General features: G+C 36.3%; 3 protein-coding genes across 7 annotated transcripts; 2 read left to right on the top strand and 1 right to left on the bottom strand.

Moving 5' to 3' along the window:
* The first annotated feature begins 10,071 nt into the window (after window positions 1-10,071).
* LOC132267121 (probable protein phosphatase 2C 55) lies at window positions 10,072-41,732 on the top strand. 5 transcript variants are annotated; one of them, XM_059768188.1, is made up of 9 exons: window positions 10,072-10,371; window positions 10,821-11,139; window positions 11,256-11,399; window positions 11,573-11,810; window positions 14,802-15,567; window positions 17,043-17,155; window positions 26,027-26,175; window positions 40,500-40,570; window positions 41,365-41,732. In XM_059768188.1, exons 2-5 carry the CDS (start codon window positions 10,825-10,827, stop codon window positions 14,897-14,899), a joined length of 795 nt encoding a protein of 264 aa, XP_059624171.1. In that variant the 5' UTR covers window positions 10,072-10,371; window positions 10,821-10,824; the 3' UTR covers window positions 14,900-15,567; window positions 17,043-17,155; window positions 26,027-26,175; window positions 40,500-40,570; window positions 41,365-41,732. The 5 variants fall into 5 exon arrangements, with proteins under 5 accessions (XP_059624171.1, XP_059624172.1, XP_059624169.1 ...); XM_059768189.1 differs by having other exon boundaries at window positions 26,027-26,140; XM_059768186.1 differs by lacking the exon at window positions 40,500-40,570.
* LOC132316658 (uncharacterized) lies at window positions 17,837-18,304 on the bottom strand. Its single transcript, XM_059815131.1, has one exon. It carries the CDS (start codon window positions 18,302-18,304, stop codon window positions 17,837-17,839), a length of 468 nt encoding a protein of 155 aa, XP_059671114.1.
* A 10,941-nt stretch (window positions 41,733-52,673) lies between the features above and the next one.
* Window positions 52,674-58,572, top strand: LOC132316659 (uncharacterized). The gene is made up of 3 exons (XM_059815132.1): window positions 52,674-52,819; window positions 53,602-53,866; window positions 58,075-58,572. Exons 1-3 carry the CDS (start codon window positions 52,674-52,676, stop codon window positions 58,570-58,572), a joined length of 909 nt encoding a protein of 302 aa, XP_059671115.1.
* Window positions 58,573-72,089: the final 13,517 nt, after the last annotated feature.

Consider the following 72,089-nt stretch of genomic DNA (forward strand, 5'->3'; position numbering starts at 1 on the left):
TGTATTTCATCTCCCTTAAACTCGTGCAAACTTTTACTTTATGCACCTTAATTTCATAGCTTAAGTGACAACCAACAAATCCTCTATGAACACCCCATATCATTCTAAAAAGACTCTAGACACTTAGGTTGCCATAGATTAGCGCAGTCCTAGTGGTTCGACTTATCCGACCAATAGCCCTATTTTACAATGATTCGTGCTATTGCGAAGGTTGATGTATAATTGTAATCGACTCAACCGATCAGTATGCATGTTTTATATCAATTTGAGAAATAAATGATTTATTGTAACTTGCATATAACTTACTTTAGACTTAATATATGGCATGGCCATGACTTGATCCTTATTGTATATTAATTTGGGGTGATTTAAATGAGTTTTTAAATCTAGAGATTTAATGAATTTAATTTGATTTAAATTCTACTAAAGTGTACCTTACTTGTATTCCATTTTTGACTTGATATATGGCATGACCATTACTTAGTCCTTATTATATATTTATTTGGGATCATTTGAACAACTTTTGAAAAATTAGAGATTTAATTAATGTAAATTAATTAAAATCTACATGATGGAGTCTTGCTCATTTTGCTCTTTTGATTTGATATATGTAATGAGCATGCTATGTTGTTTAATATATATTAATTTGAGGTTATTTGGAATTGATTTGAAATCTAGAGACTTTCCATGATTGGGTTGAAAATCTCTTGAAATGTAGTGAAATTAATTACCTTGTGAGCATATTACTAATTAGATGTAAAATTAGTATTTGTGGTCCCTTGAAATGGTAATTGGACTTAGCATGATATAGAATATCATTGACTTGTATAGCTTATTTGAATATATATCTTGTGCAGGTATATAACTTGTTAGAATATTACAATTGCTTACCTTGAAAGCTATTTACTAAATTGTAACTTATTTAGTACTTGTGGCTTAGGATGGTAATGTGGCTCAATTGTTGTAAAATATTCTTACTTTGTGTATAAATTGCATATTGAGGACATGACTTGTCATATGGTATTTAGACTTGAATTAGGATATGAATTGTGTGGATTCAACCTTACTTGTGCATGGAATGTGGTAACTTGCATTTGATTTTGTATAAGTTTTAAACTTATTGATTTTGGAAAGTTTGTGAGGACATAAATTATGTGATGGCTAGGGTTTGGCTCTAGTGCGGAGACAAGAGTCTTCTAAGTCATAAGTGCGCACTAGGTGGTACCTTGTGGGTCGTAATTACCCAAAAATACTGGCTTGGTCTAGCAACCAAATGTCCTAGTCTTTCCACTATTTGTTTTCGCATTTAATTTCAAGTTGTTAATCATGGATTACTTATAACTTGAGAATTGATGCTTACTTTAGGTATTTGAATCCTATTTAGTATACTTGAACTTGTATACTTGTTTTGTGAGTTTAGATTGCATTTAGTATACTTGTGCCATGTATACTTGTCTTATGTATATCTCGTTTGGCTTAATATACTTATGTTTGTGTACTTGATTTATAAGTTTTCCATATTAAATGTATATTTGAGTAAATATGCTTGGACGTTGCATAATTTGTTTTAATATGGTTTAGTATACTTGAAATGTATGCTTGAATGTCGTATGACATATTTTGACATTGTTTTGTATACTGGAGCATGTATACTTGTATGAGGTAGTTCACTTCAATTGCATGAGTAGCTTAGGATGATCTCTGAGTCACACTTTGACATAGACGTTAGGTGGCATGATCCTTTTGAATTGTTACAAATTAATATAAAAATCTCTAAAGAAATCGAGTCGATGCATGCTCATTCTCTACGAGTAAACTTGTTTACTCACCCTGAAGTTATTGGGGGGCTATTTCAGGTATGAAGACTTGGTTTGTGATGTTCATCATTGCTTGGATGACTGAAGATTTGAAGGTCTTAGTTCTTATAAAAGGTTGGCTTAAAATGCCACTTATAGCCTTTTATGTCAAAATGTATATATTTGATTCTAAATATGTAATGTGCATATGAGTACACTCTTTACAATGTATTTGACATGTATGAGATGAGACCGGAGGCCAATGACATGTAATTTGTATCCTATGTAATTTTTGACTTCATGGAATATTATGAAAATATTAAAAAATATTGAGTTATTGCTTCACCATGTTTGCGAGTGTGGGAATTCTATTTTGATTCTTTCATAGGGTCTCATTAATCATGTATGAAGTGCGGCCAAGAGCCAAACGGTCATTTGACTCCATTTTATATTTTTGGATTTCATGTTTTCCATTTCAAGTCCATTTTCGCCTTTTTGGCCGTTGGGGGGTCGGATTTTGCATCGGTGGCATTTTTAAGTCGGGAACCATTGTAACACATCCTAATAGGTAAGTTACGTTTGCGTGTATGGTTGTTTCCGGGCAAAACTTCTTCCTTGGTGAAATGAGCTTCTTATGGACTCATTTTGCATCTTTATTGCATAATCTGATCTAGGGGTAGTCTTGACTTTTCACTATAGTTTTATTTTCTTATTTCAACATGGTTGAAAAGAAAACATGATTTTAGGGGGGGTTTCTTCTTCGTGTTTTTCCAGAAAACGTCATCTTGGTACCGGAAATCATTCACGAAGTTCAGCTTTCAGTTTTGCATTTAGCAGCTTTTTGGACCCTCATGACCTGATTTCAGGGAGGGGCATTTTGGGCATCTTACAATGAGTTTTTTTTTTATTCCTTCTGCACTATCACGTAGAAAACTCAATTTTAAGGGGGTTTTTTCTTGGTATTTTTCCAAAAAATGTCATCTTGGCCCTCAAAAATCTAATTTTTGACGAAAAACCCCTCCTGCCAGGTTTCCTTGTTGACCCTTCTGTTTTTTGCTTCATAACCGGTTAGAAGGGGTCTCCTAACCGGTTAGATGTGCTTGGGTAGTGTTGTGGTCATGATTTTTGGCCCCCTAACCGGTTAGATGTTCTTGGGTTGGCTCCTTTTGACCTTTTTGCCCCTTTTTCTTTCGTTAGCCATATTTTCTTCATCCGGACTCCGAATCAAGTGATTCTTGAGTCTAAGTTCACTAATTTTTCGTTGTCTTTCCAATGGTACTTGGTAGCACCCACTTTCATTTGAAAATGACCATTTTGCCCCTAGGTTCATTCTTGTCCGTTTTTTAAACGCCGCTTTCGCATTTATTTTTTTTGGGTTCCGTGACCTCGTTGAGGGTCACATTGGTGTCTTAGAAACATGTTGTATCTCTAGAGACCGTTGTTTCATATTTTGCTTTCACATTCTAGATCCAATTCGGGTCATCACAGGACACACTGGGTTAAAAAATTCAGGGTCGTTACAGAATTTTCCCTAAAATTCAGTACCTTTGAAGTTTCCATGTAATTAAATCTTCTTAAAAAACAATTACCTAATCAGACTCCACAAAACCACAACAATATATACAATAAAAAGAGAAATTGATACAGTGTGTGTTTATGTTCTTTGTTCTATCACCCACAAGATTAAGAACTCAACAACAATCTCGAACATGAAAACGAATCTATCACTTGCAGGAAAAAATGGGATTCAACTACCTTGTTCGTTAGGAACAGATGGAGCTGTTGTGTTGAAGACACAATGGAACACCTCCATTAAATTATCTGCTATATTAGAAGGGGAAAACCAAAATACTAATCTTTATAATTCGACCTTTATCATAGTAGGTGTGCTTGAATGGCCTGTCATACTTAATAAAATTTAAGTTTTGTGTGGCGGAGGGAGATCGCATGGGAGTTGTCCCGGGTTCTCTCATCCGATGTGCTATGTGTGTTTGTGTGCGCGCGCTAACTTTCTCATCATGTCACTTCCTACATTGCAATGTTGCAACTAACATATTGAAAAATAATTACACCTGAATGTAATTATTTTTACATGCACTATCTCCAATTTTTTTCAAACAAGGTATTATTCTAAGATGTATTATTTTTTGATGGAAAAAAAAAAAAGGGAGGAAAAAAGAGTATTGATAAAAAATAAAAATAAAAATGAGATGAGATGAGATTAATAAGAATGAAGTGGAGGGGTGAAGAAAAAGAAAAAAAAAAAAAAAATGAGAGAGGAAAAATATGAAGAAAAAAAAAAAAGAGAGAGAGAAAGATAAACCCAAGAGTTAGGTTGTGAAGAAAAAATAAATAAATAAGACCAAGTGTCTTATTAGGACACAGTCCTATATATGTTAAGGGGGATGAGCCTAAGCCCCAAGGGAGTCACCTACAGAGGTAACCCAACCTTCTGATTGGAGATTTAATCACATAATGAAAGGTTCAATGGGTAGAAATAATATGCACTGCGTGACTCATTGACAATACTGCTTTATTAGGAGGTTTCTCGAGGAGATTATTTCCTGGTCATCCCTATGGCATCCGTGTTGTGATGTGATATTAAAGAAAGGCTTTACCTTGAATGAATTCAAGGAAAGCATACTCTCACAGGGTATAGGTCACATATACCATTGGAGGATTCACCTAAGTGAAAGTCGTCGTGAAGCCACGCCCATGGGAGTTGGGCTGTTCCCTAGAGCTTTCATGAGAATGAGATAACAACGCATGGCCATTAATCGCGCTAACCCCACCAAACAAAGTCTATCGTCAATACTATGTGTGTGATATGTTAAAGTTTGGCTCAAGGAACCGAATTCAAGACTTGATTCATTCAGGTTCCTCAAATGGAGGCTATCACACTAAGTGTAGGTTCAAGCCAGGAAAACACCTACACCTATTGCATAGTATAAAGTTGCTCAATTATTTATATTACTTATTTTATTAGAATAGGTGGGGATTGTTGACAAATATTTTAATAAGAGTAAATAAATAAATAATAAATTTTATAATTAGTTATAATATATTAAATACTATTAAATTATATTTAATATAATCATTTTAATTTTACTTAATATCATATTAAGTGTGGATTACTGTTATAGTTATTATTCTATATAAAGAGGAAGACTTCTCATTTTTCTATATAAAAGTGTTTTATGTATGAGTGATGATATAAAGGGATATGTGGCAAAGTGATATGATGTAGTGTGATATGTTGTAGAGTGATACTTTTGTGTTTAAAGTTTTGAGCCTATTAATAAAATATTATATGTCTATCTTTCTTTCTTAGATAATATGAGTACTTTTACATATTAAGTTTATGAGCAACTAGGCTTATATAGACTTGGACCTAGTCTTTCTGTAGTCATGCACATGGAAGAGACACTGCTGCAAGCTGATTGGGTTGTATCTTGGAGTTGACTAGTTTCACCAATACCTGCACGAAGGAGAGGACTATCAGTTTTAGGTCAATGTGTTTACACACGCCTCAACAATCAGGCCAGCACTTTTTTACCTATTTTATTATTATTGTTTTACTTCTTACTTATATTGTTGAGCTAATATTAATATTATATTGCTCAATTATTTATCTTGTTAAATCATATACATTGTTATATCCATATTGGGCAAATGATGAATTATCAGTTTAATGAAGAATTATTCTTTGATTATTCATTGGTGTTATTGTTTATTAGTTTAAATCATTGTGTATGAATGTTGTATTTATATTTTTTCTACAAATATGTGGAATTTTCACAACATATGATCACTCAGAATTGTGTATGATGCAATTTCAGGCATTGCATCTTCCACATATATATTTAGCATGGGACCACTCACTAGAAGCACCACTCTAAATCCAGATTCTCCCGTCATCCACAAAAGTTCATTCTTGTTAAATTCGGTGGTATAATATATGACTTTACCACTTATGTTTGAAGGTGAACGTTCTCGTAACTCATTTATAAATGATTTATACGTTATTGTTGTTGTTATCATAAAAGGTCAATGACACCGCCGATGTATGTAATTTCTCCATTATCATTTTTGTCAATTTTTCCATCAAATCGACAAAAGCATGCAATTTGTCTCTCATCCATTTCTCCAACTAGTTTTAAAATTGACTCATTAGTGAAAAAAATAAAAATAAAGTTCAAAAAAATAATGAAATAGAAAACAAATAAATATCATAATTAAATAATTTAATTTAGAGACATTAGCATGCAAACATTTAGAAGCAGAAAAGAAAATAAAATTACTTCGAGTAGGTGTCTTGCTATCATATTGCCACCTACCTTCCACTACTAAAGTCTTCAAAGTCACACAACAGGCTTATAAATTAACTGATAGTATGACTCCAATTTAAGGTGCAGAATTGATGAAACGTCACATAACAGACCCTAGGTAATCAGATCGTAGACTAAGAGTTCGTTCACAACAAGAATGTCTATTAGTGGTTGCTACCCAGTAAAAATTCCAAAAGTGTGAAATATGCATGTTAAAGGCATATATATACATCCAATAATCATATCATTTATTTCAAATTTCAAATTTATTATACAATTACATATAAGAACAGTTCAATTCTTACATGATTGCTCCAAATGAATGACCTTCCCAGGCTAGAGTGCTATTTTAAAATCACCATATTATACTAAGATATAGAAGCATAACATCAAACAATTCAACTAACCCAGCCATGTTCCTGTTTCTTTAATTTGGCGACATGCATCTGAGTTTCTATTAAATAGCTGCTAACTTAAATACAGAGTTGTATAATGATAAAAATCAGCATATTACATGAGTGGTGGTGAATTATTATTTTTTTTAAATGTCTTACTTCGCTTATATATATATATATATATATATATATATATATATATATATATAATTCAACTAACCCAGCCATGAACCTGTTTCTTTAATTTGGTGACATGCATCTGAGTTTCTATTAAATAGCTGCTAACTTAAATACAGAGTTGTATAATGATAAAGATCAGCATATTACATGAGTGGTGGTGAATTATTATTTTTTTTAAATGTCTTACTTCGCTAATATATATATATATATATATATATATATTAAAAATGATTGCAGTTTATTTCTTATTACTCGCAAAATAAAACAATCCTCATCACTAAGGTCATTACAACAATTTTTCTTCCAATTTCCTACATTAAACATTCAAAACCCTTAATGAGATACAAATAGCTTGCTAGCAAGGAAAATGATTCGATAGCGATCTCATTTATAAGTATAAAACTAAACTATTACTCAACAACTTGTGAGGTGGACCTTACACACTACTCGTACCACTAATTCCATAGTATACTTTTAAGGAAAAAAGGATCCAAGAAAAAAACTTGAAAGAGAATAAATGAGCACTCAAAACTGTAAACACCCTAGAGCATATGGCTTCCAAGTAATATAAGAATATAAATTGTTTATTCAATGGAATTTATTTTGGTTAATTTTAGTATAAAGCTTGAGTTTGTAATTTTATTTAACCTTTAGCTAAAAAAATTAAAAGTTATTTAGAATTGGTTACATCTAAATCTTTTTTTTTTTTCCTAAATGAAGAAAACAAATTATAAATGGAACAGTATAGTACAAGGCAAAAAATGAGGGCATAACCTAACAATAGACACAAGAACCCTAACAACAACAAGGACCTAGTTAGATCAAAAACTTTGGGTCAACCCAAACATATATTTACCTTCTTTGAAAATTATTTCAAATATCAACAATTTGCATCTATATAATGTCACAGACCTAGAATACAAGTTGTGAATTGAAAATTATATGTGTAAATATGCTCATAAATTGGATTGAATATGCAATCTTGGATTGAATGTGCAAAATAGATGAAAACCCCAAAAGAAAACATATAAACCCATATCAGAATCACAGTTTATGCATAAAAATTAGATGGAAAATTACCTCAAACCCTAGATTCATTCTTGAGAGAGAGTGTAAAGGAGAGAGAGACAAACCCTAGGTTTAGCTTGATTCAAAACCGAATAGATTGGATCATCGAGAAACAAAGTAGAGAAGACAGAGGAACAGGGTTGCTGCTTCGCTGGTTAGAGAGATAGAGAACTGGTTGCGCTTCGTTGTTACAGAGAGAGGGAGAGAGAGAGGGCGCACGATAAGGGTTTATTGGCCATATATTGCTTAAATTGGATGAGTAAATAAAAAGGGCAATATAGTAAATGTGTTAAAATAGGGAGAATGGTATTTTAGGCAACATAATATTTTAAATAGGAAAAGTTCATGCGCCATGTCATCCTTTTAATCAATCTCATTTTCTTGAAAGTACGAGACTTTGACTCAACCATTAGTAAATATGGAGTCCTGACCCCATTTATATGTAAAAATCCCAAATTGCATAGCGTATATTTATTTATTTATTTATAATGTAGTTTTAATAATACAAATTTACTTTTTAACTTATTCCGTAATTTTATTGTATTTCTGACTCATTTTTAGATAGTAATTTACTTTTTCTTATAATTCTAGTTTATTTCTAATTTTTCCTAAATAATAATTTTATTATTTAATATAGAGTCTTAAATAAGATGAATTATTTTTTTACTTTATTTCTCTCTCGGACATTAATTTGGGGTCATCCAGGTTTTTTATTGCTTAGGTTGTATTATTTAAGGGTTATTTCGTAACGTTTTTGTTTATATGTTCCTCGTTTCTTATTTATATTTCTTAGCGTTTCTATTTTTTTGAAGTTTCTTTCTAAATAAAATCAGTATTTAGTAACGTTCATTTGTTTATTGAATTATGTAAAAAATAAACAAGAAACATTCTTGATTTGCACAAAGTAATCAAGATCCAATCCACTGTTGTGAATTTTTCAAACCTTTAACTAGAAAAAAGAAAAAAAGAAAAAAATAGCGCACTCTAAAAAAGTAACATTATATTTATTGCCCAATTACTAAGCTATCAATCACTCATATATCTATGCTTCGATTTGGTCAATTTCTAAAGTTTCAATCATAATAAGAAAGAGAGAATCAGACATGATTAAGAGACAGAAGGTGGGAGTGAGTGACTGGCCAAATTTATAGGGTTTTGATTCCGAGAAAAGTAAGCATCAAACACAATGATAATGATAGAGGTTAACTTTTGAAAAAAAAAAGCAAAAAAAAGGATTGAGAAAGGAGAACTAGTAGTTGCCTTGTCCTTCGTTGAGTGAAAACTACCATCACAACTTATGATGCAATTTATTCGTTTTGTAAAGTATCTCTCCATTAATTTAAGGTCATCAATCAACTGCACATTTCCATCAACATCATGGATAGGGGGTAATTATATTACGAATATTTTTTTTTCATGACAAGAAACACACTTATATTCTTACTTTTTGCTCCTATAAAGAATTAAACCCTCAATCTTCCATTTTAATAAGTGAGGAGGAGGTACCACTAAGTCGCACGAGACTTGGTCAATTATAAAAATGAATAATACGGGAGTCCAATACATTCAATTATTATTATTTTATTAATATATGAATGGAAGATGTTGTCATCCTAACTCACATAAAAATAGTGAAATGTAATTTTTGAAATTTATATCATATTTCAATCTTTATCTAAACAACCATTGAATGCACCAACACATATATATATATACACACACCTAAAAAGTATAAATACAAACATGAGACACGAATACGACACATTACAGATACAACAATATGACAAATCTTAAGAAATAAGAATATGTTATCCAATCCAAATAATGGTTAAATGCAAATATATATACACACACCTATAAATCACGGATATAGAGAATACGTCACAATCTAAAAATGTCCAAAATAAAAAATATATATTATTTATAATAATATTTTTTTTCTCATTTTATTGAAAAAATCCTGAATTAAATCATTAATTTAAAGCGTATATTATTTTTAATTAATTAATAATATATTTTAAATTACATTGAATCTCATTTTTTCTAATTTTTTTAAAATAAAACTATCCCACCATATCTTGAAAATATCCACGTGATTTAATTCTAAAAAAATAATTCCAAAACGTGATTTAATTCTAAAAAGTGTCCAAGATATGAAACATAAATCATAATTATAAAAAATATGAAGTTGAAGTTATCATATTTAAAAAAAAACAATTTAATTTAATTTTTATTTCTATTATCACGTTAATTACTATATTAATTACTGAAATATACCCTAGGTTTAGAAGGGGCTCTGCATCTAGCTGTCGGTTGGGAAAATATTACACACTGGCTCTACATCTGGCCGCCTCTAGGGTTAGGGAAATATTACACACTGTCTATACATCTGGCCGCGTCGAGGGCTTGGAAAATATCACACGCACAGATTTACTTTCTTCGTCTTGGCCGCCACTCACCATTGTCTAACCGGAGTCTTCTCACCATTTTACCTTTCGATTGTGTCTTGCGCCGGAGTCTTCTCGTAATCGTCGGAACGCAAGCGCCGGCGTCTTCTTTCGTCGTCGTCCGAACGCAACCTCTTCGTCGGACTCAACAGTAAAGGTACACTCCCTTCCCCAGAAAATTGTTACGATCGATCTAAAGATTCCTCCTTCTCTCCTGATTGAATTGAATTTATTTAATCCTTCAACCGGAAAGGGTTTAAATTAAATTTATTTAACCCTTCAACCGGAAAGTGTTGCATAATTTAAGTATGCAGATCAGAAAATCCCTAGTTAATTCACTTCTTGAAATCATTTTTTTTTCTCTCTCTCCCCCTTCTATCAATCTTCCATCATACATCAATTTGTAAAAGCAATCCCTGCAAGTCTTTGATATGTGAATATAAATTCATGTAATTTGCAAATCGGTAACAAATTGCTCTAATAGTCAATTTTGACTGTCATTCGATATTTGACTATAAATTCTTGTTTCCTAACTGGATGTCTCTTCTATTTTAAACACTAAACTGAATGTCTCAAGTTTCCTAATTCAATATTTTTCTTATTTAGTGTTATGGCTTACAAAGGAAAAATGAAGATGGATGCTGGATCATTTTGCATACCCAAGAACCTGACTCCTCCAGGGGAGGATGCTCATTTTATTTGTTCTGAGAAGAACACAATTGGAGTTGCAGATGGCGTTGGAGGTTGGAGGAAGAAGGGTGTGGACGCGGGCCATTATGCGCGACGATTAATGGCTAATACTGTGAGAGAAATTGATGATCAAACTGAAGGACCTATTGATCCAATGAGTGTCTTGTATGAAGCTTTCTTCCAAACTAAGCTCAAAGGATCATCCACTGCATGCATTATAACCCTCACAGGCAATGTATGTCATCCATCCTTTTGCTCCTTCCTTGTTATATATATGCTTTCTTTTTGTTCTCTCAAGGCAAAAGGATATATTTTTAACTAATTTGCAATCTTTGTTTTTAATTATTGCAGAACTTGCATGCTGCTAACATTGGAGATAGTGGATTTTTGCTGCTAAGAGGTGGTGAAGTTGTATACAAATCACCAGTGCAGCAGCGTAGATTTAACTGCCCATATCAGCTTGGAAGGAGAAATGATTCCCCCAGCTCAGCGCAGGTTAGTGCTATTATTAATCTGTTGTATTTTAGGCTCAACATTAATACTGGGTCAAATTGGGATTGTCCGCTGAAGAAGACAGTCATTAGAATACTAGTTGCATATATAACATATATAGTTCTTTTAATTTTAACATTTTGATTTGGTACTAATTATAAATATTTGGTCTACAGGAGCTCACTGTTTCAGTTAAACTCGACGATGTCGTTGTTGCTGGAAGTGATGGGCTGTTTGACAATATGCATACAAATGAAATTGAAGAATTGGTGAAACAATGTATGGAAGAAGAGAGCACCCCACAACAATTAGCTTGGTCTCTAGCATGGTTTGCTCATAGTTGTTCTCTCGACAAATTAAATTCTAGTCCATTCGAAATAGCTGCTGAAGAGGCAGGAATGGAATACATAGGAGGTAAAGTTGACGACATCACTGTCATTGTTGCTTATATCAGACCAATGGACTGCTTCTAACTTTCTTCAGCAACAAAAAGAAAAAGAGAAAAAAAAAAAAAAAAGAAGAAGAAGAAGAAGAATGCTAATACTATATATAACACGACAGTATAGGAGTTTTTGCAGAGAAGTTCCAAGTGAATTTGTGCATATGATTAAGTTGATTCGTGTAATTGTTGTTTGGTCTTTGTGGATATTTACAATTGCAGAAATGTATCAAATTACCATTTTTTCTTTAATTAGATGTGAATTTTTTTTTTTTTTTTTTGTGATGGTATGATATATCCTTGCCCATTTTTCAGAATGTGAGATGTGTTGATGCTCTTGTTTTGCTTCATTGTATATCTACTCTTTATGGGTTATTTGTTTATTTATTTTACTGTGTGGAGATTTAGTAGGAATTGCCATTCCAAGTTGAGTGGCTCTATATGTGTTAAGCAAGGAATACAAATAATAGGGGCTGTAACTATTTGATTCTAACTTTACAAGAATTCTTTAACAAATTAGTGCAATTAGTTCTGACAGTATCTTCAGGAGATTGCTAATCCAATCATTAGCAATATTCAAGCCAAAAATGACTAGTAAAGTAATATATTGCACAAATGATAATCGTAGTGACTGGTTAAGTAAGTTGCAAAGAGTAATAATATATGTTAAAAAGAGAAGTTGAATAAGGATAGTCTAAACCTGTTTAATACATTAAATAGCACCCTCTTCTGATGTCAAACTCCAAAACTGAATTGGTCCAAAGACTACAAAGTACAAACCATCCTTCCCATGCTGTTTCATCCCGTCCCTTCCTTTTTAATTGGCTTTGGTGATTTCAATCACATAAGATGGAAAAATAAAGTCATAGTTTAACATCTCCCAGCAAGTAATAAATCACAATAAATAAAGTAAACATGGATTGGTACACCAAAATTATGATATACTTATGCACTCATTCTAATTATGATGAGGAACAATTTTGTTTATATGTGCATAAAATTGCAATTAACCTTGCCTGAGTATTACACACACACGCACAACTAACTGGCCTGTAACAAGAACTGTGATTTTTTTTTTTTTTTTTCCTTTCTTTTATTTTTTTTCCTTTTTTCTTTTTTGTTTAGTTTTCATGAACTAAAAGTTGTTTAGGATGGGATTTTAACCAGGTTCTGAGAGGATGTGTTAGTTTTCCAGGCCATCAAGTTGATGCCACTGGATTGGTCACATATATGTGCTCATTTAACCCATATTTTGCCATTCCCATTTATTTTGGATTTCACTTACTGATTAGCACCATTTTGTTTCTTATTACATGTTTATACAGATAAAATTTACTTGTGGACTTCTTTAGTCACCACATGGTAGAGATTGTAGGAGGCCCCTTGCATTCTTTTTATTTAAACTATGATATGCAAGACCTCTGTAGCCTATATATTTGTATAAAATTTGAGTGCTCTATATGTGTTCCTGAAAACCCCCAATCGGTGTTTATTTTGATTCCTTTTTGTGTATACCTGTTTGAAGGTTGGAGTAGTAAATACACCTTTCTATTTCATTTATTCATTCGATTTCTATTTCTTGTAAACTTGTCAAACTTGGGAGCAGAAAAGACTAACATTTATCTCCAATTTCTCCTTTCTCTTCGTGTTTTTTTTATTTTTTATTTTTTGATTCAGTATTCTTTATCAAAAGTGTGAACTTCTCCTAGGGCTTTCCAGCACTTGTGCCTTATTAACTATATGTACGTGTCCTAGGAACTTAGTAAAACCTAAAATTATATCTCTGAATGAGTTTTTGCTAGTGTTATTTATTTGTGGTGCAAGGCGGTCTCAAGTTGGTGGATGAAACCTATCCAATCTCATAAGCTCTTTCTAGCAAATGTATAAAAGGGGAATAAACATATTCTAATAGTATCTCCTCTTTAGTGCTCATAGATGATTGGAAAATAGACAAATACATCCAAGAATCTCTGAAAATATATACCATCATCAACATCATCAAGAATCTATACTGAGCATATCTTACTACGAAGGCATCGAAAACAAAAACTTCTATTTATTCTTCCCCAAAAGCTGACTTCCAATAACTATGAAAATTGCAAGAAACCTTATTACTGTGTTTACCTTTCAAACTCCTTTCAACCATGAAGAATCGATCTGCCACTGAGCGGTAACTTCTGTAATGGAGATTTCTCCTATATGAAGTTGCAGTTTTAGCCTCTGTTTGAGTTCAAATATCAGGCAGTGGAATGACTGCTTCGAAAGCTTCCACAAGAAGAGACACTTTCCTTTTCCGTGCTGGAGTTAGTTTGGTGACGATATGTTGAAGTGCATGCTCGAGCATCCATTGCTCAGCTTTCTTCATCTCTTCCATCATTTGACACCTTAGATCGACATTCTCTGCCTCTCGGTCAGGCTTCATGGTCAGATGTCGTGGTACCTGATGATTGCATCTCATTATTTTTTGCAATGCCTTGATGGATCTCTTGAGAAGGATTACCTTCTTCAGCTTGCTCCAGTTCTTGGGCTTTTGCTGTTCAGATTTGTTTCCCACCTTTAATGCTGCCCTCTCTTCTACTGTGGTGGTGATATTGTCAGCTGTAGACTCTGTCTTTTTGATCCAATAATATACCGATTCCCACTTCACTTCTGTCATATTCTCTGAAGCCCTTTTTGGCAGAATTGGTGGAAGTTAAGATGCTTAGCTCCCCATCTTCACAACGATTTTTTTGTTAGAGCTCCTGGTTTGAAATCATGTCACTAGTAATTGATTGATTATCAGATGAGTCATCTTGAATTTCTGGAAGAACTGTTTCATCAATTGATTCTGGTACAAGTTTGACAGCATCACTCTGGCTAAATTCAGTCCTTTTGACGTCTTGCATCATGATTTGCATAATGATTTTCCTTTCCCGAATCACAATTTGTTTTAGAGTAATCATCACAAGAACCAATTCTTATTTCAGGCAATGTGTTGCCATCATCTGCTTGTTCTTCCTCATCGTCTCCATCAAGAAACAGCTGGGTTCCAACTTTTGCAGCAATACCTGATGTTACATGCTGATCTATCAGGTGCCACATCCTGATATTCTTCTGCTTGTCCAACTGGGACTTGCATGCTACTTTTGTGGATCAGAATCTCTAGTCTTCTCTTCCCCGCCTGCAGTTGTTTGCTCCAGTCTTTCATACTCAGAAGCTGAAGAAGCAACATTGTTACTTGCCACTGGTTCTCCATTATCATCTATGATTGGGCTTTCATTTATATAAGATGGTGGACAACTTAAACAATCAAGCTCCACCGTTTTACCACTCAATTCAGAGCCAGTTTTGAGAATCCCCAAGTTGAAACTCGAAACTGTATCTTTGATTCTTCATGGACTTCTTTTTCATCCACAAGAACTTTCAAACCGGTGAAGCTCAAAGTGTCATCTGATTGAGAAACTTCAACTGCGGACGTGCAAATAATCACTCACATCAGAATGTTCATCTGCGACGATGGAATTATCATCCCCATTATCAAGATTGGATACAATAATTTCCTCCGTCTTCGTGCCTGGATCAGTGGCTCCAGAAACAGATGTATAACATTCATCACTAATAGCCTTTGTCACCTTAACATGCTGTTCTTCTGATGGTGGAACCACTGTTTCAAAAGCTTTTACAAGCAATGCCACTTTTCTGAGTTGGAGCCAGTTCACTAACTACCTGCCGAGTTGCATAATCAAGCACTCGGTATTTTTCTTCTCTTCCATAACTTGATGCCTTGGACTGACAAATTTTAAATTGGAAATCTAATTAATTAGTAGAATAATTTTAAATTGGAAATCCAATTGGTATTTTATTTTAGTTAAAACTAAAATTAGTAGAAGAATTCTTACATTGACGAATTTTAAATTAGAAATCCAATTAATTAGTAGAAGAATTTAAAATTAGAAACCCAGTTGGTATTTTATTTTTGTTAAAATTAAAACTAGTTATTGGAAGACTAATTAAATTAGTTGAAGAATTTTAAATTGAAAATCTAATTAAATTATTAGAAGAATTTTAAAATGGAAAGACAATTAGCATTTTATTTTAGTTAAAACTGAAATGAGTAGAAGAGTTTTCATATTAACAGATTTTAAATTGGAAACTAAATTGACTTAGTAGAAGAGTTTTAAATTGGAAATTCAATTAGTATTTTATTTTAGATATCATTAAAATTAGTATTTTAATTAAAATTAAATTCAGTAGAAGAATTTTAATACAAGTCAATGATAAGTATGGATATAATCTTATAATTATATAGATATAGATTTAGATAGAATATTTGTCAATTTATAAATAGAATTTGAATAACAGGAAAACATTAAATTTAATAAAAATTTTGACAACAAATTTGCTTCTGATTTTGGTTTTCTTATTTGTAAAACATCATCCATGCCTTGTTATCGTGGAGGTAATTTTAAGCTTTTCACGTCTTGAATCACATCAATATATTCGTTGCAATTGAAACCCTAGGTTACTGTATTGGTTGTTCTTATGTTCAATTTGCTTTTTTCCTTCATCCATCTAATTGGTTTGATTTAAAGTCTCACTCGTGGCATTTTATTCTGTTGTTTACTGTTCAATTATCTTTTTTCTCTGGTAAATTTTTTTTTTTCAATTATCTTTGGGTACTGTATATATCCCCCTTATATGTTTAATTCTTTTCATTGTTTTCCATTTTCATGTTGTCAAATTTTGTTGAACTGTTTTTCGTTTTGTCAATTTAATCATTACATTATGAGGCCTTCTGCATTTTTGTTTTAAAAAATATCTCATTTATTTTTTATGCTGCTTGGGAGCACTTAATTGGTTGCTTGAATTTGGAATTAGGAAAAAATTAGTTAAATTTTTGAACTAAATTTCCTCCGATCCCAAATCCAAAGCACCGATTTGGTGCTATCAAACGCAACATTATTGTATTCCTCATGAGTAAAGAATTGTCAGTGATATCTAATTATATACTTTTGGAATGTTCTACATATTAATCCCTTATGTTGCAATGTGTTTTTTGATCCTTAATATGTGTATGTACACTTATTTCTTGCAGCATGATAGACTGTAATATTGTTCATATCTACATGATGCTGCTTTGCTTGATACATTTGACCTTTTGTCTCTTTGTCCCTCTGTTCATTGAAGTGTGGTTCTCTATTTCATTATATGTGGCTTTGTCTTTGTAGGAAGTGGGTCTCAATCTTCCGGTTCATCACCCTTTTCCGGATGGGGAGGAAGTAGTTTTGGGTCTCGATATTCTGGTGTGTGATCCTTCTTCAACGAAAGCAAAAGCCTCAATGTAAGGATTTGGCTTTCTCACTTATTGTTTGATAATTGCTATCAAAACCTTCATATTTGAAAATTCGTAGACATATATATAGACATAATATTCCCAAAGTGCATTTTTTAAAAATTTATTTATTATTATTTTTCATAAAGTGGTCATTATATGCTGCCATCTCGGCTAAAAGCTAGCGAATTCTTTTTGGTTCATCTCTTTAGCATATGTGGGAAAGTGCTTAAACATCTTAGAACAAAAGGCACATTGGTCATTGCAGTTCATGCATAATCTATTTTGAAGTTTTCGTAACTTACATTTGGTGTAGCTTGTGTAATGTCTTATGTTTTGTAATTTTTTGTGTGTAATTATTGATTGATAGCCAAACCCCAATTAGTTCAGAAAATGAGTTTTTGAGTTGAGTTAAATTTATTGACTCTTTAGCAATGGAATCCAAGTTGATGAATGCCAATTGTTTTTTTTTTTTTCTCCTTGATAAGTAAGATTTTATAGAAGGCTCTCAAAAGGGGAGCGCTCCCAAAGAAGACAACCACCGTCCAAGACGACACTATAGCTTTAAGCTATCCACAAAATCCAAAAGAGAATCCATTGAATTACAGTCTTGCCCATTTACCCAAAAGAATAAAGAAGTAATAATACTGTATTTAATAGCCCAAATGGGAGAGTGGGAGACTCCTTTCCCTAAAAAAATCTCCTATTTCTCTCACGCCGCACACCCCACCAAATACAAAGGGGAGTGGCCCTCCAACCATCTCTGACTCGGCTCTCCACTGTACACCCTTTCCAATTCTCTAAGAAGTCTACCGTGGATTTTGAGAACACCCATGGAAGACCAAAAGCACCCAAAAGCATAGACCAAACATCCCTAGCCTCCGAGCATTGAATAAGAAGATGGTTGACAGATTCACCCGTTGTCTTGCACAAGCAACACCTGTTGACCACAACATGACTTCTTTTTCTAAGATTATCAACAGTTAGGATGCTTCCCCAAGCAGCGGTCCAAAAGAAGAAAGCAACCTTCAGTGGAGCTTTTGGCCTCCAAATGGCCTTCAAAGGAAAAATGTGGCCTATGCGCTCCAACATAAAATTGTAGAATGACTTAACCTCGAAAATCCCTCTTGAGGTATCCACCCACAACATCTCATCCATGCCCACTCCGACCACCACCTGGCTATAAATGAAGGCTAGGAAGTTTGACACTTCCAAAAGTTCCCAATCATGGAACTATCGATGGACCTGCACATCCCAAGTCACCCTCCCATTATTGAGACAATAATAGTCAGCAACCATAGCATCTTTAAACACAACAATCTGGTAAAGACGCGGGAATTTGAATGCTAAAGCCAAATCCCCACACCATATGTCTTCCCAATACCTGACAATCCTTCCGCTTCTAACCTTGAACCGAATACGTTTAGAGAATTCATCCCACCCTTTACGAATTTGCTTCCAAGAGCCCATTCCTGCTGGGATTCTAGCCTCGTTTGAGTGCCACCCTCCGTCTCCCTCCCATAATGACAAGCGATAACGCGCCTCCAAAGCTTGGCCCTCTCTCTTCCAAACCTTCACAACCACTTGCCCAACGCCTTATTAAACACTTCCAACCTTCGAATTCCCAAACCCACTTTATTAATAGGGGAACACACTCTTTCCCAATTAACCAAGTGGTACTTGAACTCATCTCCTACCCCACCCCACAAAAACTTCCTCTGAATCACGTCAAGTCTTCGAATAACTGACTTAGGCATCGGAAAGAGCGACATAAAATAGGTCGGGAGATTTGAGAGCGTGCATTTCATAAGAGTAACCCTCCCCCCTTTGGACAAATATTGTTTCTTCTAACCTGCAAGCCTCCTCTCGAACCTCTCAACAATTGGATCCCACACAGCAACTCTCCTTGACGAGACTCCCAAAGGGAGTCCTAAGTAGGAGATCGGGAGACAGCCAGCACTACACCCCAGAGTATCAGCCAAGCCTTGAACTTCCTAATGTTAATCTTCAACCCTGAAACAACTTGAAAGCAGGCCAACACACACCGTAAATACCTGAACTGAAGGAGGCTAGCATCACAAAAGACAATAGTGTCATCCGCAAAGAGCAGGTGGGAAATGACTAACCGTAAATACCTGAATAAACCCAAGGTGCTCCTCCCTCCCCATCAGCTGGCTAAAAGCCTCCATGACAATGATAAACAAGAAAGGGGAAAGAGAGTCCCCTTGCCTCAAGTCACGAGAACTGGCAAAGAAACCAGCTGGGGATCCATTCACTAAAACCGAGAACCGAGCAGTTGATATACATAAAAGAATCCACGCTCTCTACTTCTACCTAAAACCCATTCTCTCCATCAAATACAACAAAAATCCCAACAAACATGATCATAGGCATTTTCGATATCCAGTTTGCACACAATCCCCGGAATACCACTTCTCGCCATTGCGTCAATGCATTCATCAGCAATCAAAATTGAATCCAGAATTTGAGGCCCTCCAACAAAAGCATTCTGGGAGTCTGAGATCACCCCATTGAGAACTCTCCTCAACCGAATGGCTAAGACTTTTGCAATAATCTTTTACACCGCCCCAGCAAGACTAATGGGTATAAAGTCCTTCGCCTCACATGGTCCGCTCTTTTCGCGGACAAGAGTAATGTAGGAAGCATCGAGACTTTTCTCAAAAGAGCCATGCAGAAAAAAAGAATTGATTGCCCCCATCACCTCTGCCTTCACCACCTCTGAATTCTGTTGAAAGAAAGCTAAAGTAAACCCATCTGGACAGGAGCGTTATCCCCATCACAACTCCTCAAAGCCGCCAACACCTCTTCCTCCACGAATGGCATTTCAAGCTAGTCTCTATCACCTTCCGATAATGCAGCCCATCAAGAAGAGGCCTCCAACTCTCAGTCACCTCAAAAAGCTGCTTGTAAAAAGACACGAAGCTATCCTGGATATCATCATCCCTAGAAACCGTAACTCCATTAAACTGCGTTCTCCCAATGTGGTTAAATCTTCTGTGAGCGTTGGCCATTTGGTGAAAAAACTTCGTATTTCAATCACCTTCCTTGAGCCAGAGGGCTCTAGACTTCTGTCTCCAAGAGATCTCCTCCATCACCGCAATCTCTCCAGACTCAACCTTACACTCCTCCCTTCTGCTAATATCCCTGCTACTAAGGCCCACCTCACCCTCCTTTCTATCCAAATCTGAGATTTCTAGGAGGATTCTATTCTTTCGCCACTTGAGATTACCAAACACTTTTTTATTCCATTTCTTGATGTCGTTCTTCAACAACCTTAAAATGGAGGCTAAACGGAAACTCGGACTGCCCCTTACCTTATATCCCATACACCACAACCGAATCCTATCTTTGAAGTCATCAACCTGAAGCCACATATTTTTAAACCGGTATGTGGTCCGAAATAGCACGGGCAAAAGCCATCTGAGAAACATCCGGGAACTTCTCTTCCAAATCTCCCGAAATTAGAAATTTGTCCAACCGTGACAACGTTGGAGAATCCCGTCCACTAGACCACATAAACTGGCCTCCTTCCATCGGATGATCCATGAGATGGTGAGAGTCAATAAAATCTGAAAAGTCCGTCGTGGCAGGAGACCAAGGACCCCCTGTGGATCTCTCACTAGGAGAACGGATGGCATTAACATCACCCCCAACACACCACGGGGCATCCCACCTTGATTTAGCATACCCCAACTCCTCCCACAGAACTCTCCTTTCAACATCCCCTCCTAGCCTATACACACCGGAAAAGACCCATTGTGAGCCATCTTCTTCCAGAGAAAACGACGACGAAATTGAGTGCCGCCCTTTCCACAAGTCAGCTTTTGAGACCCACCTTTTATCCCAAAGCACCACAATACCTCCAGCAGTCCCCTCGGCATCAATCACCTCCCAATCCACTAACCTGCCCCCTCCCACCCCAACAAACTTTTAAGAACCCGATCAGAGGAAGATGCCAGTTTAGACTCCTGCAAACAAACCACATGCACCCCCCATTTTCTTAAGAGAACCTTCCCCACCCTTCTTTTGTTCGGGTCATTCAAACCCCGAACATTCTAGGACACAACTTTGAGCTTCATAAACGCACAATTTCTTTCCCTCCCCCTCCTTCCCCCTCTCCTCCTCTTCCCCCTTCTCTCCACTTCTCCCATCATAATTGACATCGGAAATCAAAGTTCTCTCCCCCCTTCCAGCAAGGACTCTTCGTGGTTTTCACCATTTCCCACTCATCCTCAACAGCTTGAAACATGTTGTGAGTCTACTCTTCCTCCCCACCACATGATAATCCCCGCATCTTACTAGTTCCTCCGATGCACTCCATAAACCACTCCTCATTACTGCCCTCCAAATTAGCAAACCTCTGCCCTTCTCTGATAGCTGCCAATGGAGTATCAATCCCAATAGTTCCCCCATTCTCCCACACTGGTGGTAAAATATCCAATGTAGAAGGACATTCCGCCACAGTCAAAGCATCTAAGACAGAGAGCATAGACCCACCATCCGGCTCCCACTCATCCGAAGTGCTCAAATCTCTGCCCTGATCAGAAACCCCAGTACCCAGCAAATCAGGCTCAACAGAAACTGTCTTCATCCCCTCCCATTGAATCTTCTAGTCAGCTTTTAGCGCTTCAGCTGTGCCTCCATCAATCAACAACTGAGTCCCTCAGCCAACACACAGAACAACGCTCCCATCATCCTTACCTCTTGGGATAAGCTTCAGAGGCCAATCCATATGTTTCACACTGCACGTCTCAGAACATGACGCCCTTACCTGTGACATCTGAAGAAACTGATGCCCCACCATCATCCTCAAGACAACCTTCAAAGCTCACTCCAGTAACTGGGGACAGCCTTTGAACCCCCATGGTCATCCCGCCATCCACCTTTCCATCACCCCTCCTCAACACCCCAAGTAGAAGAGGGAGTAGAGATAGAAAAGAGAATTGGCAAAGGAACAGAACACATACCCGGATTATGAGCTCCACTAGTGGACTTTTCCCACTTTTGTTTCTGCTTCCTGGACCATCTTTGCTCATTCAAGCTAATCTTGGAGTGGCTCGGTCTATGGTTCCGAGAAGCAGAGAGGCCTGCACTGTCGCCTTCACTTCTCTCTCTCTGACTGAGGCACCACCTCAGGATCTCCAAATGAGCCAAATCATTCCCATCAGAACATAACCCATCTTGCAGACTATCAAAGGAATTACATAGCTCCAGCCCAGTTGAAATATTCTTTAAAGGCCCGTGGTGCTGCCTATTGGCCAAAGAATGAAAATTAGGCCTCACTTGAGTATGAGTAGGATGGGCCTTGGGCCTTCTTTCTGGCCCTGCATGTGGCCTAGCAAAGTTGACCCCTTCCCGAGTGGGCTTGTGAGGATTCCAGCCCATGAGGCCCAGCCCAAGTGAAGGGGCCACCCCGCATCCCTTTATAAGAAAGGTCACGTGACCTGCGAATGAAATTCAAATGCCTCTCATCCCTTATCTTATCCGGATAGGCGTAATCCCGTTGTGTGGTTTTATGCCAACCACGTGTCCCCTCTGCTTGGCCTCTAGAATTACGTGCCCCCTCTGTTTGGTCTCTAGAATCACGTGCTCGTGCGTGAAGCACATGTCTTCTTCTACCATGAGCAATCTGCAACTCAGGCGCCAGCAATCCCTTTCCACCCCTTCTCTGCAACCTCAACCATTCCTCTTCCGACAGGACAGTACTCTCATTCAAGGCCCGCCATTGTGGGAACAAGATTAGGAAACCTCTCAACTGCCAAATACACCCTGTAGCAGAGCCGTTCATCATTCACCAGAATCCACTCCTGGACGACTCGACATAAATAATAACCTTGCTCGCATCCTTCCTTTCATCTGCTTCAACCCTCTTGAACCCCCCATAGGTGTTGCCAATCGCTTGAAATAGAGCATACAACCACAGATGCAACGGTAAAGCAAAGACCATCATTTTCTTCTCTTTCTTTTCCTCAAGAATTCCGCACCACCCAACCCGGACCACGCATCGTCGTAACTCAGCATCTCCCCAAGTCCGTTTGCCTTCCCTCAACACCCGTATCGCCTCAGCATGAGAAGGCAATCTGAACAGCAAAAGAGAATCCGGTAGCGGGGAAATTGCCACACCTGCAGAAACCTTCCAAGCGCTCGAAGCCAATCTTCCATTCTCGCACAATCTCCGACATCTCGGTCAAACCTTCCCACCAGAAAACGTTGAATGACATCCCTTTTCCAAATGCTCTGATCATCAAGAAATAAATCTACACCCCTTTTTGACACCGACGTCTCCACAACACCATGCTTTGGGAGATTAGGTATCGTCGTCACCTCAACGTATGATCGGTGGCCAGAACTCATAGATCCAAGTCGCCGTCGTTCAAAGTTAACAACGTATAAGTGAACAAAACTTTGGGATCATAGCTACTTGCTGTTTTACGAATCCTGACATGTATATGAACCTTAGGTGTTATCATCATTAGAAATTCATATACATATAATTATTTATAAAGATGTAGAGCCGTATACCTCTTGGGATTTAGTATAGTCACACACCCACTTTAAAGACCTCTCTTGAATCTCCAAGCACCTTCCTCCTCCTCCTTGGTCTCTAGCTTCTAGAATGTCACCTCTATGACCCTTTCTTGAATTAATGCCAATTGTGATTTGAATATTTACATTGTGTTAAATTTTACAAAATAAAAAGATAATATTTAAAATTGGTACATTTTGTTGTTAGGATCATATGCATAATTGTAAATTTTACAAAATACGAAAGATAATATTTAATACTCGTCTGAACGAGCAACCTTCACAATCTGTTGTGAAGATGCGATGGATGCCTATACAACTAGTTGTCTTTTGAAGATGTTCAATAACTTCAATGAAATATGACTTTGAAGAAACCATGAACTAAGTTTTAAGGATTTTTACTAACTCTCATATAAGTGTGTGCAAAAAACAAACATTGAAACTCGATAAATCGCGTAAAACCCTTAAACCTAAGCATCTATGAAACTTAGTTCCACTTAAACGATTTCGCAAAACCCTTCCAAACCTAATTAGCATGCATTTGTGTATAGTTGTTTAGGGGTATCTAAAAAAAATCTTTAGAGCATCTCTGGACTATAATAACGTTAAGACTTGTAAGATTTTGAAAAAAAATAAAAAATAAAAACTTAAAATCATCTTCGGACCAATTATCTCTGTATTTCTAGGCAAACCTGCAATTATGCTCATTACTTATGTGTAAATTGGGTGGTTTCTAAACTAGTTCCAATGTTCCAAACTTTTTACCTCTTTATTGAAAAATAAATAAATGTCATCATTTTTGCTTTCTAGTAAGTATAACTGATTCGATGAAAAGGTGGAGGTCGAGTGACAGATCCACCCTCTCTAGCATGTGAATCCATTTTTCTGAAAAGATGGATCAAAATTACTTTGAAACAAGCGAGTTGATATCAGGGATCAAGCTTAAGTTTTGCCTAGTAGTTGCATGAAATAGAAGACTGAGAGGGGTGAACTGGTCTTTCTTCTTAGTTGGATGATTTAAAAAAAGGGTCGTTGCCTGGTTTAACAATAAAATGTTTGAGCATCAATGCACTAACATACGTTCAAGCCACATAGAAGCCATTCCTCTCCGCCTCCCCTGCTAAACTAAGGTTTCGTATAGTTCATATAGGATACATGCTTACACGCCTATGTATACATACATACATATATATATATTTGTATATATATACTGTTACACACAAATTTCATTATGTTTGTAATCTGAAATTAATTTTAGATGTGTAATCATGAATCATTTGTACATGTTTCACATAAGATTCCATATACACCATATTATACAATCCCAAATACAAATTTTTGCATGCACATATAAAGTATTTTCATATTTGTTAAACTAATTAAATGCCACATATTACTAGGACATAGAAATCTTTGTAAATCAGTAGAATATCACTTAGCTTAGTCTATAGATCGTTGATTATTATTATTATTTTCATTGGCAAGAAACGCACACACCCATGTTACCCCTTTGGGGACACGATACCTCACCATCTACTTTAAAGGGTAGAGGAGATACCACTAAGCCACAAGACCCTTGGTAGATCGTTGATTAATTGATAAATTAATCTTAGTCTCTCTCTATAGCTTCTTCTTCTTCTTCCAAGGCTGTAGAGAATAGAACATAACCTTAATTATTATTTTCACATACTTGTATATTAATGATATTTTTCCTTTGTTGGTTACTGGGTTACATAATATTTCATTTCTTTTATAGTAGGCATCCTTACTATTATTTTTAATTCATTTATAATTAGATTATCATTTTACAATAATATCCTTGAAATAAATTCTTATTTACTGACAGAGATAACCAGACTGACCATGTCACTTGACAAATCACTGTTTTGGTCACTGAATGTTCCAATACAAAGATTCTTTATCCTTACTGTTTTGGTCACTGAATTTTCTTATACTTGTATATTAATGATATTTTTCCTTTGTTGGTTACTGGGTTACATTATATTTAATTTCTTTTATAGTAGGCATCCTTACTATTATTTTTAATTCATTTATAATTAGATTATCATTTTACATTAATATCCTTAAAACAAATTCTTATTTCCTTCATCAACACATCTACCAGCAAATCAAATTGACAGACATAGATAACCAGACTGACCATGTCACTTGACAAATCACTGTTTTGGTCACTGAATGTTCCAATACAAAGATCCTTTATCCTTACTAGTTTTGATGGCAAATGGATCTTAATGAAAGAAATAATTGACAGAGCTAATTCATGTTGCCTTCACTCTAAAGTTCACATGCATAGTCTCCTCTTGTTTTTTGCAGGCACTTATAAAGATGCCTTTGTTCAAGAAGTTGGAGCTAGCAGGGGTGCTTCCATTGACTGGGATGCGCTGACTGATGATATTCGTAGTTTCTTTAACTGCCGAAGGAATTCTGGTACTTGCAAGTATTATTACAATTTGCTCCAAGATGTAAGTCTCTTCCCTCTTGAATACGTGATGCACGATATAATGCTTGCTTAAGCTTTACGGTTTCCCTTATTTTCGGTTGTTGAAGCATCTTCTGCAGTTTTTATGATATGCTATTTGAACGTGGATGCTTTTTTTATTAATTTTTTTTTTCCGAACGATATTGAACGTGGTTGTTGAATCTTACACTTTAGTTAAAATTCTTTATCTAGATGATTAGGAAGCTTTTCCAAATCTTGCCAAAAAAGGAAAAAAACCTTTTTCAGATCGGTTATGTTATACTTATTCTTAGGGTATGTGTTTTAGCTGATAATCACTTTATTACAAACTGGAACTGTGATGAAAAAACTAAATGATTTTTCTCTTGCACTCCAATACGGAGTTTGTTTTTGGGAAGCTAAAGCTTGAGCAAAGATGAAGTTTCTATTTATTTATTACTATTTATTGTTAAAGCTTTCTATAATTAGAAATTATGGGCGTAGAACCAAGTTCTCCTATCAGCTGAATACACAGATTTCTTATAAATCTATCTTCAATTATTGCCGGTCTTCTCAGTACATAATTGAACAATTGTTGGCTCATCCTAGAGTATAATAGAACAAACATGGAAAATAATAATGGCTATAGCACCATGTCAACATACAGGGTTATTATTTTGATATTTGTAAGTTTCCTACTTTAAAATGTCCACCACATCATTTGTACCATTTTCAGTTGGGCGAAGGGTAGAAATTGTTCATCTTCTGACGATGTTGTTGATTTCTTGGACTCCTTGGGTCCATAGATTCCTGTTTTGTTTGTATACATGGGACGCGTTCCCCTTTTGAACGCTTTTAATGAATTTTTACTTATCAAAAAAAAAAAGGAAAGAAAAAATGTCCACATCATTCAGAAAATTTGTAATCATGTCAGAGTTTAGATGTCACCAAAGAGTCCTAAAAAAGATAAAGAAAACCAAATTATGGATATCCAAACCATTAACGAAATGAAATACCTTTAGAAAATTTGTAATCATATCAGGGTTTAGATGTCACCAAAGAGTCTGGTAAAAAAAGATAAAGAAATCCAAATTATGGATATCCAAATCATTACTAAATAAATAAATAGATCTTATTTTTAGTGTTTTAATTTTAATATTCTCTCTTTCTGTCTCCTATACATTGGTATGTTGTTTCAAAGGCTCTGCATTGTCTCGAAATGAGGTTATTATAAGCATAGCTGCAAAAGATAACATTCCACGTTTCCAGCCTATGGTTGTTATAGGAAGTAGAAATAGGCTAAAATGTTCTACGTTCTTGGATGATGAATGTGATACCCCCCGGATTTCTGAATGCTGGTTGGCCAGGCCCACGCCCGAATACCCGAGGATATCAAAACAAATTGATAATAAACGAACACAGAGTACAAAAGAATAAAGAAGAATAAATAAAATGTTGACAAGAAACTAAAACGATAATCTAATAATAAACCTCAGAATATATTTCCATTAATTAATAAACTCTTCTGATACAACTGATCCTCCAAAATACAATTCGGGAATCCATACTGTGTGGATCCCTAGAAAATCCAAACTAAACAAATGACAGCAATAACTGTTTAAATCAGGAAACTGAATCGTAAAGGAACTCCTATGTAGCATCGGAAGAATGAAGTAGACTGATCCCTGCTCAGCACGAACAACCTCTACTTCTGACGAACACCTGAAAAATAATGGTGGGTCAGGCTCACAAACAAGTTCTACTCTATTACAGTCCAAGCAGAGATCCGATACACGTATACATCCTAGTCAATCCAACAGTAACTAGTAGTCCGTATATATATATATACACACACTAAAGGAACATCACTAGAATATAGGGTTGTCTCAACCTGAATAGTAGGTAACATGCAAAACGCACATATAGTGGGCACGAATACCTAAACCTACCAGGGTACACAACTACACTATATCTAGCTACACATCCCTGGCGATATACGCACCCTAACCATTGATCCTGAGACTCAAGCTCATATCATGGCACCATACTTATATATATATAATCTATTAACCATCTTATCCGGTATAAATTAATCCTCCACAAGTCATTCAACTTGTTCAGCTGACCTGACTTGAATATAAGTAGGACTTAAAATTTTAATTAATCCATTCCCTTATATAATATATTAATCATCCATAAGTCATTCAACTTGTTCAGCTGACTTGACTTGAATATAAGTAGGACTTAACATTTTAGTTAATCCATTCCCTTATATAAAATAGGTAGGACTTAACTGATAAGTTAATCCGTCCCTAGAATGCCACCGTCCCATACCGGTGCATTAAATCACACAATTCAACAATTGATGTAACGATTAAGGAAATACATCAAACAATCCAGAAATAACTATGATAATATGACTTCAAGTTATCACAAAATAGGAATGACTTATTATTTATTTAAGTTTCCTATATCATATGTCCTACATAAACTGAATCTTATACATATGATGATATTTTATTGTACCGTCAAATAAGCATTCTCCATATCCAATTCATCCTACACATTTAATCTCAATTGTTAAAACATATTAAAAGATTAAATTCATTCATTTGTTTAAAACATTCAAATAGCAAGCATCATTATGATTGAGTCTATTTAAATTTATTTAAACCCAAACCTAGTTCCTATTTAATGTTCAGGAATCCTAGGCATGTTTCTACGTTCCATCATTCCACCGATATGAAATTTACATAATTTAAACTTGTAAAAATTCACACCGGAAATCAAATCAAAATCATGCATTTATCAATTCAAAACACAAGAACAGATATGAACCAAATTCATAAAAACCTATGTTCTAATCCAATTAAACATGCATAATTATTTAATTTTATGTGTTTAATAAATCCTGAAATTTCCTAGGCATGTATAGAAACACGAATCAAAGGGAAAGAGATAGAAGAAGAACTTGCCTTAAACTTTCGGATTGAAAGTTAAACTTCTTCTTCCTTGATCTTCTCTCTAAAGGGTTTTCTCCTTCTTCCTTCCTCTTTCTCCTTCTCTCTCTAACTCTCTCTCTCTAGAATATATTACGTGATATATTTTCACTCATTTTTCAACCTATAGTTGTGTATTTATAGACTAAATAATAACCCTATTCCTTGTCCGAATCCAAGTCAACTTAATAAAGAAAAATAAAAATGAAAATATTAAAAAGGTAACTTAAAATATGTTACGTATATAATCTATGTATATCCTTATTAATTAAATAAAATATATACATTAGAATATTTATTAATACTAAAGTTACCATAATATTAAAAGGTAACTTAAAACATGTTACGTATCCTTATTATATAAATATATAAAATATATACATCAGATTATTTATTAATACTAAAGTTACTATAATATTAATAAATTATTTTCCTTTTTATATATATGTATATACATATACATATATATATATATATACACACATAGAACTATCCTTGGGTAATTATCCATACCCATCCAACCTCCTATCCAAGTAGTCCATGGAACCCAATTAATTAGCCCATTACCACTAACCATAACCATAAAATAAAATAAAATAAAATATTTAATCATTTAATTTACAATTAATTACAATTAATCAAATACATCATTTAAGCACACAATCTAATTAAACAAATAATACAAATAACACCTAGACAAAATACAAATAACACATAAATAAGTAGCCAATTAATCAAGTAACACTTAATTCAATTAAACACATAAACAATTAGTCAAATAATCAATTAAACAATTAAAAAAATACAATAAAAATAAATAAATAAATACTGAGACTATCCTTTTAAAATTAGGGGTATTACATTTTTCCCCCCTAACAAAAGGAATTCTGTCCTCGGAATTCGCCCTTACTTCCTTTCATTATTCTTCCATTATGCTTGGAAACTGTGAGCGAAAAATATCCTCCTATTCCCAAATAGACGCAACCTCACTATAAGGGGTCCACTTAACTCCAATATACCAAGTGGTAGGCAGGGTTCCTATATTTTAAGAAACACAATAATCATACGATGTGTAGGTTGTATCAAATAACAACGTAATCCTCCCATGTCGACAAGGGAATGATCTACATACCTCCAAGTGCCATAGAATATACGCACAAACTCCTATTCACCCAGCGCTAATAATTTGGTAACGCTAATTCAGAGGCGACTGCCTCAATTGCGAAACACAATCTTCTAAAAGTCAATGTAATAAGTAAAATTTACCTTTCTCCAAAAATCGCCTTCTTCCTACATAGAAAACAGAACGAGCAAACTACTCCCTGATAGAAAAACTCTAGTATACGAGTTCAACTATTTACAACATCCTACTGTTGCCTCCCAACCGCGCGTAGTTCAATACAAAGGGAAGTATCTCTTTCCGACATATTTTAAATGAAGTCAAGGTCTGATTGTACAACCCATACTTCCATTTCCAACCAACAAATGAGAGGTATGCATTGTGAAAGATACAAAACCTCCAAAGTTGTCACACTAACCTCCTTGTGCCAACAATATCACAGATAAAATTCCGACAAGTGAAGTAAACACTTCCAACTGTCCATGAAAATCTAGGATATACACCTCAAACATATCCTTTATGGTCTAATTTAATCTCTCGATTAATTCCTCCGTCTATAGATATGAAGTAGAGCTGCTGCTCCAAAATCTTCATAAAGCTCCTTCGAAATAGCACTTTGCATCCACTAATATAGACATCCACATGCTATAACACCACTATCACTGAACTATAGAACTACTATGAAGTTCTAAAATAAGTATCACTCAAATTTATGTCTTCAAGCGATCTTTCTCAATCCACCACTCAGATTCCATATGGAAAATTGAAATTCCAAATCAATGTCGATCCTTCCCATCGATCGTCACTCCTATTTAATTCAACTTCCATATTTGTTATAGGAAGTGGCTAAAGATTCCTACGATATCCGATGATCAACTTTCCACCTTTGTAGCAGGTTTTACGCTTTGGGCAATTGTATATGCATCCTTATCTGTATCTGTTCACCAAAATCGACATTTGATGTCATGATGTACCTTCTAACCGTTTGATCACACCAAGAAAAATTATAAATTTTCTAGCTCAGTCGCCCGACCGTCATATCATTATTTAAAGAAACTACGAAATCCTCCTTGAGTACCTTAAACTCCATCTGAGTAAGGTAACACCGTCTCCAAGGTCATCTCCAATATTCAAAGTTGACCTTCTCAACTACCGTAGTAATAACAAGTGTTATTATGACACTTGCTATAAATGCATCTAATAACTCAACAACTAACCGAAAGATTTAAATATTCTATCATTTGTTGAGAGCATCCATTTACATCATTGCTTTCATTGCTTCCACCAGACGGAACTTAATATAAAGTGTGAATCACCAATGTAATCCATCTAAACCGTCTCGTGATCCATTTTATTCGTATGAACTAAAATCCTACCAGTTCGAAATAGACAAGAATCAAGTTGACCTAATGTATCAGTCAACTAATATCCCATCCAGAATCCTGACCCTTGTGAAAAATCAGAAATCCCGCAACTACATCTGTAAAATGCTCTCTCATTTCCACTTTAGTATAGGAAATGGCTGCAAAGGATCTAGTGATCTTTGATGGTCCATCTCTACTATCTAATAAATATTAGAAGAACTAAAAGTTGTGAAACTCAGTCCATGCATTCTCCATCCAATTTGTCTATAGAAAGTACCGTTAGTCCAGTACCACCAGCTTTCATCTGTACCCAACGTTTAAATTGGAGCGTCTTCAAAAGCGAATTCTGTAACTAAATCTATCCACCACTGATCCGTGATAAATTTGCCGATATTGAAAATCAATCAGTAATTCCATTTATCAATAGTCAACTATGATTTTAATTCAACAAAAGTTAACAAACTACGACCTTTCCATGCATACCATGCACCTCATCTTTATAAAGGTGTTTGGTCTTACTATCTTGTCTTTAACACACCTTGCTTCTTTAAAACAAGTTAATGACAATCCGACTTCTTTGTCTAACTTCAAAAGAATATGAAATCCTTCCATCCTCTACATAGTTATCAATTTCCTAACAACAGCTAATTGTTGCAAATTGTGACCAAAAAAAAAAAAAAAAAAAAATTCCATATTATTTATGCAAGTGAATAAGACTTATTTTCCTCCTCTATATGCAACACCGGCAACTCCTCCTAAAGACACGCCCTCACGAATAAAATTCTTGATTAAGAATAGACTGATGAATATTTATTCAGTCTACTATCCTCAATCGGTGTCATTCTAATAAGTACCTAAACCCGTACTAAATCCTCCTTTCGACTTAGTAACAACTTCTGGGATTTTTCAAGAAAATGTTCAGCAAATCCGGCACCTCAGATACATCATCGTGGTGTTACAGTTATCTTTATTTACCACCATCTCACGCATCCCAAAATATTAACAACCACCATTATCATGGCGTTGTAACATGACACAAATCCATACCTAGAGTAAAGTAAATCAAACTAGATTATTTGACTCACAGTGATGGTTTAACTATCCCATCCCAAACAATATACTAGAATGACGCATGTCCAGGTCTAATAGATTGGCTAGAATTATGTGTATCTACCATATCCTACGACCGCATGCTCACAAATTTAGCATAAATAGCGCTATTACTCCATATTATTAAAAACAATAGTTAGCTGATCACATACTTGTGTCCCCAACTAAACCATATACCATTAACCAAAATAATCAACGAAAATAAAACCCGTATGACAAACACACTAGCACAAAATATACTCCTACTTAGGACATCGTTCTTTCTAGAAAAGAAAGTCTCATTTGAAATCAACACTACCAAATTGTTTCACAATTTCCTTTTATAGTTTCGTAGGTAATCATCCAACCTCGAAACATATCCTTTAAACAGAGCATAAAAGCAACATATGTTTGCCTAAGCAAATACTAAGGGCTTAACCCTCATTCTCCCTACACGCTGAATGTAAACTATCTAACTTGGCTTTATAAAGCGAATTAGAACGTCACAACATAATACCAATACCTTCCTGAATGTGATACAAAATCATACGTTTCGTTCTGATAAGAACTCCATCAAATCCCCAATCTTTTGAAAAGTACTTCTTATATATCTCTTTTAGAGATGATAAGACAATTTAATTATAGTAGATTAATCAATACCAATTCTACAAATAACATTAGCTATATAACCAGCAAACAAGATCACCCTCGCGTGATCATCCATCTTCCAGATGTAGTACCCTCTCTCTTGGATACGCTGAAATCTCCTCCATTAGGACCCTCTTTGGACTCTTAATCCCCGCTTGTCTCCTTTTTGAGATCAACTGAAGTCGTGTCGGCCCCGATATGCAGTGACCTATCATGCACATCTAAATCTTTCCTTGGCTTATACTTTAAAGTAGCTCCAAACGAACTTAAACCTTCGATCCCTAATTCTGCCTTCAGGCAATGAAATCAATAACGTACTCCTTTACTCCTTTGGATCTTTATTGCGAACGCCTTGGACCCCATCCTTTTCCTAGTGCCAACCATTCTGTAACTACAGAATACAATTGACATCAATTCCTCCTAACGAACCGTAAATAGAGTACAATGAATCCTAATAAGGGCTCTAAGTTTTAAGAGACGCAACGCGGAAGTCACATAATGAAAGACACTCTTAACGACACTTAAACCTGGAGTGCTTTGATACCAACTATGATACCCCCTGGATTTCCGAATGCGGGTTGGCCAGGCCCACGCCCGAATACCCGAGGATATCAAAACAAATTGGTAATAAACGAATACAGAGTACAAAAGAATAAAGAAGAATAAATAAAATGTTGACAAGAAACTAAAACGATAATCTAATAATAAACCTCAGAATATATTTCCATTAATTAATAAACTCTTCTGATACAACTGATCCTCCAAAATACAACTCGGGAATCCATACTGTGTGGATCCCTAGAAAATCCAAACTAAACAAATGACAGCAATAACTGTTTAAATCAGGAAACTGAATCGTAAAGGAACTCCTATGTAGCATCGGAAGAATGAAGTAAACTGATCCCTGCTCAGCACGAACAACCTCTACTTCTGACGAACACCTGAAAAATAATGGTGGGTCAGGCCCACAAACAAGTTCTACTCTACTACAGTCCAAGCAGAGATCCGATACACGTATACATCCTAGTCAATCTAACAGTAACTAGTAGTCCGTATATATATATATACACACACTAAAGGAACATCACTAGATTATAGGGTTGTCTCAACCTGAATAGTAGGTAACATGCAAAACGCACATATAGTGGGCACGAATACCTAAACCTACCAGGGTACACAACTACACTATATCTAGCTACACATCCCTGGCGATATACGCACCCTAACCATTGATCCTGAGACTTAAGCTCATATCATGGCACCATACTTATATATATAAAATCTAGTAACCATCCTATCCGGTATAAATTAATCCTCCACAAGTCATTCAACTTGTTCAGCTGACCTGACTTGAATATAAGTAGGACTTAACATTTTAGTTAATCCATTCCCTTATATAATATATTAATCATCCATAAGTCATTCAACTTGTTCAGCTGACTTGACTTGAATATAAGTAGGACTTAACATTTTAGTTAATCCATTCCCTTATATAAAATAGGTAGGACTTAACTGATAAGTTAATCCGTCCCTAGAATGCCACCGTCCCATACCGGTGCATTAAATCACACAATTCAACAATTGATGTAACGATTAAGGAAATACATCAAACAATCCAGAAATAACTATGATAATATGACTTCAAGTTATCACAAAATAGGAATGACTTATTATTTATTTAAGTTTCCTATATCATATGTCCTACATAAACTGAATCTTATACATATGATGATATTTTATTATACCGTCAAATAAGCATTCTCCATATCCAATTCATCCTACACATTTAATCTCAATTGTTAAAACATATTAAAAGATTAAATTCATTCGTTTGTTTAAAACATTCAAATAGCAAGCATCATTATGATTGAGTCTATTTAAATTTATTTAAACCCAAACCTAGTTCCTATTTAATGTTCAGTAATCCTAGGCATGTTTCTACGTTCCATCATTCCACCGATATGAAATTTACATAATTTAAACCTGTAAAAATTCACACCGGAAATCAAATCAAAATCATGCATTTATCAATTCAAAACACGAACAGATATGAACCAAATTCATAAAAACCTATGTTCTAATCCAATTAAACATGTATAATTATTTAATTTTATGTGTTTAATAAATCTTGAAATTTCCTAGGCATGTATAGAAACACGAATCAAAGGGAAAGAGATAGAAGAAGAACTTGCCTTAAACTTTCGGATTGAAAGTTAAACTTCTTCTTCCTTGATCTTCTCTCTAAAGGGTTTTCTCCTTCTTCCTTCCTCTTTCTCCTTCTCTCTCTAACTCTCTCTCTCTAGAATATATAACGTGATATATTTTCACTCCTTTTTCAACCTATAGTTGTGTATTTATAGGCTAAATAATAACCCTATTCCTTTTCCCAATCCAAGTCAACTTAATAAAGAAAAATAAAAATGAAAATATTAAAAAGGTAACTTAAAATATGTTACGTATATAATCTATGTATATCCTTATTAATTAAATAAAATATATACATTAGATTATTTATTAATACTAAAGTTACCATAATATTAAAAGGTAACTTAAAACATGTTACGTATCCTTATTATATAAATATATAAAATATATACATCAGATTATTTATTAATACTAAAGTTACTATAATATTAATAAATTATTTTCCTTTTTATATATATGTATATACATATACATATATATATATATATACACATATAGAATTATCCTTGGGTAATTATCTATACCCATCCAACCTCCTATCCAAGTAGTCCATGGGACCCAATTAATTAGCCCATTACCACTAACCATAACCATAAAATAAAATAAAATAAAACATTTAATCATTTAATTTACAATTAATTACAATTATGTATATATATATACACATATAGAACTATCCTTGGGTAATTATCCATACCCATCCAACCTCCTATCCAAGTAGTCCATGGGACCCAATTAATTAGCCCATTACCACTAACCATAACCATAAAATAAAATAAAATAAAACATTTAATCATTTAATTTACAATTAATTACAATTAATCAAATACATCATTTAAGCACACAATCTAATTAAACAAATAATACAAATAACACCTAGACAACATACAAATAACACATAAATAAGTAGCCAATTAATCAAGTAACACTTAATTCAATTAAACACATAAATAATTAGTCAAATAATCAATTAAACAATTAAAAAAATACAATAAAAATAAATAAATAAATACCGAGACTATCCTTTTAAAATTAGGGGTATTACAATGAACATGTTTGACATTACATGAAACAGGTTGCATGGGTCATTCATCATCATTTTTGTTGTGACTTATGATTGAAGATGTGTAAAATAGGTTGTGTTTGGATTGACCCATGTTATCAAATATCTTTCTCACACGACATGAACCTAATTCTTTATTATATTGTTGATCCTAATTCTTTATTGGTTATTAGTTTGTGTTGGAACTCCAATACAATTACGGCATCTGCACATTTTGCTGATGTGCGCAAGTTGACTTTAGGAAGGTGTTTTGTTGAGTGCAAATGGAAGTTGTAGTGTGTAGCAAGGAATTCACATTGTTAAATCTATGCTTCCCCACAAGAGTTTGAATATCTCAGGCGACATTATTGAACATTTTAGGTTTAACCCGCACGGGTGGCCCCGTGGTTAAGGGGTCTCTTAGGCTGAATCATAAATTCGGAAGTCCTAGGTTTAACTCTCATAGGGCACAAAATTATATGGGATTAAATGGTGTGTAGTTTGCAGGTCGCTCCACATATCTGAGGTATTCCTTGCAGCCACATGTACCAAAGGTCACCAGATTGGAAAGGTCCCCATTTCCAAAGAAATAAAAAAGGAATTTTTGTTGATAAATCTAGGCTGCCATAGATATGAATTGAGATTTCAATAGTCAAAACTACTGGGTTAACCATTTGGTAGCTGATCAAAATATGAGTCTTTGCAAGCCCAGCTCAAGGGCTTATTTCATAATTACTTTAAGTTGCTATTTAGTGCCTTGTATTTTTTTGGTTCAATTATTTTAAAAAGTGATATAATTTGGGCCTAGGCTGGACATGGCCGTCAAAATAATTTAGTTTAAATGGGCCTAGTTGTATTAGTCTTTTTAGTAGGTGTAAATAAGTATCACAAAATGGAGGTTTGAGGATTCTAATTTTAGGATTTGTGTCCTAGTAGAAGACAGCAAGCAGCATGTGTGTATTTTGAATTTAAAGGAGTCTGATTTCAGGGTATGTTTGGCAGCACCGTTTTGAGGCTTTGGGATTGGAATTTGGAGCTCCAATCCCAAATCTGTTGTTTGGATGCTCCTAACTAAAGATGGATTTGGAATTGAATTATAATCCTAAATATCCCAATTACACAATTTGAATCCTACGGTCTGACCAGAGATTTGGAACACCAAATCAACGTGGGATTGGTCTATCTGTAGAAACGTCCCATTCTTACTCCATGCTTCTCTCGCTCTCCTCTGTGCCCTCTCCACTGAACCTGTTGCGGCGGCACCACTCCCACCATCCTTGTAACCGCCCGCCACCAGCCCCACCATCTCCACCCCCATAACCGCTACCACATCTTCATATCCTTGAGCTACGTTTTCGTGGAACGCACACCCATAACGGTGCCGATCTGTTGAGATACCACCACCAGCATTGCTGCCATTGATCATGTACTGCTCCACCACCTCGCGGAGGCCAAGATGGAGTCTACTGCCGCCGTAAGAGTCTTCAACTCCCTCGCCTTCTTCCCTATGCCACCCAACGCTGCCTCCGCCCCTTGCGTTTGTCCTTTGCCTAGACTCCTCCGTCATTTGCATGAATGTCCTCACTTGCAGATTCAATGTGGGTTGTTTTTGTCTTATCGTACCAATGAAATAGGACATTAGCTTTCCTATATATATTTATATATATATATATATATCCCTATGTATTTATATATGTGTGTGTGTGTGTGTGTATTTTAGTTTTATATTAATATGTATGGGTACTGTGTGCTTATATATCACAATATATATATGTAGTTATGTACATATAATTTTATGTACATATGTTTACACGCACTGTGTACACTAAAATTATTTTTAATTCAATTTCAAATCCACAATCTATCCAAACAGTAAAATTAGAATTGGAATTTAATTGCGCTTGAATTCCAAAGCTTATCCAAACATTGTATTTAGGATTGGATTGGTTGGATTGCAATATCATGAAATTGGAAATTCCAATGCAATTCCAATTCAATTCTAATTCGGTGTCATCAAACACAGCCTCAGTGTATTTTCCACCATCCTTGAAACTTTTGAAGGAATGTTATACTGTCTTGACCTGCAAACTTAAGGCCCTTTTGTGTTATGAGATCATATTGAAGTAATGGGAAATTACAAAGAATATATTGTTTGTTGTGAAATTGAAAAATTGACAATAAAATTATGATGGAAAGGGGCTGGCAACTAGTTGATGAAAGAAGGATAAAGAAGTTGCGATTTCCAGCTTTTCACATTCTAGCCGACTCACTTCTATCAGGATTAACCTTAAGGACATCCGATATGTGATACCCATTGATGACATGGAGTTGGGGTCTTCTGTCTATCACTTGAAGCCACCGTTTTCAGTTGTTTTCCCTGTGACTTCTCCCTAGAACCCAGTCATATCGGTCTCTGTTTGCTCTAAAAAGTTATCTCTCTGCACAAATACAAACAATTGCATTTCTTTTACTCATTATAACTTGCATCATGAGAGAGAGATTAATAGTCAGCCTGCTGGTTATTTGTCTAATTATTATTAATTTTTATTCATTTATTCCCTTTAATTGGGAAACAATTCAAGATTCAATCTAGTAAGAAAACCTTGGATTTGTAGAAAATGGTAGTTATGGCCATAAGGGTTCATCTTGATTTATTCTATGCTCTGATTATAAGATTTGCGTAGATTGTGTTTCTATTTTTGAAATGCACTCTTGTTATGCTTGGCGCCGCCGAATTGGCACCTTGATTGGAGAAAATTTAGTACAACTTTTGAACTAAACTTTTTCTAATCCAAAATCCAAGGCACTGATTCGGTGCTGCCAAACATAACATCTGGGTATTTGGCAGCACCGTATTGAAGTTTTGAAATTGGAATTGGATGCTACAATTCCAAATCCAGTGTTTGGGTGTTATAAACCAAATCCTGAAATTGAGCCTCTTTAATTCTATTCGCATATGTAAAATTCTTTGCAGACCCTTTTAGATTTTTAGGATGCAATTAGGTACCCAATATGAACATAAGAATGCCTCCTTGTTGAGGATTTGGAAGAATCAGAGACTACTCCTCCACTATGAACAAATGAATTCTGATAAATACTTTAAGTTGAACGTCACATAAATTGATATGCTGATAATGTTGGTCTCTGTTGCAAATTAGGGCCTCGTGTTTGTTCAAGACTACAAAACAATTGCTGCTCTCTCTCTTTCTCACACACACACACACACACACACACACACACTCACTCATAAACACACAGAAAGAGAGACAGAATGCTTGAGGAGGTTTGGCATTATATTTCAGTTTTTGTAGCTAACTGATAATACAATAATTAAGTAAAAGTGCAAGTGGCGAGTGTTAATGCTTATAAATTTGGTTAAATTTGCATGATAATTTCGAATCTCACACGCTTGAATAAAATGTGAAAATTTGTTGGCATGCCTACTGCATGTGGTTCTTGGGACTTTCACACTGTTCAATGAGCGAAGAAAACTGTTGTTTTCTTGAGAAGATAGGGGCACTGGGTAAAAAGATAAATGGGGAGTAATTTAGAGATCAAGTATTCTTGAGCATGGGGTTAAAGACAATTTCAAGGCTTGGGTAGAGTAGTTGGTTCTAGCTTCTAGGTTTTGTATATTCTCTACAACTGTAATTCCTGTTCATATTAGTTATCTATTCTCATAGATGCAGGCTACAATAGAGGACCATGTGAAATTTATTATTTCTCTTGTGTGTGCATTAATTTGTTATATTTATGATTGGATCTCAATAAGAGTACACTTACACGCCCAACAATTGTGCATTTTAGAGGAAACCATTCTGTAACAAAAATGATTTCCTAGCCTCTGAAACCAAAACTCCTTTTCCATGCTCTCTTTCTCAGCTTGTCCACAAGATCTCGTCCGATCATTCCTCAATTAAATGAGCATTCGCGCAGAGAATAAGCTTCTGAAGGTACATCTTCCTGTTAGCAATAAGCAATAGACTAAAAGGACTTGAACTTTAAGTCCATATTTTTAAGTAGTTTAAATAAAGTTTTAGGTACACTTGAAGATTTATTGGTTAAGAATCATATGGTATTTTCTTTTTAAAAAAGGCGAACTTTGTACATTTCCCTAGCCTGCGAAGTACAGGCATGTGAATTTTTCAGTTTATTTAATAAAACTGGGTTTTTCCATTTCCCTAGTGCAAGACAATTTTTTGCCTATTTGGGAACATAACAGACTTCATAGAACTGGCCAGGCAAGTCAAGCATGAATGGGAGAGAGAGATTATCAATGTCACCCACTAGTGCTGCAAAAACTAAATTTTAAGTCTAGCAATTGGCTTGTCTTCACCCTGTGTGGGCAGGACCAGCCTCAATTATCCAAATCTATTTTTTCCTGATAAAATCTTTATTATTTTTTTTTCCTCCCCGTTCCACTGGCAATTCATGCTCGATAAAATTTGTGTTTTTTTATTTTTTATTTTAAATTCTTTTACTGGTAGATAAATTGCATGGAGTGTCTTTCTGCACGCTTTTCAGTTTTGATGCTAATTCGAGGGTAGTTTATGCATGAAAAAAATGGTAACCTGTAATAATTCAATATGACTTTAATTTTTGTACTGCTACTTTTATCCATTGTGCTTACCTCAGATGCATTCAAAATCTGGTATATTTGTCATCACCTCATCAGTGCTTTTGCGCATCTTCAATATCTGATTTCTCTGACACAGATCAAATACTAAATGTTGTATTCTTTTTGCAGCTAAAAGAATGAATGAGTTGAGATACCGACTGTACCCGATTAAATCATGAAGAGAGTGCTGGCTCTCTTCTTCTAGGCTGCTGTTGCGGATATGGTTTTACTTTTATTTTGTTTCATTTTGATGTGATTGGTTGCTAGCTCATGTTGGTTGCTATGGGTGTTCTTTTGTTTCATTTTGATGTATTTTTCTCTTACGAGTCCCGGACCCTATTTAGGACACTTGTAGCCGGGTGTATAATTGCATTTAAGGGTTTGGAGTGTACAAGAGAAACACGAGGGACTTTGGGAGAGTGAGAAAAAGAGTTTAGGGTTTGAAGGTTGAAACTTGTAATTTCTTGATTTTTGCATAATAAAATTTTTTTGTCATATCTTTGTGGTAAACCATGTAAATCTGTATTTTATTTGTGTATAAACCTATTAAAGTTAATGTTTGATAATAACGGTAGACGTAAGATGGACTAACAAATGGCAAACTCCTTCATTAGGTTTTCTATTGGTGGGTCCATTCCAACTACTGTACTAATGGATGTCAGCTGTCTTTTTAATATTTCAAAACTTTGTTTTAATTGTTTCTGCTAAAAATAGGTCGCGGAAATGCATCAAATGATCTGGTAAATTAAGAATTTTTTCTTGACAAATTGTGTGGTCAATTAAAATACAAACTCTAGATATACTTTTGCAAATATTTTCGTTCTATATTTGTAAATATTATTTTATAAATAGATTAGTAAAATATCCGTGCGATGCACATGAGTGAAAATATGTATATAAATGTAAAGCAAAAAAAAATGTAGAGGATAAAAAGTTAAATATATAGAAGAATAATTTTGCATCATTATATATTTGTTTTTATAATTTTTGTTTTATTTTTCAAATTATAAAATAGTAGTGTCCTATAATTTCGTTTATAAATTTTCATCCTAATCAAATATAATTGATAATTACATAAAATAGATATAATTACGAAATTCACATTATTCGGTGATCCATATTGTAACAATGCACATTCATTTCTCCAACCAAGACTTCCATCACAGCTCATGATGCAACTCCTTTCGTTTTTTTTTTTTTTTTTTAAATGTTATCTCTCCATTAATTTAAGGTGATCAACCAACCGCCCAAAACGTATGAAAACATGGATTGGGAGTCATTTTATTATGATTTTTTTTTTCATGGAAAGAAAAACACTTATACTCCTACTTTTTGCTCCTATAAAGATTTTAACCCACAATCTTCTATTTTAATAGGTGAGGAGGAGGTACCACTAAGTCACAAGAGACTTGGTCTATTATAAAAATGAATAACACGAGAGTCCGACACATCAATTATTATTATTTTATTATTATATGAATGGTAGATGTTGTCATCCTGACTCACGTAAAAATAGTGAAATTCGTTAATTTTTGAAATTTATATCATATCTCAATCTTTATCTAAATAATGGTTGAATTCATACACACACACACACCCATGAATACAAATACGAGACACAAATACGACACATTACGGATACAACAAATCTTATCTTAGGAAATAAGAATATGTTATCTTATCCAAATAATGGTTAAATGCATACATACATACACACACCTATAAATCACGGATGCGGACAATATGCCACAATAAGAACACGACAATGGTATAAATTTTAAAATATAGGATACAGATGTAGTCTGAATATGTCCAATATAAAAAATATATATTATATATAATAATTTTTTTTTCTCATTTTATTTAAACAATCGAAATCAAATCATTAATTTGGAGCTTAAATGTTTGTTATTTGTTTTTTAATTTTTATATTATTATTTTTAATTAATTAATAATATATTTTAAATTGCATTGAATCTCATTTTTCTAAATTTTTTTTTTTATAAAACTATCCCACCATATTCTGAAAGTGTCCAAAACGTGTCATTGCCGTGTCTAAAAAAAATAAAATATTTAAATTTCAAGAGATCATTAGCCATATTCAACAATGATCGATGTGTCAAAGTTTCAGGTATCACCACGACAACCCTTTCTTTCTAAATACGCACTCATCCATATAAACATAAATGAGTTTTGATAATATATATATATATATATATATATATATATATATATATGCACGCTAATAAAAAAAACTCATGCGATAAATGTAATTAAAAGTTAAAATAGTCATTGTGCCTATTTATTCATTTAAATTTCACAAAGCTATAGCTATATAGAGAGGGGGAGATGGAAAATAAAAAATAAAAATTATGTGCACAAATTTTAGATTCTCAATTCTCTAAATTATACGGGTATGGTTAAGTTGTAAGGAAAGTTTTTTTTTTTTATGATTGAAGGAGAATTAAAAGTATAAGATAAAATTTAGATGGTATGGAGAATAAATTATTATTTTTTTATTGGTGATGGTAACGACTCTAAGGGAAGTTCCATCTTCTTCGGTCATCAAGCCCACAATCATCTCTCCAGTTAGTCAACCATAATTCTCTCCTCTTGATTTAAGCTCCACTGAGTATACACAAAAATAAAAAATAAAATAGAATAATAATAAATAATAATAATAATAATAATATTTTTTTCCTTCCCCTTTTCAATGGGAGCTGAGACTTACGGCTGCAACTCGGACGAGTTGGGCAAGTTTGAGGTATAACTTGAGCCCAACCCACCATATAAAATGCTAAATTTAAGCCCAATTCATCTTTTTACTTTTAAATTCGGGCTTACAATTTAGGCTTAAATTTCATATTAAAAAACTTTGGGTTAATTCGGGTTACTCATATGACTAATCTTCATACCGAAAATTTAATATGATAATGAATTAGTTTTATATTAAATTACACTTAAACAAGAAAAAGTTCAAAGACTTTTTGTAGATTTTTAATAAATTACAAACAAATTATTAAAAAATTAAGTCTCCTAAATGTTAATATACAATAAGTTAAGATTTAACAAATAAAATTGAAAAGAAAAAAAATAATCATAGTTTAAATATTATATATAATGTATTTTAAAGTAAAAATATATATGAAAATTATATTAAAATTCGGGTTTGGGTTGGCTCGGATTGCTAACACTTCAACCCAAGCCCAACCCTAATTTAATTCGGGTTGAGATTTTTCATCCCAAGCCTAACCCTAATTTTAAAAATAATTGTCTAAGCCTGAAAAAAATCGAGTTGGACTCAGGTTGAGTTCGGATTTTCCAACCCAAGTTGCACACCTGCACTCTTTGATACTCTACTTTCCTCCACTCCTATTGTGTCCTCATACACTTCCATGGATACCACCACCTCATTGATCACCATTAATGCCACTGCTCAATTACTGAAAAAAAAAAAAAAAAAGGAAAAAGTAAAAAAAAAAAACGAAAGAAGTAGGAGTATCCGTCTTGGCGTGCCCAGTTCAATGACTTTTTCTTGTGGTATGATCTCATGGGGCATGTTGATGGAACATATCCGTGCCTACCTAAACCTACCAATGGTTCACCAAATTCCTCTCAGGTGCTCTGGAAGCGTCAGGACCAATTGTTTTTACATGCCATTCTTGCTTCAGTCTCCGAACAAGTTATCTCCTTTATTGCCTCTACCAAGACATCTCAGGCAGTCTGGGACAAACTCATCAAACTATATGCCAACCGAGCCTAATCCTATGATATGAGTATTAATGAATATTTGCAGACCATCAAAGCCATCCTCAATGGTGTTGGCCAGAATTCAAGGAACTAGCAGCCGCTATTTATGCTCGTGAAAGCTTCATCTATTTTGAGGTGATCCATGACAAACTCATTGAGTATGAAGCTGCATTGAAGCGAGAGGATACCAGTAGTGCCCCTTTTGTCATCCACTACAAACGCTCACACTTTGGCAATTCTATGCAACCGAGCCTAATAAAAAATAAAGTCCTCATTCAAAGAACCAGGATATCAAAACAAATTGATACTATTTAAAAAAGAACACAGAATTCAAAAGGATAAATAATAAATAAATAATATTACTGAAAGTAAAAACTAAATAATAAATAAATAATCCTCTGAATGAGTTTAATAATTCCCAAATGTAAAGAATCTTCCAAAATACACCGGAAGAGTGATGAAGAGTAGTCTCTGCACGAACAACATCTAAGCCTGCCACTGGAGGACCTAAAAAATATAACAAAGGTGTCCTACTTAAGACCTATACTGATTTTTACACACTTTGGGCATTTCACTTATGACATGTGGTTGCTGTTACTTACTCACTTTCTATATTGGGATATCATTGAGGCTTTTCTTTCATTAGCCTGAAAAAAGTAAGATTTTTGCCTACTTAAGATCTATATTGATTTTTACACATTGCGATCCAAAATCAAATCTTTCAATTATGTATCTACTTATCAAATCAAAATTTTCAATTATGCATCTACTTATCGTATTTTTGCCCCTGCTCGGTAGTTCCGTAGCAGGTTTTTTCAGATGTTTTCTGGGAGTAGAAGGAACCGCTATAATCACCACTAGGAGAAATCTCGTGTTTTTTTTCAATACTTATTTTAGGCTTGATCTTTCTGTTTCATCTTTATTGTTTTCGTTTGATTTGGGCATTTAACTAATGCAAGTGTGCAATTCTATGCATATGGTTGTTGTTGTTTATTTCACTTTCTATATTCGGATATCATTGAGACTTTTATGACATTAGCCTGAAAAAAGTAGGTGTCGTTCCTACTTAAGACCTATACTGATTTTTACACACTTTGGACATTTCACTAATGCAAGTGTTCCATTCTATGTATGTGGTGGTTGTTGTTTACTTCACTTTCTATATTGGGATATCATTGAGGCTTTTCTATCATTGTTATGGCTGTTGTTTGGAGTGGATTGCACTTGTGCTTTTACATTGAAGTAAAGGACTAGACATTTGCTGTTGACAGATGTTGGAAAAGAACTAGACATTTGCTTCCTTCAATAATGCTAGAGAACGTAGTTATGGGAAAATTGTGGCGATTTTTTTTTTATTTTTTAGTGTAATACTTAATGTTGATTCTAGGTTGCTGACTTTACTCTTATAGGATGCTGTTTGCATATTTGGACTTCCTTTTTGTCTTGATTTTTTCCTTTTCAGATTCGAAAACAAATGAAGATTAATGTTCATATGACATTTTTTTCTTTTAAAATATATTTGGCAACCTACAATACAGTTTATGTTTCAAAGAAGTGTTGAGTTTGTGGCTCAAAATTTGTATGCAAAAAATTAGTTTCCTCTTTCGTTTTGAAAGGTTGAAATTTGTAGAGGAAAGTGTATCTCATTATGTTTCTATTTTAGAGTTTTGATCATCATGGTAACTTCTTATAGGCAAGTTGAGGAATACTTGTCCAATAAGGAATTGAGTTTGAAGACTCTATAAATAGAGATGGGTATGAGGGGTTTAGAAAGAGAGAGAAGGGATAAAAGATATAAGGGGTTTTGTTGGTCTAAAATGCCTATCTTGAGGTTTGCCATTTTAATGACAAAATGCAAGTATAAAGGTTCAAAGAGAGCTGATAATGAAGCATTGATATATTGGGGTTTGATCAAATATTGTTTGACATGTCATGGAGGTTTACACAATGAATTACAAGTTGATATAAGCTCATAGCTCACTGAAATATCATGAAAGTCACAGCAGCCCTCTTTGTGATTGCAGCCCTTTTTTTGTGTTTGTAAATTCTTTGACAGCATACTTAATTTGCGTACAGCCTTTATCAAGGGCATTCTTATCTGTATACACATCCCAATATATAAATTACATTTGCTGTGATGCTACATTAGCTATTTGGGTTCAACTTTAAAATGTGACAGTCTAACACATGGTTCAGCAGTGTGCTTTTAGCTTTTCTGTCAAAAGGCAATTGCAGGGGCAGTACTGTAATTTTGAGTGTATCTACAAAATGCTGACATGTGTAACGTGGTCTTGGAGTGAGAATATAGTGACAGCTTTGTATTTCTTGGGGATCAAGATCAGAAAGGCATTTCAGATATATTTATATACATATTGATATAGTGAGCTGGTATATGCTTTTCAAGGTGAGTTGGCAAGGGGCAAAATGGTACTATCTCCTCTACATTGTCAGAATTTCTTTGCTCACAGATTGGAGGACCTCGGCTCAATCCTATTTATTTGTTTTAGGGCTGCATCATCAAAAGGTGTGTGTATAAAAGCAATGCTACAGCTGCTGCTAGGTTTTTAAGCCTGAAAAATACATTTTCGAAACTCTCTAGAGGCTGTTCTTGAGTGACACGAAAAGGGGGAGCTGAATGAGAGTCTCTGAGTATTAATTCAACTATGTAAACTCACTTTAATTTCAGAAGTTGCTGTGTGTATGTGACCACTTGAAGACTTACAAATAACAGTGCTGTTGAGGCTAAAAAGTTGCTGTCAAGGCTGCTATGGGAGGTCTAATTTGGTTCTAGAGGCTTGAGGTGAAAAGTAGAGGTTGAAGCAAGTTTGAATCACCTATTTGCATCTGCAGAAATCAGGTTTAATCTAAAAAAACTCACTAATACTGAATATAACACTTCTGAGCTTGTTATTTGAGGGTTTTGAGATAAATTTGTTGCTGTGGTGATATTATTTGATTTATATGCTATGAGCTATGTGTTTAACATCTGAGCATGAGTATCTTGATGATTTGATGCTGTTAAAGTTGGATTTATCTCAGAAAATTGGCCAGTTTCAATAATGACTTTTTGAACCACACTTCACACTAGGGTTTTGACCTTGTTTGTTGAGGATTGAGAACTGAATATGAAATATGTTGTCTCCATTGCTGTGATTACCTTTTAAACATGTGTATAATACCTATACAATGTTGTGAAAACCTGAACTAGTCCTGAGCAAGTCGAAATTCCAGAATGCCCTAAGAATTAAGTTACTGCTGAACTGAGACTAAACTAACCTGCTGTGTACTGTAATCTTTTAACATTTGTGTTGAATTGCTTTACCTTGCTTTGTTCTTGATTCTAATATGTTAAGCAAGTGTAAAGGGAAATTTGGGAGTTGAGGTAACTGAAGTTTAAACTGAATTGGGGAGCTACATTATTTAAACATTGGTGCTGCTACTAGCTGAAATATTCTGCAGAAACAGGTTTATAACAGATTTTGTGGATGAAATTGAAATGTTAAATGAAGTGCATGAACTCTAAGCTTTTGTGAGAAGATGAACCAAGTATGTGAGAATATTTTCCAAGTCTGAGACCTCATAGAATACCTATTATACCCTCGAAATAGAGGCATTACAGCAGTACCAGATTAGACCTTGCAGAAATAGAGTTGCTACTGATTTTGTGCTGTATTGACCTTTTCTTGCTGTGGTTACTGAAGACACTCTGTGTGCAAGTGTATTGTGATGATTTGTAGCTGTGGGAACCTACATTTGATCAAGGCTCAGAGGTCTTGACAGAATTGCCCTTGAAAGCTTGGAAGCTAGGGTTTTGGGTTCTTCAAGTCTATTATGAACTGAGATTCTTATACTTTGCTCCATTCACTGCTATAACCTATAGAGCAAGTTTATTTTGTGATATCAAGGCTGTGAATATAGAAGAACAGTCAGTGTTGAAGCTACAGGGTGATTTGACAGATTTACCCTTGTCTAGGGTTTTAAAGCCTTATGTGCTGAAATTGTTGTTTACTTGCTGTCCATTCTCCAAGATTGATTTGAGCAAGTTAGTTGAGCTAATTCAAGGCTATGGGAACCTAGTGTGAGCTACAAGTGAAGCTGCATTGTGATTGACTGATCTACCCTTCTTGTTGCAGTGAAGTGAAGCTAGGGTTTCTTCTGTTTCATACTTATAGCTGAGTATCCACTCTTATCTTGTGTTGAAGCTTAAGTATCATGAATGTGGTGTGTTGACACCTTTATTCATTGTTGATCAAGCCATGAAAGTTTTGTGTGTCCAAGCAGGGTTGCTTAGGACAGGGGGAGTGCATGTGTGCTCATTGTTGTTGCTTGTGTATGTGTAGAGGGAGTGAAAGTCAGTGTCCTAGCTAGTACAAGGTGTGTGGAAAGTGGGGCAGCTGAGTGGGTAACTATTTGCATACAACAAGTGAAGATGAAGAGCTGGTGTGTGTGTAGTGGGTGTGAAAGTCAATGTTCTTACTTGTACAAGGAGTGTACTGAGAGTGAGACAGTTGAGTGTGTAACAACTTACATCACCGAGTGGAGCTTTTATTTGCAGAAGCCAAGAACCAAGGTTTTTCCCTATTGATAGGGTTTCTTTGTAAATCTTGTGTTGTGTTGTGTCTTCTTTATTCTTCTTCTCTTAAATGTGTTTTGATTCTCAAGTTTGTTTGAAAAGAGGAAAGAATTTACTTAGACCAATTCACCCCCTCCCCCTCTTGGTCTAACAGGTTTAAAGGTGAGTGTTGTGAGGAGAGAGGAGAGTGTATGTAATTCCTGAGTGTATACATGTAACCTCAAAAGAGATGATGAGCGAGTGAGTGGGGTTTTGACATGTGGTTGTATATTCTTTTTCTTGATTCATAATAGTGAAATCTCTTTCTCCCATAGACGTAACCTTAGAGTTGGGTGAACCATGTAAAATATTGTCTTGTGCGTGAATGTGTGTGATTGTTATTTCCATATATACTTGTGTTGAAGTGATGTGATAATGCTTTCGCTGTGTGTGATGAATGAGAGATTTAACTTTCAATAATAGCCGATCGTTGAGTGGATTGAAGGGAGTTAATTATCCCCAACAAAAAGTGCATACGTTTAAATTTATCATTTTGATTTCCTTCTATCACATCAATAACAATTATTTTTGAGAACAAATATTGGGCATATGTTAATTATTGGACATCCATGCACTTTAAAAAATTAACATCCATATATATCAAACACTGGTAATGTGGAATTGGAATCCACTCAACGGTATTAGTGCAAGAGTTTGGGTAATTTGGATTTGGAATCATACTTGATGGTATTAGTGGGTGGTACAATCCTGAATTACACTAAGAAAAAGAGCACAAACATTGTCATCATAGATAAATTGGGTTTTTATTTTTTTATCATTTCTTGTTAATGTCCAATTCAAGTTCAATAGTCGCAATTATGGAAATGAATGATATTATTCACATTGATTTTTCAAATAAACACATATTGTATTTTTTTACAAGTGTTTTACGGAAAAAAAAAAAAATTATGTGTAAAAAATTTTTCAAACCATATAAAAATTTGTACTATTATATAAAAATAATAATGTATTAATATTAATATATAATGTATTATTTAAAATTTTAAAAAACACTTTATACCAAACATATTTATTGTTTTTGTTTCAACAATTTTGGCAACAGTCAGACTCTGCTAAACATGTTTTATTTTTAAATTTCTTGAAATGAAAGATGTTGACAAACATGTTATACATGTTTTTGCTTCTGAAATTCCTACTGTTGACACCCATTTTGGTATTTGGGCCATAAAGGTATTTGGGCATAAAGATATTGGGCTGGAGGCATGCGTTGTTGGACTAAACAATGGATTTAGGTTGAGACCGAATTGCTGTTTGATAAGGAATTGGTTTAGTATTGGGCCGATTGCAAGATGGGACCCAAATTGTTGTTTGATAAGGAATTGGTTTGGTATATGGGTTGATTGTAAAATGGGTTTTGAAGGAAACGGTTATGTAGGTTAATATAGAGCATAACTAGCGTGTAAGGATTGGGTTGAATTTTAAAATGGATAAGGATTGCAATTTGTAGTTTTTATCTTTTGGTTAAGGTTAGCTAAGTATAGTTTATCAATAACTTAGTTTGTTTTAGTTTAATAATTAGGCTATCAATGAATTTGATTTGGATTTAGTAGTTAATTATGTGATAGAGTTTGATGTATTTAGAATGCTTGTATTTAGGAAGATAATTTATGTTTTTCTATAAATAAGAAAAGAGGCATGCTGTGAAAGAGGTCCAGCACCCTTAGAATCAATTTATTATTTTGTTTACTTTCTCAAGCACTTTCCCCAAATAGCATCATTGCTATCTGTATCTCTCTCTCTATTTCAATCTCGTTCTATTTCTCTCCCCATATCTCTTTCTCCCTATCTCTTCTCCCTATCACTTTCTATATATATTTCTTCCCCTTTCTATTATCTTGATACGTTACTATAAATTGTTTACTGGAAAGTCCTTTTAACTAAGGCAATTTTGAACCTAAAGAGGAATTTTTCTATTCCCTTTTTTCCTTGTAATCGTCTGAAAGTCAACTCGCTTAAAAGGACTAAAGTTGACAATCCACACATTGAACCATATATTTGGTTCTGGCACGCTCGCTCCATCTCAATCTAAGATAGGATCTTAGGAGCCAATTTTAGCGTCAACATTTTTGGCACGCCATGTGGGCAGCGGCGGCTGGATCCTTAGGCGAGTTAGGCAGTTGCCTAAGGCCCCATCAAATAAGAAGGTCTCATAATTTTTTATTTCTTTATATATTATAACTTTTCTAAAACAATTATAATATTTCCTTTAATTATTAAACTTTAACGTATAGAGAAATTTGACAGTTGACCTAAAAGATTTCTATTCTTTATATATTTTTTTTTGAGGGGCTCCCAAATTTTTTTCCTTTATATATTATAACTTACCGAAATATTTTATTTTCTTATATTATTAAACATCAACAAATACAAAGTGCACCCAAAATATTTCTATCCTTGTATTATTATAATTTTTATTTTTATTTTTTTTTGCTCTCTCTCACCCTCATTACATCAGCATATACACACACTAAATATTAAATATATATTTTAGTGAAAATTGGTGAAACTTTTTATATTTTTCTAAGACTCCTATTAACTTTTATTTTCTCTTTTTTTCTTACCCCTTATATATTTTTTCTCCTCTCTCATTATAATTTTTTTTTTTTTTCATCTTTTCCACTGTTACAATTTACAATCTCACAATCTCACTCTGTAATAAGATTTTGAATACATTTATATTCTATTAAAAATTTATTAGAGTATTATACCAAATTATTCGAAATCAGTTTCTATTATTCTATAACTTAAATTAGTTTATAGTTTTATTAATTTTTGTTATCATAAAATTATATATTTTGTTTATAATTTTTCTTTATATTGTTAAATGTGACTATTAGAAAGCATGTGGCCAATTAATTAACAATGGAACTAGAGTTTGGAAAAAATTTAGTGATAGGTTTAAAAATCACAAAATAAATAATTAGCATAATACTGATATAAATATATGGGTAGATTTAGTTAAAATGCCACTTTATTTTTTTTCGCCTAAGGCCTCAAATAACATTGAGCCGCCCTTGCCGGTGGGACCCATTGGGTGAATAATTTATTTACAATGATGCCTCCCAAGAGAAACACAAAGAATATGAATTCAAATGATGAAGAAGACGAGGAAGTCCAGCCAACTGGTCAAGCCGGATCTCATACAGCAGGAGCTTCTTTCCCGTCGGATGCTCCATTTATGCAAATACTTGAATCCATTAGGTAGGGAATGGAAAACTAGGAGGCCCGTTTGGGAGCTCGCATTAATGGGATGAGTCAAAAGGTTAATGCTCGCATGGATGCGATGAATCAAAAAATGGATGCAGTATCAAATTAACTATCGGTGGTTCAAAGCCGATCTGATCAGGCCGAAGCCTCAAATGTGCATGAGTCATTGGTTCGGAAAATTTCTTCATCAAAGGCGATTATCCCTGAAGAACCAAGGACAACAATGATAGAAGCAATGTTGCAAAATCCGACTCTCGGAATGCCAATTAGCATGATGCCAATTCAACCGTTAGGTATTACGATTGGCAGTGTGCCGAATCCTACTATTGGCATACCGATTGGTAACTAACCAATATTATCAGATCCACCTGCAGTAACAGTAGTACCGATGTATCAACCACCGTTGATTAATCAACATAATCAGAATGAGCAACGTCCACCAATGCAGCTGATCCCAGTGGTGAGAGATCGGTAGGAGTTGGTTGAAAACCAAAACCAAGGCAGGGCTAATATATTGGTACCTCCGGCGGCTGCTGGGGGCCAAGGCAACGCTAATCAACAACGAGAATGGGTTAATCCATTCATTCCGTTACACCCAAATGATCCTTCGGGACAAAATGCAGGGATCAATAGGGCTCAAATTCTGGCTTTAATACAAGCTGAGGTAGTACAGGGACGCAAACATGCTAGACCAGTATACAGAAAGCCTTATCCCGATCATGTGATACCCATGAGTTACCTAGAAATTATTGGTATCCCAATTTTTCTATGTATAGTGGTGAAGAACATTTTTCTACGGTGCAGCACATTGCGAGGTTCACAGCACAATGTGGTGAAGCAGGCCTTAGTCCTTGGTTGAGGATGAGGTTATTTTCTAGCTCTCTTGCTGGGGCGGCATTTGAATGGTATAGCAATTTACTAGCCAACTCTATTCAGACATGGGACGAAATGGATGAGGTTTTTCATACTCAATTCTACCAAACAGAGACAGAAGCTATGCTGGAAAATATATCACGTTTAACTCAGTTGCCGAGCGAATCGGTAGAAACTTTTATTGCTAGGTTCAGAAAGGCTAAACTCAAATGCTGAGTAAGTTTGCTAGAACCAGAATACATTAAATTGGCATTGAATGGTCTAGACATTTGTGATACCCCCGGATTTCCGGATGCGGGTTGACCAGGCCCACGCCCGATTACCCGATGATACCAAATCAATTAGTAATAATCGAACACAGAATACAATTAAAACAAATGAGATAAATAAAATTTGCAGAAATGAAAACTAAAAATGATAATCCAATAACTGAAACCTCAGAATAAATAATTCCATTGATAAATAAACTATTCTGTTACAACTGATCCTCCACGAATACAAAATGTTCTCCAAATTATACAACTTGGGAATCCATCTAATGGACCCCTAAAATATCCCACTGAACTCAAATGACTGGAAATAAAACCAAAGCCTAAAACATGAACAAAGTCCTACAACATCGGTGGAGTGAAATGACTGTATCTACTCAGCACGATCCAGCTCTAAGACTGGAACTAACAAACACCTGTAAAAATAGGAGTGGGTTAGGCCCACATGCAAATTCTTCTCTAACTACAATCCAAACAGTGACCCGATACGTAGATATACCCTAGATATCTCAACAATAGCTATTTAGTCTATACATATATATATATATATATATATATATATCCACACTAAGAGATATTCACTGGACTACAGTAGGGGTCTCAACCTGAATAGAAGGTAACATGCGAAAACGCACCCAAAGGTAGGCATGAGTACCTAAACCTAACAGGGTACACCTCAACCTACTATAGTCAGCTACACATCCACTGCATGTACGCACCCTAACCAACGAGTCTGAGACTCAAGCTCATCTCGTGGTACCATAAACATATATATAAAGTCCGTCCAAAACCAAGGTATGTAGTTCAAATATTTATTAAACTGACATACAATAAACCAATTAGTTAGTCACTCAACTTATTCAGTTGATATGACTTAACTACCATCCATTAATCCAGGAAGTCATCCAACTTAGTTGCAGTTGATCTGACTTAGTCATAATTAGGATTCAATATCTTTTAATCCATTCCATTAATCCATTAGGTTAGGTTTATGCGTTTTGAGCTAAACCGTCCCCAGTATGTCACCATCCCATACCTGTGCATACAATCCTCCATATCCATGTAAATTACAAAACATAAATAATAGGCTAGTAATTTACAGTCTAAAACCAATATCCAAATCATTGCAGAAATAGGTTTAAAATTTCAGCAATTTATATTCGAGCACTTAACCATATAGTTGTAAGAAATGCTTTAATAAATCAATAACTAACATCCAGAGCATGCATAGATCCAATTTAATATATCAATGACTCTATCATGCATTAAATAAATTCTATAATCATATTATAGTCTGATACATTGCTAAAATAACTGTAGAAGATTGATTAATGCTTTAGCAATTTAAAACCAAGCATTACTCCATATAGTTGCATAAAGGATTTAATACTTCAACAATTAGCCTCCAAAGCATGTATAGATCAACTTCAATACATCAATGACCCTATAATGCATTTAGAACAATTTTCCAAACATAATAGATCCCACTGGAAAATCCAAAAACAAGCTTAAGTATTTAAATCATCATCCATCCATTAACCGTATACAATGTGCATAAATTTTATACGGTTTGTTCCGTTAAGTTAGAATTAAACTTTAATCAATTTAGAGTCTTAATAACACCCAAAATTCATTCCTTAGTCCCTCTGTAAAGTTCCAGATCCACTCAAATAGTCTCCATGATCCAACAGTGTTAAACAGTACGTAGAAAAACTAAAAAAAAAATATCAGAATGCAAAATTGAAGATGGAGCTTACTCCAAATTTTGGGAGCAGGCTCTTTTAGCCTAGAGCTGGCTCTAGGAGTCCTTGGAGCCAGCTCTACTTGTGTGGGAGCCGGCTCCCACATCCATGGAGCCGGCTCTCACCTCCTTTGAGAGCCTTCGTCCCCGTTCTGCTCCGTTTCAGTCCATCTGCTCCCTCTCTGATCAATTCCTACCACTCTATTGGGTTCTAAAACTAATCTTAGGAGTTTTAATTGAGTCTAAAAGCATCCTCAAGGTTGTTTACAATAACTGGGACCAATTACAGAGGTTAGATTTAGCCATTAAACTAGCATGTTTACAGTACGAAACTTAAGCTAACTTGCAACATCCATTCCATTCCAACTCCTCTGTTCCTCTTCACCCCTGAACCTAAAGATCTTATATCATCATAGTAACATCCCCATGATTTATTTACAGAGGTTAAAGGCAATTACAGAGACTAAAATTGCTTAACAACATAACATGCTTAAAACAGAAAACTGATCAAGACTTGAAACAAGCTTACATGCATTATACCAGAATCAAATTTAACACGTAAATATCATCAATATATTATATAGCAAGTAGGAAAGTTCCGATTTAATAATTAATTAAACCCTAGAGATTATCTAGGTGCACAGAACACAAGCCAAAGGGAAGGAAGAAAAGAAGAACTTGCCTGTGATTTAAGTAATGAAATCTCGGCGTCGTCTCTAAGTTTCCGGCAACTGCTAACTTCCTTCAAGCCTACTATGGGTTTCACTTAATCCACCACAACCCTCCCTTGATCCTCTCTATTATTCTCCTTGGTAGCTTTTATGATTTCCTCTATTCTCTCAACTTTCTCTTTGTTCTGTTTTATTTCCACTGTGCCGTGAATAAGGTTCTCCCAACCCTCAGTAAAAACTCATACACGTATATATATAGGCACTTAGAAAACCCTAATTAAACTAGAGATAAGACAGAAACATTAATCAAACTAGAGTCGGCCGATAAAATCCTAATCATGTATATATATAACAGATACTTATATGACGTCCCAATAAAACCCTAATCTTAAATAAAGAAATGAAAACAAATAATTAAATTAAAATAGTAAATCAAAGAATTAAAACTACATCATTTAAATCAACTTACCAAATAAACCAATTCAATTAAATCAAATAACCAATTAAATTACACAATTAAATCAAATAATGAAAGAAAACAATTAAACACCCAAGCAACTAGTCACATAAAATTGAAATAAAAATAATTGAAATTCCAATTTTATCCTTTTTAAAACTAGGGGTATTACATTCTTCCCCCCTAAGAAACGGAATTCCGTCCTCGGAATTCATAAAACCTTGAATTATTTTAAAATTCATTTTCGTTTCGTTGTGGACTCTGTCTCTGTGTATAGGCTCCCCCACCTCTGCCTCTGTGTAAGGTAAGCATATTCAATTAAATATTTTAACTCTGCTTGTTATGAATTAGTTGGTGTTTACATTCTTGATCTGTATTATCAACTTCTGGACGGATGGATTGTATGCACCGGTATGGGACGGTGACATACCAGGAATGGTTTAGTTTCAAAATACTAAATCGGACCTGTATTGGAATAAGGGAATGGATTATAAATAAATCCTACTTATATTTATGCTAAGTCAAAGAAGCTGCACAAGCTGAATGACTAGCTGGATTACTTGTTATGTATGTTGAGTCAAAGAAGCTGCACAAGCTGAATGGCCAACTGGATTTCTTATAGATGGATAGGATAGGACTTTAAATATATTTTTATGGTACATTGTGATGACCTTGTGGGCGGGTGTACCGTGGGCAGGTGTGAAAGACATTGTCAGGCTACCACACTGGCGAGCTACGGGTGTACAATCCCACATCGCCTGGGTAGAGGAAAGGTGAAATGCTTATATGTAAGTGTGTCATCTTCAATTGGTTTGAGGCCTTTTGGGGTAAAGCCCAAGAGCAAATCCGTGCAGGCTCAAGCCCAAAGCGGACAATATCATATCATGTGGTGGAGTGGGTCGTTGCAAATGGTATCAGAGCTTGACCCAGCCAGAAATGTGCCGACGGGGACGTCGAGCCTCCAAGGGGGGTGGATTGTGATGACCTTGTAGGCGGGTTTGCCGTGGGTGGGTGCGAAAGACACTGTCAGGCTACCACACTGGCGAGCTACGGGTGTACAGTCCCACATCGCGTGGGTAGAGGAAAGGTGAAGTGCTTATATGTAAGTGTGTCATCTCCAATTGGTATGAGGCTTTTTGGGTTAAAGCCCAAGAGCAAATCTGTTCGAGCTTAAGCCCAAAGCAGACAATATCATACCATGTGGTGGAGTGGGTCATTACAACATTGAACATCGCAAGAGGTTTGATGGGGTTGAGTTTCAAGATCTCTGCGATTTAGCAGACAGGGCCTCTCAGTATGAGGAAATACTAAAAGAAGAGAAGGAAATGAAGAATTCTTCTAAGGGTACTTGGTACAAGGACCCTAATTATGAGATATTCTCGGCAGAAGTTGGAGATGAATTAGAAGTTGACGTTGCAGAAGTCAATATCAAAAAGCTATACGTTTGTGAGGCATTGGTTAAACCTAAACCAACCACGGGGGGCAATTCATCAACATCAACATTGGCAGCAAGGAAAGGTCCTGCCGATACCGGTAAAAGTTATTCTTTCAACTTGTCAAAGACAGATCAAATCTTTGATCACTTGATGGCCGATAAAATGATATCTTTGCCTAAAGGGCATAGGATTCTATCGGCAAGTGACTTGAAAGGAAAAGAGTATTGTAAGTATCATAACTCTTGGAACTATGCTACTAATGATTACTATTCTACGAGGTGTGTTGTAGAAAGCTATTGACGAGCACTTTAAAATTCCTGGAGAAAACTTCAGAGACCATGAAGGTGGATACTAATCCGTTTCCAACAATCACATCTACAAATGTGATAAGCTTAGCCAAGCGAGAGAATGGGCAGGAGGCTGAGAAAATATCTGGAAAGCAAAAACCAAAGGAAGATATGCCATTGGAGGTTCAACCAAAGAAGAAAGGAATTCTTGAGAGGCTTATTTTCCCATTGAAGCCTGGGGAGGAGCCTCGGCAAGGTGGTACCAACGACAGCCATTGGAAAGTGGGAAGGCCAACTCGGCAAGTAAATATATCTAGCCAATTTCATCCTCAAAATCGGCATCCCAGTTTTAAAAGGCAGTCGCCGATTCAGTCAGAAATTTGGGTACAAAAATGAGCCGATTCATATAGAGTATGAATTGTGAAACCAAGGACAAACTCAACTGAAGATAGATGGACTCGAGTTAATTATCCAAAATTCCCTAAAGCACAACAATATCAGAACGGGGGCCTAACTCGATCTCAGAAATACACGGAACAAAGGAGAAGGGCTGAGCAAAAAAGGAAAGCTGAGGAAAGAGGCAAAGTAGTGCAAGCTGAGGAAGTCGGCATTCCAGATAAAGATGAGGAGCATCAGCCGATGTGGCCCAGATGCAACAATGAGTTCAGAATTCAGTTTGGCAGTTTTCCAGATGAGATGTCATGTAACATGGCATTTGTATTGCCTGCAATATTTCAAGCTCCATCGGCATCAAACGCAAATACTGAGAAGAACGAGAAGGAAACTCAGCCGATTCGGAATTTATCAATTCTTTCCTTAGAATCAACAGAGAAAGTGGTTTTTGAAAAACCTTTGACATCAATGACTCAATAGCTCAGGCCATTGTATGTTAAGGTGTGGGTAGAAGGTCAACCTATTTATCGAGTCTTGGTATGGCTCGGTTCTGAATGTTATTCCAGTAAACACATTGAAGAAACTCGGCAAGAGTATGAAAGATGTTATTCCTACTGATATAGCAATTTGTGGTTTCAACGGAGGCTCTACTAGCACTAAGGTTATCCTTCCCTTAGAAGTAGAAGTTGGAGGTAGGACAACTTTTGCGGCATTCTTTATTATTGAATCCACGACTTCGTATAATTTGTTATTAGGCCGTGATTGGATTCATCCAAATATGTGCATCCCATCATTATTACACCAGATGCTGATTTTTTGCGATGGAGATAAGGTGAAAATAGTAAATGCAGATGATAAGCCATTCATAGCAAAAGTGTACTCGGCAGATGCTGTTTTGTATGACGAAGAATGTGTTCCTATTCGATTTGTGGGAACAGGAGCAGATGGAAGACCTACATCGGCAACCATAAGAAGAAGTCTTGCCGATCGCGAAATCAGCGAGTTGCAGCAGGAGAATTCCAGGCCGAAGGTAGCACTCCCTCGGCTTGCTATAATTGAAGAAGTTGTTGATGGAAGCAAAACTTGAAAGAGAAGCAGCTCGACAGCAGGCCTTTAGGGCCGTTTGCATTAGGCTTCAAGCATACATAGCTGAAAAACGGCTAGAAAAAGAAGCAATAATAAAGCTAGGACCATCAGTTAATCTTACTGAGATCGATCGGTTTAATAATGAAAAGTTGGATGCAATTTAGTTGGAAGACTTAGAGTTAGCTAAAGCTAAACTCGATGATCTTAAAGCAGAAACTCAGGATACATTAAAAGAGGTGAATTTAGGCACTGAAGTAGAGCCTAGACCAACCTATATTAGTGCATTGTTAGAACCAGAATTGCAAGCCGAGGTTATCGGCATGTTGAAGCAATATAGTGACTGTTTTGCTTGGAATTATAAGGAAATGTCGGGTTTACCCAGAGATCTGGTAGAACATCGGTTGCCCATTAAAGATGGCTACAAGCCATATAAACAGCCACCTCATCGAATGTCTCAAGAGGTGGTAGACAAAGTCAAGGTGGAGATCGAACGATTATTGGATGTTGGCTTTATTCGAACTACAAGGTATGTTGAATGGTTATCAAATGTAGTTCTTGTTATCAAGAAGAATGGAAAATTACGTATATGTGTTGATTTCTGAAACATAAACTTGGCAACTCCAAAAGATGAGTATCCAATGCCGATAGCCGATCAGTTGATTGATGCTGCTGCAAAGCACCAAATTATGTCTTTTATGGATGGACACTCAGGCTATAATCAGATTTATATAGCCGAGGAGGATATTCCAAAGACAGCTTTTAGGTGTCCTGGATCGATTAGAACTTTTGAGTGGGTGGTGATGCCTTTTGGGTTGAAGAATGCTGGGGCCACATATCAACGAGCCATGAATTCTATTTTTCATGATATGCTCGGCAAGTTTATTGATAAGCGCCGAATATTATATATTCAAACGCCCTAAATTGCATTAGTTAAGTCAATCTTTTGATTATTTATGTAGATTATCTCCATTTCCATGTTTTTATACATTTTCAGGTTCATTGGCCAAAAAGAAGCAAGGTTGAAGTTTTGTTGTAATTTTGGATAAGAAAGGCACAATGCTGAAGCTTGGCAGCAGTGGAACCTGACTTTTGTCGCCATTTTCGACCTAGCAAACTCAAGAACTGGACTTCCATCATAACATGAAAGATTTAGAGCTCTGAATCTGCTTTCCAAATCTTTAAGCGGTTCATCATTCGGAGTTCGGAACAGAGAGTTATGATCTTCTTATTAGAGGTGCTCAGAATTGCCTGGCAGCAATGAAAGTCTGCTTTGTTCTTCAATTTTGACAAAACAGACTTGAGAATTAGATCTCCACCAAAACATAAAGTTTTTAGAGATCTGAATTAGCTTTCCAAATCTTCAAACAGTTCATCATTCGGAGTTTGGAGCGCAAAGTTATGGCCATTTTACCAAAGTAGGTCCGGGCGGAGCAAACCAAGCATAGGGCATTCTGGCCAATTTTCGAGTGCTCGAGGCCTTATTTCGAGTGCTCAAAATTAGGGCAGATTGTTTCACAAGATCAGCCACTTGTGCTCAGAAATTTGCTAACTTTGTATGCTCTCTTTTTTTGAGTTGGTTGGGGATGTTTCTTGGAGGAGAGAGAGGGCTTTTTGGGTGGAGTAACATGTCTACAAAAGAGGGGAGCCACACATTACTTAGGATTAAGCTACATTTTGCAAGATAGAGGAGAGAGAAGAGAGCAAGAAAAGAAGGTGTTCTTGAAGCTTAAAGGAGGGAGCTCGAAAATTGGAGATGGAATTCAAGCTTCTTCTTCATTCTAAGGCTCCAATGGGTAACTAACTCTTCTTCTAGGGAGGTGATGAAGTCCCTCCCTTGTAAGCATGTTCTAGTGTAGATTTTATTTTGGGATTTCAATGTATAACCTATGGTCTTTTCATGGTCTAGAGCATTTTGCTTCTTGTAATGGATCTTCATGTATTTTAATGATTATTGTTGAATTAATTATCTATCTTAGATGGTTTATTCTTTTAATCATAGTGCTTGCACTCTCATGTTGACAATGGTAGTGAGATCATGGAATAGTTTTAATGGCATGAAGTTGGAGAACTTTGGTAGTCCATTGCTTAGGTTCCCCCTTTGATGGTCTATTCTTGATTCCTAACTTTATGTGCTTTCATCATTCAATTAAGGGCTTGATAATCTTTGGCTTAGGGAGCATGTTGAAGACTACACCCTAGTTTAGGTAGTTTAAACATGTATTTCTTTGATGGATTATTCTTGTTTTTGATTCAATGAACCTCTTGAGGATATTATAGCAACCAAGGGTTGTTATGTATCATGACCATCATTTATGTTGATTTCCCGAATTTAAATTTAGCCTAGCATGTGTATAGGGATGGAGACGGATTCACTTCCTTAGTTTTTCTTACTCGTATCTTATCTCGCTTCAATTCTTGCAAGTTTCTATTTCATGCACTTCATATATTCAATTTAGTGACAAACAAACAACTCCTTATTTCCCCTTCATCATTCTAAGAACGATTCTAGACATTTAGGTTGCCTTAGACTAGCACAGTTCCAGTGGTTCGACTTACCCGACCAATAGCCCTATTTTATAATGATTCGTGCTATTGCAAAGGTTGATGTATAATTGACCAACCGATCAATTTTTGGCGCCGTTGCCGGGGACTTGCAAACGGTTTAGCAACCAAAGTTTAGGGTTAAATTTAGTTTGATTGTGCATATTGTGTTTTGTGCATATTTTTCGTGTGGTTTAACCATTTTCGTGTTGTAAGATTCTAGGGACTCGAATCTCGCCGTGGGAATGCTAGCAAAGCGTAAGTCTAGAGGACCCCAGGTAAGTTTCTTGACCTTTTAGTTTCGCATTGTTATATATTGTGCATGTGTTAAGCTTAGAAGTAGTTAATTTATTTGCAAGCCCTTGTTGAGGCTATATTATTGTTTTAATTTCGTGTTCAAGCATCGGTCCTTGTCGTGGCCATTTATTTTCTATCTTGATAATTGAGGAGAAAGGGAACATCGTATGTGGAGTTGTGGATAATGAATTGCTTTGTTGATTATATGCTGTGCTGTTGATGTTCGGTCGTAGGTCACTCTCTCTACCCACAATCGATTCGCCCATTGATATCAATTCTCTTGAAAGAACTCTTAGAAGAAACCTTAGGGAATCTACTCTTACAAGGGATCTTGAAACTGAATTTAATATAATGGGAGATAATATAGGAAATCCAGGGAATGAAAGGGATGAAATTCCTAATATCGAGCCAATGACTCTTAAAGATCATTTCATCCCTACCACCTATGCTTCTCCTTCTTACATAGTAATGCCAAACATCGATGCAGCTCAATATAAGATCAAATCAAGCACCATCCAAATGCTTTCATCATTTCATGGCTTTGATAATGAAGATCCATATAAGCATCTTGATGAGTTCCTTGAAATCTGTTCGACCATCTGGTTGAGAGGTTTTCCGGACAATGCACTCCATCTCCATCTTTTCCCATTCTCCCTAAAGGATAGGGCAAAATATTGGTTGAACTCCCTCGCTCCCAATTCCATTACTTCTTGGGCTCAATTGCAACAAGAATTCCTTAAGAAGTATTATCCGGTGAGTAAAACCAACCAAATGAGGCGTTTCATTCTAAGCTTTTCTCAAATTGATGGAGAACAACTCCATGAGACTTGGGAAAAGCTACAAGATGTTCTTCAGAAATGTCCTCATCATTTGATCCCAAAATGGCAATTAGTGCAAGCTTTCTATGCCGGCTTGACCGAAACCCATAGATTCATGGTTGATTCTTCTTGTGGTGGGATGTTCATTTCCAAGAATGCGGATGAGGCTTGGACCTTACTTGAGAACTTAAGCGAAAATTCACTTCAACATAATTCTCGTAGGGCTCCGACCTCAACCATTGCAAAGAACACCAACCCTTGTCAACCAAAATCAATAAGGGAGGAATCATCTCAAGTAGATGCCATCGCTCATAAATTCTACCAATTGATGGCACCACATCTTCCTCCTTCATTGTCTCAAAATTCGGCAAGTTCAGTTTGTGCTTCATGTACTAGTCCATTCCATCTCTCGGAAGATTGCCCCACACCGGAGCAATTTCCCAATCCCAACCAAGAGCAAGCTAATGCCATGTTCTTAAGGCCCGGGCATAACCCGTATTCCAATACATATAATCCGGGTTGGAGGGACCATCAGAATTTTTCGTGGAGGCAACAAGCCCCACAAAATTCCCAATTTCAAAATCAAGGGCCTCAAAATCAGCCCTCTTCTCAATATCAAGGTAGGCCTTTCCAAGCCTCTTCAAGCTACCGTCCTCCTTACAATCCAAATGTTTCCAATCAAGCTCCTGTGTGTCCAACTGACGAGATAGTAGCTGCAAATAAGCAAATGATGGAATCATTGAACAAGCAAATCATGGATTCCAATAAGCAACTCTTAACATCTTTGCAGCCTACTCTCCAAATGGTTCACTCCTATATTCAATCCATAGCTAAGCTCGAAAATCAAGTGGGCCAAATAGCTAACTCGATGAATCAATTGCTTCAAAAGGACAAGGGCAAGCTTCCCTCTCAACCTTTTGAAAATCCTAGAGGAATGCATGTGATTGATGAAACCCCTCCTCCGAGTTGGCCGACTCATGAACAAGTTCAAGCTATCACCACCCTTCGGAGTGGTAGAGTGGTTGACAACAAGGTTGATGGAGACACAAGTGAGAAAAACCCTCCTTTGAAAAATCCAAATTCAAGCTCTTCTAATCCAAATCTAAGCTCTTCTAATCCAAATTCTTGTCCAAATACCATTCACGGAAATCCCACACATGTCACCCCAAATGTGGAAACTACTTAAGAGCCAAAAGCTCCGTTTCCTCAACGTCTTCAAGAGTCGACACATTTTGGGAACAAGAATTGTAAAATTCAAGACATGTGGGAAGTTTTCAAGCAAGTGAAGATTAACTTGCCCCTCTTGGATGCTATCAAGCAAATCCCTCCGTATGCAAAATTACTCAAAGATTTGTGCACTCAAAAGCGCACTTCTAAAAATCATTTGCCAAAAAAGGTGAGGTTGACTGAAAATGTTAGTGCTATTATTTAGCACAGCACTCCTCCGAAGTATAAGGATCCGGGTGCCCCCACAATCTCTTGCGTCATTGGTGACAGGAAAATTGAGAGGGCCCTCTTTGACTTAGGAGCTAGTGTGAATTTAATTCCATATTCAGTCTACCTACAACTTGGTTTGGGAGATCTTAAGCTGACTTCCGTGGTTTTGCAACTTGCCGACAGATCGGTCAAGTATCCACGAGGTATTCTAGAGGACGTTATCATCAAAGTGGACAAATTCTACTTCCCGGTAGATTTTGTGGTTCTTGATACGGAACCGGTCCATAACCCAAAAAAGCACATTCCCGTGATCCTTGGTAGGCCATTTTTAGCCACGACTAATGCATCAATTAATTGCCGAACCGGGGTGATGGACATTGCTTTTGGAAACATGCAAGTCAAACTCCACATCTTTCATGCAACTCAACATCCCTCCAATGAGGATGATTGTTTTCTTGTGGATGTCATTGATGAAGTGGTCAAACAATCTCTCCCCTTCATTCTAAGCAAAGATCCTCTTGAAACTTGCATGTCCCATTTTGACTTCTCAAACTTTGATGTTGATCAAGCCATTCAAGAAGTCAATTCCTTGCTTGATATTAATGCTATCATGGATGTACCTCCTTGGAAAATTCCAAAAGAACCACTTCCCCAACTTTTCACTACTCCTCCGGTCCCATCATTGCTATCTCCGCCACAACTTGAGCTTAAGCTGCTCCCGGCCTATCTCAAGTATGTGTTCCTTGGTCCAAAGCAAACCCTTCCGGTCATCATTGCCTCGGACCTTCAAAAAGACCAAGAGACCAACCTTTTAGCGGTGCTCCAAGAGCATAACGAAGCTATTGGTTGGACAGTGGCAGATTTGAAAGGAATTGACCCCTCCATTTGTATGCACCGCATTCATATGGAGGATTACGCAAAGCCTACTAGAGAGGTCCAGCACCGGTTAAATCCAAATATGAAGGAAGTGGTCATGAAAGAGGTGATCAAATTGCTAGATGCGGGAATCATCTACCCTATCTCTGATAGCAAGTGGGTGAGCCCCACACAAGTTGTTCCCAAGAAATCCGGTCTCACCGTTGTTGAAAATTCGGCGGGTGAGCTCGTGCCACAACGAACTACCACCGGGTGGCGTGTGTGCATTGACTACCGAAAACTTAATTCGTCAACTAGGAAGGATCATTTCCTACTCCCATTTATTGATCAAATCCTAGAAAGGCTAGCCGGCCAAAGCTTCTATTGTTTTCTTGATGGTTATTCCGGCTATAACCAAGTGGCAATCGCCCCCCAAGATCAAGAGAAAACAACATTCACATGTCCTTTTGGTACGTTTGCCTATCAACGCATGCCTTTTGGGCTTTGCAATGCGCCGGCGACGTTCTAAAGGTGCATGATGTCCATATTCTCGGATATGGTTGAAAAGTTCTTGGAAGTTTTCATGGACGATTTTTACGTATTTGGCTCTTCCTTTGACTCGTGTCTCAAAAATCTGTCTCTTGTGCTCCAAAGATGCAAAGAGACGAATCTCATTCTAAGTTGGGAGAAAAGCCACTTCATGGTCCAAGAAGGCATTGTTTTAGGACATGTCATTTCTAAACAGGGAATCGAGGTAGACAAAGCAAAAGTTGAGTTGATCTCTAATCTTCCTCCTCCGAATTCCGTCCGTTAAATCCATTTTTTTCTTGGCCATGCTGGATTCTATCGTCGCTTCATCAAAGATTTTAGCAAAATCTCACGGCCCTTGTGTAATCTCTTAGCCAAGGATGTTCCGTTCAATTTTGATGACGCTTGCATGGAAGCTTTCATTAAACTTCGCACTCTTCTCTCATCCGCCCCAATCATGAAACCGCCTAATTGGTCTCTTCCCTTTGAGATCATGGGTGATGCATCCGACTATGCATTAGGGGCGGTTTTGGGCCAACGTGTGGATAAACTTCCGCATGTCATTTATTATGCCAGCAAAACTCTCAGCGATGCCCAATTGAACTACACCACCATTGAAAAAGAATTGCTAGCTGTTGTGTACGCCTTGGATAAATTTCGCTCCTATCTCCTAGGTTCTAAGGTCATCGTCTTCTCGGATCATGCCGCTCTTAGGCACTTGTTAGCGAAAAAAGAGACAAAACCCCGTTTAATTCGATGGATCCTCTTACTTCAAGAGTTTGACATTGAAATCCGGGACAAAAAAGGGACCGACAATGTTGTCGCCGATCATCTCTCTCGCTTGCTTATTGAAAAATCTTCCGAATTTACAGCCATCCGTGATTCCTTTCCGGATGAGCAACTTCTTCAAGTTTCACATTCCAATCTTCCATGGTTTGCGGATATTGTCAACTATCTTGCGGTTTGCAAAATTCCAACTCATTGGTCCAAACAAGAGAAGGACCGGTTTTTCTCCCAAGTCTAGCACTTCTTTTGGGATGATCCGGAATTATTCAAGTATTGCCCGGACCAAATCATCCGGCAATGCATTCCTGAAACTGAGACCACAAGCATTCTAAATTTTTGTCATACTTTCACTTGTGGAGGCCATTTCAGTGCTAGAAAGACCGTTGACAAAATTCTTCAAAGCGGATTCTTTTGGCCTACCTTGTTTCGGGATGCATACAATTTTTGCAAATCGTGTGAACGATGTCAAAAACTTGGATCCATGTCCCGAAGAGACATGATGCCCCTCACCAACATTTTAATTGTTGAAATTTTTGATGTGTGGGGGATTGACTTCATGGGACCATTTCCATCTTCTTATGGCTATGAGTACATCCTTGTAGCGGTGGATTATGTGTCTAAATGGGTTGAAGCCGAGGCTACCAAAACCGATGATTATAAAGTCGTGATCCAATTCATTCAGTCTCACATCTTTAGTCGTTTTGGTACGCCCCGAGCAATCATTAGTGATGGCGGATCTCATTTCCGAAATTGTTATCTCAAATCCGTCCTTGTTATATATTCCGTCATTCATAAGGTTGCTACACCTTACCATCCTCAAACGAGTGGTCAAGTAGAGATTTCTAACCGGGAAATTAAGCACATTTTGGAAAAAACGGTTAGACCGGACCGCAAAGATTGGTCATTAAGGCTAAACGATGCGCTTTGGGCTTACCGGACAGCTTATAAGACACCCATTGGCATGTCGCCATATCGACTTGTCTTTGGCAAAGCATGTCATCTCCCGGTAGAATTATAGCACCGTGCTTATTGGGCCATAAAAAAGTTCAATTTTGATCTCAAACAAGCCGGCTCTAATCGTGCGTTGCAATTAAATGAACTTGAGGAATTGCGTAATGACGCGTATGAAAGTGCAAAAATCTACAAGGCAAAAACTAAAGCTTTTCATGACAAACACATCGTCAAGAAGTCTTTTGCCCCGGGACAAAAGGTTTGGCTTTTCAATTCCCGCTTGAAACTCTTTCCCGGTAAACTCCGGTCAAGATGGGATGGTCCATACATTGTCACTACTGTCTTTCCTCATGGAGCAATCGAACTTCATGATCCTGCAAGTGGATCACTCTTCAAGGTTAATGGCCAACGGCTTAAGCCTTGCATTGATGGCACAATCCCAACCTGAAAAGTTGAGGAAGTCCTCTTGATGGACCCAATTTATGAGGATTAGTGCCAACTCTAACTTCGTCTAGCTATCGACATTAAATTTAGCAAAGCAAGGGAAGCAATTCTTCCAATTTCCAAGCTTTCCCCCCCTCTTCAAAATTGCTGGAGCCTTGAATTTTCTGGGAAATGGTCTCGAAAGCCAAAAATTTGATTTTTTTGAATAGCTCTTCAGCAGTGTTCCACAATTTAGACTGGCTTCTTAGACCTTCTCGGCTCTTGTTTTCATTCCCGGAAGTTTCCGGCTCTATCAGGCAATTTTCTCGGACTTTCGATATGGCACTCACATGCATAGCCTCTTCTTTTCCTCCATTGTTGGATCATGATTCCTCAAAATCATCCATACATTGCATTGAAGTTGCAAAAAGTTGAAAAGTTTCTTAAATGCATTCATGCAGTAGAGAGTGGTTGCATTGTCAAAAAAAAAAAGGGGGGGGGGGGATTTCATTCATTGAAATATTTAATTTTATTTTATCTTACTTTATTTTGTTATTATTTTTATTTTTATTTTTATTTTATTTTATTTAATTTATTTATTTATTTATTAGTTTTTTTATTTATTTTATCATGCATGCATAAGAATGATCAATCTATAGGTTATAATGTTGCATGCCTGCATTGCATTCATGCATTCTTTCATGAGTTCATGCATTCAACTTTCATCACGTGATCCAACTTCAATATTGTATGGCACTACATTTGCATGCATGGAAACATTTTGAAACCGTGGCACAATCCATCAGCATCCTTGCATGCCTTCACAACTTGCTGCATTGCATGCATTGCCACCTTGCACTCGAAGCCACTGAAATTCTGCTTTCCAACATTGACACCTTGCATGCATAGGTGTCAATGTTGCTTAAATCCTCATTTTTGGAGTGCACAAGCTCAGTCAATGTTGCTTAAATCCTCATGCAAGCTCCTTGCATTCAAGTTGGCTGCAACTCACAGGCATTGCACCAGCCATGCCAATCCATCAAATGCCTTCATCTCTCTCACTCCTTACAAGCTCACTGCTATACTCTCGAGCAATCCCAACCCCATTCCGAGTGCCCAAGCTTCTTAACCCAACTCACTACCCATACTTCGAGCACTCGAAGTCCAACTTCGAGTGCTCGAACCCCCCTTCAACCACAAACCCGAGCCATCTCAACCTCATCTCAAGTGCTCCAACTGCTAGCCAACCAACCTTCATCTCCCAACCTTCTCACTCGAGCCCACTGCTCGAACTCCATCTCAAAATACAAACCAAACCAACCCCAACTTCTCTCTCTCACTCCCCTTGCGAGTGCTCGAACCACCTCAACCCAACAACCAACCAATCATACCAACCTAACCAATCTCTCTCTATCTCTCTACAACACCACAAACCATCCTGCAAACCACCCTAACCATCAAACCCCCATGCAAACCTCTCCCTCTCGGCTTCCCATGTAACCCTCTCAACCCCACCCTAGCACTCTCAAGCTCTCTGCATGCCACCACCTTCCTCTCCAACCCAAACCATCTTCCTTCTATATATCCAACTCCAAGCCCATGCATGCCTGCCTCTCAACCATGCACCAACCATACCAAAACTATACCAATAATCCACAAACCAACTCTCTCATCTCTCGGTCCCTCTCTCATCACCCCCCTCCCAACCTCACCAACTCCACAAACCAACTCTCTCACCTCTCGGTTCTCTCTCTTTAAGATCACCCACACAACCTCAACCTCCAACATCCAACTCCATGCCCTGCATGCATGCATGCAAGCCCATGCATGCATGCCCCTCAACCAGCCACCAACAAAACCAACCCACGACCAACCCCTCTCCAAAACCAACCCACTTCCATGCATGCTCCAAACTTCATTCCAACCTCATCTCTCACCCCAAACACCAAACCAAACCCTCTCTGCCAAATTCTAGAGCACTCGAAGCCAAGCTTCGAGTGCTCGCCATTCCTCGAGTCCTCTCACCCAAGCCAACCTAGCCCACTGCCCCATTCTAGAGCACTCGAAGTCCAACTTCGAGTGCTCGAACCAAGCTTACCCCCTCTCTTTTAAACCCCGAAACCACACTCCACTTCACTCCCCCTCGGCACCCAACAACCAACCTCCTACCTCATCAACCCAACACCACTCACCACCACCCAACCTTATCCTTCTTCTTCCACCGAATCACCACCCACCACCTTTTCTCTCTCCTTAATCTCTCTCTCTAACCCCTCACCTTCTGCCACACACCACCCCAACCTTCATCACCCGACACCACTACACCCAAACCAACCATCTCCATCAACCATCTCTCACCACATGCCACCTTCTCTCACTTCCACACCACCTTCCCAGTTTTCATTCTAATGCATGCATGCATTCAATCCATGTGCCTCCATTCTTCTTCTTCTTCTCAAGATATGTGAGCTTCATAATCTTCTCAATTCCTTGTCTTTATTTCCTTTATAAGGAGGATGGGAATGCATTGTGGAGGTTGTGTTGTATGTGGTTGATGATTGCTCTATGCTAGAGCTTGGTTTGGTTGTCAAAATTTTTGGTTTTCTTCATCCCTCCCACTCATCTTCACATTCTCTCTTTTGTGGTGCACGCCAGGTGCTCGCTGAAAGTCCTCAACCAAGTCCACCTCTCTAAATGTCTCGTGCCGGTCCTTCTCGCCCTCCTACACCCTCTGCGGGTGCCCGTGCTGTCAATCGTGAGCGACCACGTGATCCTTGGGATCGCAAACAACTCAACTACGAGCTTTCTTTTCCGCTCACGGATGCCTTTGACATTCTACCCACTACTTCATGGGCTATAGCCGAATTGACTAACCGGCGTCTGCAGCACATTTGCGCGCCCCTTAGCAGGGTTGCCTACCCCCGTGTAATGCGCCTCTTCTACCAGAATCTCCAATGCCCTGAAGAGCCACCCATTTCTCTCACTACATCCATTGATGGCACCACCTATGCTTTCACTATGACTGACATCATTCAGGTTTCTGGTTGCCCCATTGAGTGCCCCGATGACATTGTCAATCGTGAGAATCTCCCTTTATATGAGGAGCCGGATACATTAACTGTGGAGTAGGTTGTCGCTGCCATTGGCAATGTTGACAACCCTCATAGGCCCCGGTCCTTTATCCGCAAAACCAATCTTCCGGAATGCCTCTGTTTCATTGACACTGTTTTCAAGCACAATGTCTGCCTTTTGGTGCATAGCACCGAGCGTAGGGGCCTCCTTTTGCAAGCCTTATATGCCATGGACCAAGGCCAATGGTTCTCCATCCCGGAGCTCATTTGGACCACATTTATGAAGTTTTGGCATGACGCTCATAATGCACGGGCTCCGCGAGTTGAAAATCAGAAATTACCTT

This window comes from Cornus florida, unplaced genomic scaffold (assembly GCF_030987335.1).
Source record: "Cornus florida cultivar Cherokee Brave unplaced genomic scaffold, ASM3098733v1 CherokeeBrave_3.0.0_Hap2_Chr07, whole genome shotgun sequence".
NCBI lineage: Eukaryota > Viridiplantae > Streptophyta > Magnoliopsida > Cornales > Cornaceae > Cornus > Cornus florida.

Bases quoted from the DNA above. Each gene is read 5' to 3' on its own strand.
- LOC132267121 (XM_059768188.1), top strand. From the start codon at position 10,825: ATGGCTTACAAAGGAAAAATGAAGATGGATGCTGGATCATTTTGCATA. The intron at 11,400-11,572 runs GTTAGTGCTATT...TTTGGTCTACAG, and splicing joins ATTCCCCCAGCTCAGCGCAG to GAGCTCACTGTTTCAGTTAA. The intron at 11,811-14,801 runs GTAAAGTTGACG...TTCTTATTTCAG, and splicing joins AGGAATGGAATACATAGGAG to GCAATGTGTTGCCATCATCT.
- LOC132316658 (XM_059815131.1), bottom strand. From the start codon at position 18,304: ATGGATGAGATGTTGTGGGTGGATACCTCAAGAGGGATTTTCGAGGTT.
- LOC132316659 (XM_059815132.1), top strand. From the start codon at position 52,674: ATGCCTCCCAAGAGAAACACAAAGAATATGAATTCAAATGATGAAGAA. The intron at 52,820-53,601 runs GTAGGGAATGGA...TTCTATGTATAG, and splicing joins CAAATACTTGAATCCATTAG to TGGTGAAGAACATTTTTCTA. The intron at 53,867-58,074 runs GTAGAAACTTTT...GAACATCGCAAG, and splicing joins CTCAGTTGCCGAGCGAATCG to AGGTTTGATGGGGTTGAGTT.